Below are 52,113 nucleotides of genomic sequence, written 5' to 3' on the forward strand. Positions count from 1 at the left end.
CACTTTTACGTCATTTTTGAAAATTGTCATTTCTTTCAAAATTAATTTTCTTTTCTTCCTTTATTTGAATTAAAACAAAGATTAATTTAAAATATATTTGTGACCCGAGTCATGAATATATTAAAAAATAATTTTGTTTTAATTCTATAAAGGCACCAAATTTCTTTTTCTTTATTAAAATTTTAATAAAGATTAATTTAAACTATATTTGTGACCCTAGTCATGAATATATGAAAATTAATCTTGTTTTAATTCTATACTGTATAAAATTCTCCTTAAAATTCAAATGATTTTCAAAGAAGCAACATATTCATCATTTAACATAGAAATTACATCATTTTTTCTAAATTATTTCAACTCATTTTCAAATTTCCAAGTAATTTTTGAAATAATTTTCAAAAACAAATTTCATTTAAAAATTCAAAGCCATTTTTTATTTCTATTTACAAATATAAAGCTATTTTTTAATTTTTATCTTTGATTTCATTTAATTTCAAAACCTATTTCAAACATCTATTCTCAATTTTCGATTATTATTCTCAATTCTAACTTTCTATTTTCAAAATTTCTAATTTCAACTTTGAACTTCATTTTCAATTCTAAGTTTTAATTTCAATTTCCAAATTTCAAATGTCGATTTTATTCCAATTTTCGATATCAATTTTTATTTTCCATCAAATTTCAAATTTGAACTTTGAATTTGATTTTAATTTCAAGTCTCAAATTCAATTTTTTATTTCTTTCAAAATTCAAAATTTTATTTACATTCCGAATTCAAATATCAATTTCAAATTTTCCATTCTAAAAAATCAATTCTTAATTCAGAATTCCATTTCAATTCTCGTTTTTTTTTTTCAAATTAAATTTCATATTTTATTTTGAATTTCCAATTCTAAATTTCAATTTCATTTCCAAAATTTCAATTTCAATTTCAATTTCAATTTCAATTTTAATTTCTAAATTTCAAATTAATTTTCAAATTCAATTACATTTTCAATTTCAGATTTCAAATCAAAGTTAATTTCCAATTTGAGATCTAATTCTGATTTTTAATTTTAATTTTAAAATTTGAATTCAATTTCAAAATTTGATTTCTAAGTTCAATTCTCAGTTCAAAAATCAACTCCAAATTTGGTTTTCAATCAATTCAGTTTTCAAATTTCTTAACTTTGAATTCAATTTCAAAACCTTCAATTTCATTTTGCCATTTTCAAAATTCAAACTTCGAATTCTATTTAAAACCTAATTCTGATTTTCAAACTTCAAATCCTAAAATTTAAAAAATTCCAAGTTTGATTTCTGAATTCAATTCTCAATTCAAAAATCAAATTGTAATTTCAATTTTCTATTTCAAATCAATTCAGAGTTCAAATTTCAAAACTCAAACTTCGAATTCAATTTCAAAATCTTCAATTTCAAACTTTCAATTCAAATTCATTTCAAATTCCAATTTCTCAATGCAAAATTGCTTTCTAAACTTCAAAGTCACTTCTTAAAGGATATTTTCAAATCCATTTCAAAACCACTTAGAAAATCCAAATTTCTGAAGCATTTTAAAGCATACATATTTTTTTTAAAATCATAGCACAAACATGATTCTGTGTGCATTTAGGAGTTAGAATAATTTCTTAGACAAATTTAGGCAAGTTAAAGGCATACATTTGATTCTTGGTTCGATTACTCTTGGTAAAGGCGCCAAAAATGGTTGAACCTCATTCCGACGAGTGAACTCTGTTTCCCCATTTTCCTATAAATTTTAAAATTGAGGTGAGTTATTTAAAAATCTTTTCCCAAAGGTCAAGTGAGACCTTGCGAGAGTTTTCTCTTTCCCTAAAAAGAAAAAAGAAATTTTTGCAACGATCACAACTTCATGTAGTCTCACAATCTCCTCAACATAAAGATCGACTAAACTTTTCAAAGTCTTACTTCAATTGATTGGTAGAAAATGAGTAAACTAAGTGAGTCGATCCACTAGATAGAATCATTATGTTTGCAAGGTCGTGACAACCCAACTATGAAATCCATAGTTTTGTCATCCTACTTTCATTCTAGTATATCCAAGGGTCTTAACAAACCTCTTGGCTTTTGGTGCTCTATCTTTACCCTTTGACATGTGAGACACCGCGACACAAAATTTGTGATATCTCGCTTCATGTCATGGCATCAATAATTCCTATATCAATCCTTAAACATCTTCGTACTCTCTGGATGGATGGAAAACCTAGATCGATGTACTTCTGCAAGCAATTCTTCCTTCAAAGATAGGACATTAGGGATCGACTATATTTTCATGAATTTAATAATCTCATTATGATCACATGTAAATTGAGACTCTAGATTATTATTATCCTCAAAAAACTTATTGAAATCATGATTTCTCTGTTGAGATTGGGCGATCTTATAAAAATTTTATGGTCTAGCAACCGTGTGTGAACACCACAGACAACCAGATTCTCCAGCGATCGGTTGCCAATCAGTAACATCCTTCATCAAGTTTCAACTTTGGCCAATCAATAACATCTTTCATCAAGTTCCAACTTTGGCCAATTAATGTAATAACAATAAAATTTAAATGTTAAATAAATTCATATGGATCTTTTAACGAATCTTAATATTATCCAAATGCATATTTATTAAGATCCATATTTCAGAAACATGTTTCTAAATATTTAAATTATCCAAGGATAAAAGAGTAATTTCATAATCAAAGATATATGTTGAAAATAATTAAATCATCTAGGGCTAAAATGGTAATTTATATAAAAAGGAAATATTCTAGAAAATATTTAAATTATAAAAGGGTAAAATAATAATTTTCATACTCAAGTGACAACTTGGTTAAGTGGAATTGAATTGAGGGAATTTTAGTATATTTTAAGAAGGTTCTTTTGAAATGTTGATAATTCAGTTTTTTTTTTTTCAAAAATACAGGACAACGTTTTCGAAAAAACACCACCCAAAATCATTGGGAGGTCATGGTTTTCAAAAACCATGTCTCCCTCTCTCTCCTCTCTTATGTTGACACCCAAAAAGAAGAGGGTGAGACACCCTCTCCCCTTTTAATTTGGTGACACACAGGGGGGGTTGACCCACACCCTCCCCTCTAAATACCCCAATGGTGTCTCTCTCCCTCTCATCCCATTCACCCTTCCCATTTCTCTCTAGCCCTCTCTATCCCATTTTCCCCTTCTCTTTTCCTTTTTTCCCTTTTTCTCACTCTAAAACCCAGACCCTCTCTCTCTAGAAAAATTGACTTAGACTAAGTAATTTTTCTAATCTACTCCTGTAGAAAGTTTTATAACCCTGGCCTCTACCTTCCTACGATTTTAGTTTTGCCCCTAAAGCTTGGCCAATAGAGGTTCTATCCAATTTGGCGGTTGCTTTGAAATAGCATTGCGGAATCACTGTTGAATTTTTAGTAAAATCATGTATGAATTTGTAGAACTCATATGGTCCCTCATATAGATTTATGCAGTGATTATGGCACAAATTTTAGAAATTATGACTTGGTATAGAATAGGTTTTGGCAAAATTTTCAGAAATTATGACTTGTTGTAAAGTAGGTTCTGGCAAATTTTTTAAAATTTATGACTTATTATAAAGTAGGTTCTGGCAAATTTTTCAAAAATTATAACTTGTTATAAAGTAGGTTCTGGCAAATTTTTTAGAAATTATAAATTGTTATAAAGTAGGTTCTGGCAAATTTTTTATAAATTATGATTTATTATGATATAGGGCCTGGTTAAAATTTGTATTTATGACTTGATGGAGAGAAAGTTCTGTCAAAATTTTCAAAATAATTTATGGATTTTTTAAATTAAAATAGACTAGATATTGTTCAAATTTGAGTAAATTCATAGGCATTATTACTAAAATATATAGCAGGTGTTGTTCAAATTTTAAATATTTTTTTGAACTATAATCTAATTTAGGACAAGTATTTTATGATATTTCAAAAAATCTCAGCATGGGAAAAAGAAACCTCATAACTAATCATATGAATTTATTTGAATTATCGTTTAATTTCTAAAATTTAATTTGATATATTGTGAATGATATAAAATAAAATGGTAGGCCCTGAGGTTGACACTATTTTCTTAAGATAGTTGAAAATATAGAGTACTCTTATTTTTAAAGATTACGGGTTTAGAACCATAATTATATTAAAAGAAATTATGAGATTTGTATGTGATATGTATGCTAAGATCAACATACATATGTAAGATTGTGGTTAAGCCATGAGTGCTAACCTAGTATTCTGGAATTGTCCAAAGATCCTTTTATGATTTAATGATTGAAAAAAAGCATGATATGATGCATTTAATTATGTTGATACAAATGTTGCATCATTTTTTATAATAATTTATATTTAAATGATTTGAAATATATATTGTAATGCATAAATATGTGATAAAGTAAAAGTATCTTCAGTTGTAAATATGGGCTATTCATGGTTATTTTAAAAATATATATTGCATAGCATAAATTTTTTTATGAGTAGTGACCTAAAAAGTGTAACTTATTATAAATTTTGAGTATGCTCATTTATTTTTAAAAATAATATGCATTGAGAAAATGTTATAAAAAAGATTAGAAAAGTTGCACTAATAATTTGGAGCTTGTCAAATGTGGACAAGCAACTCTGCCAAATGTGAATCGACGTAAATACCAATCTCATGAAATATGTGTTGACATGGATACGTTTCAGCGATCATGTCTTGGATCAAATGTGAATTTATCCCTCTATACGGTGGATTGGGGGACAACTGACCACGATACTTGAGGCGAAGATGGAGCTGCAACTATATGCCTAGTGGTGCACTACGTTGACTATAAGGAGATGGATGAAATGTCACAGACTCTTAGTCTTAGGAGAGAGATGTCTTAACTAAGAATCCTTGACTCTGTCTTAGTGTTCCCTCAGAGGTTTAAAGTATAAAATGAAATGTTTGAATGGACACCTCTGAGAGGCCTAAGAACCCAAAGTAGCTTGAGAAGTCGTCTCTCAGAAATTGAATAAGGATGATCATTTAAATTGTAATGGTTAAAAGCATGTCATATAATTCTAAAAGTAATTTAAATGAAATATATAAAATATTTCATGTCGTATAGATAAGTCATGCCATATGCAAAATTGTTATGTCTCAATTACATGTTACGATGTAATGTCATATAAATGATGAACTATTGAATAAAAATGTTATATTTGCTTTATGTATGTTGCATACTTGAGATCGAGTAAAGGTTTGTTGAATCATGCGAGATATTAAATTGTCTCACGTTGTTTTTTAAACATTTTTCAGGCTCACAGGAGTAGGCAGATGGATAACGCAGTACACAAGGACTCAAGGATATTTTTGGAATGAGCTCGACTACATATGAGAGTCTAATGTTATTTTGGTTATGAAACTTTGATATTTCATTAAATAAAATTATTTTGGTTACTTTAAATGAATGAATGGTTTTTACTTTAAATCTATGGCATGCCTAAGGTTATCACAAGTTCAAATAAATAAAATGGGAGACTTGCGTTGTGTTTTCTAAAAGAGTTATTATAAGAATATATCAATAAACATTTGAGGCATCACAATCAAAGTCGATATTGATGCCTTTCAATTAAGTGCATATGCCACCACATTCGCCTTACCAGAGTGAACTCATAAACTTTTAGAAACTCTATTCATCTCCTCTGTCTCATATTTAATTCTTTCTGCTAAAAAATATACTTGAGACTTTTATGATATGAGAACACCTCAATTTTTTCTCAATATAAATAATGTCGCCAAATCTTCAGAGAAAAGATGAATATTGTTAGTTTCAAGTCGTGTGTAGGTAGTTTCGCTCGTGAACCTTTAATTGATTAGAGGCGTACACAATCACTCTTCTGTGTTACATCAAAACACAATCCAATCTTGTGCCTGAGACATCACTATAAACTATGAAGCCTCTGGATCCACTTGGCAAAGCCAACACTAAGGTTGTAGTCAACCTCGTCTCCAAATTCTGAAAACTATGTTCATACTAAGGAGTCCAATCATATTTAACTCATTTTTTAAAAGTTTAGTCAAAGGAGTTGCAATCTTTGCAACGTATCAGATGAATCTACAATAATATCCCACGAGTCCTCAGAAACTCAGAATTTTGTGACATTATTGAGTTGTTTCATACCAACATTGCCTCTTCTTTGGTTAGATCTACTTCAACACCCTTACCAGACATTACATGACCCAAAAATACAATATGATTGAGCCAAAATCCACACTTTCAGAACTTCACATATAGCTTACGCTCACTCAGTGTTTCCAAAATGATCTGCAAATGGATCTTATGTTGCTCCTCACCATCAGAGTATACCAAAAATTTCATCGATGAACACGAGCACAAATTGATGCAAGAAATTTTTGAGTAATTGGTTCATCAAATACATAAAAGTAGTTGGAGCATTAATCAATTCAAATGGCATCACTGAAAACTCGTAGTGGTCATGTCTAGTCCTTAAAGTTGTCATCAGTACATTATCAACCTTGATTCGCAATTGATGGTAGATGGACTTAAGATCAGTCTTAGAAAACACTTTGGTTGATTTCAGCAGGTCAAACAGATCCTCGATCCTAAGCAGTGGATATTTGTTCTTAATTGTTACCTGATTCAACATCCAATAGTCAATACATAGTGTAAAATCCATAAAATTTTTGGGTTCTTCAGAAATAATACATGATTATTCTCAATATTTTTATGAGAAATTCATTAACCATAAATAAATCGATGAACTTTTGGATGTTAAAAAAGTATCTAACATATACAAACTCAGTATGGACCTGGATCGCAATGAGAGATCCATATGGATCACCCCCCTAAGACACAGTTCCAACTACACATTAAAAATATGAAGCATCCACTGGATTTCTTGAGTTAGACAGATTTGGATCTAGTAGATGATCTGAATCTAAGTAATTTCATAAAAAATGGCCCAGATCTATTTAGTAGACCTGATCCGGGTTCATAACAATTCAGAGCCGGATCTCTAAAGAGATTTAAAATACTCAAAACCTTTAAGGCATGAGATTGGATCCGTTAAAAATAAGATCAAATCCCATAAATAATTTGGATCCAAATGTTGATCCACATCGATAAAACATAATAAATCAAGAATTTGATTTAGAAAGATGGGTCCATTCTCAAAACATGCAAAAACCTTATTATAAATGCATATATATACATGTATATATATATATATATGTATTTATACATGAATGCTTGTGTTTCGATCCCATATCCAAACAAGTACCAAGATGGGTCTCACATAAGATAAATAGTATTTTGGGTCCATTCAGACCCAAACCAACTCTGAACACAAACACTGATGCAATGAGTTGGAATTTGGAATCCGAATTGGATCAAATCCAATCTCAATTCAATGCATATAATCTAGAAATAGGATTTGGAAATGGATTTGGATTTCTATCCAAATCCAAATCACTCTCTCTCTCTCTCTATATATATATATATATGCATGTATGTATATATATTAGGATTGATTTGAATCCATATGGACACGACCCAATTCAAATCAAAACACCTAATATATATATAAAATACAACACCCTTTCTTTTATAATAGGTCACACTTGCAGTGCTCATATAACAAAACTCTTTCATTAGCAATACTGGAAAGGAAAACATGCACACATTCATATGCATCACCCCATGCATGCATGCTTGCGCAACTGTTCATTTCAACATGAACTGAGTTTCTGACTGGATCACCCAACACAAATCAATGCAACAAACCCAAAGATACCATAAACACAAGTCTTTGAGCCTGTTTTGAGAGTGATTCACTTAAATCCCAGACTTAACAGCCCAACCCAAAACCAAAACACAAGAAAAATGCAATTTGTTACACAAGAATCGACACTTTCCCTAACATGAGTCAACCCTTCATAGTTGGAGTCAATTCTTACTCAGAAAGAGTTGAATCTTCAAATGCAAGGGTCAACTCTTTTAAAGAGAAGTTGACTCTCAGAAATAAAAAGTTGACTCTTCTAAAATAAGAGTCAACTCACCCAAAGCAAGAGTCAACCCTCCAAAATCAAAAGTCAACTCTTTGGGGAGCAGGCGTCAACTCAACCCCATGAGAGTTGACCCCCAAGAAGCAGAAGTCGACCCTCGAGTCTTATCAAGGGCTCGTGAGGCAATTGGGGTCGACTATTGTGCTTCACAGAGCCAAGTAGCTCTGCCAAAACACAAAAATGAAGATCAAAACACCACCAAACAATGTTTCCATCCCTTCAAACAACATTCTAGCCTTGTAGGGGTGAGAAAGACTGAACTCAAACATACAAAGTTTGTAAAATAATCTAAAACAATCAATAATCCTTAGCAACCATAGTCGTGAATATGAGTTTTTAACTTTAAAATTTAGAACATACGTACTATTGCAAACCAAAATCTGAATCTTTCTTAACTCCCAAAAACAAAGATTTCATGTTAAAAACTCTACTCATTATTCCCAACATAACTCTACTAAAAGGGTCCAAAAACTACACTATTAAGACATGTTTTTTTGGACATGGAGCATGTATATAAAAATCTTTGAATTGCAGATCTTAAAACATGGTTTTTCCTTAAAAATCATAGTCTTGAATTTAAGAAAAATACTTAGGAAGCACTCAACATGCCAAACAGATTCACAAGTTATGGATTCAACGTAAGACATGCAAAGTTTTTCATAAACCCCTTCCCTAATGAGGTTTCGAAAATCATGCTTAAAAAGAAATCATCTGCATGCTCCATAGTTTTTATGGGTCATGGGGGTAGGGTATTGTACCTCTTAGATCATGCAAGAACACAAAAAATACAATTCAAAACTGTACAAGATCAACACCAATACAAAGAAAATTCCCAAGGTACCAAATTCCAACTACCAATCAGTTCAACGAGTGAACCCCTCCTCCTTGTCGTAGTCTCAACAAGGGCGTGAGAGGAGAAGAGGATGGAGGTGGGAGAGAAAGGGCGAGTATGTTGTGTGTGTTGGTGGTGAAAGAGAAGGTAGTGAAAGTGAGGGAGGAGGACATGCAAACTTAGGAAAGAAATAATGGGTTAATACTAACCCATACTTTAATCCCATCTTAAGGAGGGTCCAAGTGGCAAAAGGAGAGAGGGTGGGGCCACCTGGCCTCACCTCTACAACAATTGTACTTCCAAAATGGTAGCATTGCCCTAAACAAGCAAATAAGTTTTAGGAAGGTCATTTGCCTATCTAAAATGCTCTTTTATGGCAACTTAATAGCCATTTTGCCATTACCCTTAAAAACCAATGTCTTTTTAAAAAATCCTTTTTATATCCCATGACAAAAGTACCCCAAGTTTTTATTAAGAATATTGGGCATGTCCTTTGCTCAAAAAGCTCATTGTCTTTTTTAAAAATGATGATTGTGCCTACAAATCCAAATGGGTCGATCCAAACTTGAATTTTGATCGATTTAAGATCCAAATATAGGAAAAACACATATTTATTAGAAATAAGACATTCATAACTCAAAAATGCATATCTTTAATTGAAATTCATTATATTACTTTGTCTGAAAAAGTCAAGATACTATAATCTACCTCTCTAATAGAAAATTTTTGTTCTCAAAATTTAGGTCATACAAAACCCTAAAAAAAGTATGGGTAATGCTAGGGGTGTCAACGAGCCTGGTTTACTCGTACCCTACCTAAACCAAACCCTTTAGGGTCCGGGTATGGTGTTAAATAAAAAGACTCGATTAAGACTCGGTGGGTTGATTAATACATGGACTCGGGTATAGTTTGTCTAATTTTATACTAGACCCGCACTTGACCCGAGTTTTGATTAATACCTGTAAATTTTCAATGTAAAAAATATAAAATTTATGGTTTTACCGAGTATGGTCCAGGTTCGGTTCATGTAGTTCATATCAGGTAGGGGCATGGTTTTCTTATAGTGGACTTGATTAAACTCAGGTCCAGACTCGATACCATACCCGAAAATCTGCTTCAAGTTTGGTTTTACCTGAGTGTGAACCAAACCCGACCAATTGTCACCCTTAGGTAATTTGACTGTAATCAGGCCTGTATTAAGTATTATTACAGTTGAAAATCTAGACTTATGTGAAATTTGTTTATCTTCATGGTGATTTGGAAGAAGACATTTACATGAAGCAACCACAAGGGTTTATGGTGTAGGATAAGAAAGAGCTTATGTGCAAGCTAAATAAAAGCTTGTATGGTTTGAAGCAAGCCCTCAGACAATGGTATAAGAAGTTTGATGGATTCATATGTAACCACAAATTTATGAGATGTGAGATGAACCATTATTATTACCTTAATACGTTTGATGACTGATATATTATTTTTCTCTTGTATGTAGATGATATGTTCTTTGCAGGATTTAACGTTTAACAGATCAACAAGTTGAAGTAACAATTGTCAAAAGAGTTTGCAATGAAGGATCTTGGAACTGCAAAGAAAATACGCAAGATGAGAATTTCTCGAGATAGAAAAACATGCTCTATGAAGTTGTATCTAGCATATTATATTAAAAAGGTGTTAAGCAAGTTTCATGTGCATGATACAAAACCCGTAGTAATCCATTGACAAGTCATTTTGAATGATTGAAAGGACAATCACCCAAGTCAAATTAGAGCTATGAGTACATGTCCAAAGTTTCATAAGTTTTAGTAGTTGGCAGCTTAATGTATCCTATGGTTTGTATTAGGCTAGACATAGCACAAGTAGTGGAAGTCGTGAGCAGGTACATAACATATATAGGGGGGCAACATTGGAAAGTTTTAAAATGAATCATTTGATATTTAAAAGGTACCACGTACATGACACTGTTTTGACAAAGGTGACATGATTTTTGCAAGGTTTTGTTTATGCAAATTTAGGTAGTGATATTGACAATCGTAAAAGCACCATAGGTTATATTTATACTTTGGGTGACATTACTGTAAGTTGGGTCTCTCAGTTAAAGAAGATTATAGCTTTCTTTACCACTGAAGTTGAATATGTTGTTGTTGCTGAAGCAAACAAGAAGATAATTTGGTTGAAGATTTTTTTGGAAGAGTTTGGCAAAATGCAGAATAATAATGTCTTTTTCTGCGACAGTCAAAGTGTGATTTAATTGACAAAGAATTCAACATTTTATGCTAGAACAAAGCACATTCAAATGAAGCATCACTTTATTCATGATTTGTTAGCTGATGGAACACTGCCACTTGTGAAGATACATAGATAAAAAAATTGACTTATATGTTGACCAAGACAATTACTACAAATAAGTTGAGGTTGTGCACAACCTATGTTGACCTTCATGGATAGTAGTTGGAGGTGTCATGCTGAGATTTTGGATTGCATGAAAAAATAAGTTATAAGATGAGGTTGCTGAAAGAAAATCAATCTCTAAGTGGGTGATTATAGGAGAAGTGTAAAACTTGTTTCCTACCTAGATATAAATATTTAATTTTTGTGGATCCAACTTCAAAGTAAGTTGGTGGACGGTAGTGCCTTTGTCCGTAAGGTGAGGGTTGCATTTTTTAAAGGATAGTTCTATAATTTTACCCTAAACTTCTTGTTATATTCAATAACACTAGTAAACACATTATAAAACTCGTAGACTCCTATTTACAAGAGGCAGTCTGACTCTTATATTCGATCTCAATAAATAAAGAAAAAGACTCAATCCGATCATGAACATAGGCAATTATTGTCGAACCACATAAAAGCTTTGCTCTTCATGTGTAGTTGTTTTTCTTTAGCTTTTTTCTGTGTTTGTTTCTTTGATCCATTGATAGTTGAAGAGTCATTCTCTAACCGACATCGATTGGCTAAGGAAATGCAATTCTTTAGAATTAGTCTTGGGTTAAAATTTTGTTTTCACAAACTAAAAATAAGGTCCAAGATGCGTGAGGGAGATGGTTCTTGTTCCAAATGTATTGTCTCCAATAATCCACATTAAATTTGGTGTGAAATGCTTCCCACAGTTACTTCTAAGATTCTTGTGAACAATCTATGCCTTGCCACCAAAGCATGTCTACTGTGGAGAATATAAGGGCATTTAAGGATGCCCAAGCTGGAAGCCAATTCCGAATATCATGATGAGCCTAATAGAGTGATGTGATTTAAAAAATGGTGAGATGTAAATAATAATAAATCTGACCATATTGCTATGGAGTGATGGAATAAAAAATACTACAAGGAAGCCATTGTCTGTCCAAAACTTAGCTTGTGCCCCATTACCAATATGCCATCACACATCATATGTAATGCAACTTCAACCCCAGTGAATGCTTTACATGCATAGGATCCTATGGTCAGCGTCTTGAAGCACCACACACTCTTTCTTTTAAGGTACTAATACCACGTAAATCAACCCCATCGTGACTTAGAGGTGATGCATCAGATCCCTAGATAAGCAAGATTCACTTGATTGATGTCTTTGATTTTTTGGATTCCTTTTTCTCCTTCCTTTGACCACAAATTTGGTTCCACTTGATAAGCCGCATATTTGAAAGATGGCTCACACCTGACCATATGAAACTACCAATCAGTCTTTCTAGCCCTTCATGACAATAGAGAGGTGCTTGAAAGATAGAATCCAATGAAGATGAACGGTCAACAACACGTTTGATGAGACATACCCTTGTTGCATATGACAACATGCTCAACTGCCACCCATCTACTTTTTTTCCTAACCTTTGTAAGAAGATTGGAATATCATTCAACTTGGAGGCAACCAGACAAAAGTGACAACCCAATATATTTGAAAGGCAAGGTGCCTAAGCTACACCCCATCACAAATCCGAGTTGTTCACTAGAGCTTTGGTCCACATTGAGAGGAATGAATAGAGACTTCAAAGGATTGATTTTCATTCCTGCATGCTGCTCAAACTCCACCAAGATATTTTTTAAATGGCTAATAGATGAATTGTTAGCCTAAAAAAAAAATAAAAAATTGTTAGCGAACATGAGGGAGGTGACAAGGTCCCGACATTGAGGAATGGCTGGTCTTTAAGTGCGGTTGGTTGGCGACAATATTAGCTTGAATGCAATGATCAAGGCACTCTATGACCACAAGGGAGATATAAGGAGAAAGTGGGTCTCCTTGCCGAAGTACAGTAAGAAGGACCCACAATTTGCAGTGGTAACACAAACCATTATTTTTTTAATCCAATTATGATGAAATGCTGCTATATGACAAAGACCGTTTTTTAAGAATCCTCAATCCACCCGCTCATATGCTTTGTTCATGTCGAGTTTCAAACAAATAGAGAGAACACTATAATTAACAATGGAATCAATAATCACATGGACTAGTAAACTGTTCTCATAAATGGTATGACCTTGAAGAAAAACTCTTTATCCAATCGAGTACCCCTTAAAACAAACAACTTAAAAAGAACTGATAATGAAAAATTCAACAAAAAATAAGGTGTAGGTTTCGGGAGACCACAAGGAAACAAAGACTCTCAAGTTAAATGCTTCAAATGTGGCAAGCTTGTACACATACAGAGGAACTGCAGGACCAAGTTTCCAAACAACAAGAACAACAGAAACAATGAGAGGTACAACAACAAAAATAAGGAGGTTGTTTGTGTCGTGTCAAAGTGTCTCTTCGCAAATATAGAATTGTCGGGATGGTGGGTAGATTCTGGAGCAACCTATCATATTTCTAGATCCACAGATGGAGTTGTGGAACTCAAAGAATTAGGACCAGGAGAACATAAAGTATACATGGGAAACAACTCATACTATGATGTTTTAAGCATTGGATCGTATCGACTTAATGTTGGTGGCACCAATGTCCTTCTAAATGATGTTCTCTATGTTCCCTCTATGAGGAGAAATTTAGTGTCTGTGTCTGCTTTAACAAACAAAGGGTTTGAAGTTAAGTTTGTTCCTGGCAAAGTTATTATGGAAAAACATGGAAAAGTCCTGTTTGAGGGCAAATTTGTAAAAAAACATAATATGTTCAAACTCAGTGATAATAAAGGATCTCTTTCAATTTATATCGATTGTGTTCTGTTGATGCTGGCACAAAAGATTGGGACACATAAGTATTAAAAATATGAAGAACATGGCACAACAAGGCATTATTCCTGTCTTCAATGAAACCTTGTTTGAAAAGTGTGGATCCTGTATATACGGAAAGATGGCTAAAAAATCCATTCCATCAACATCAAATGTTGTTCGTGCTAATGAATTATTAGACATAATACATATTGACATATGTGGACCTTTTAGAGTCCAAACTCATAGTGGTATGTTGTATTTCATAACTTTTATTGATGATTTCTCAAGATACAAATACTTATATCTTATCAAACATAAATCTGAAGCTCTTGAGAAATTCAAAGAATATAGAAGTGAAGTCGAAAGACAACTTGGAAGGAACATTAAAATAATAAGATCGGATATAGGTGGTGAATATACCTCAAATGAATTTTGTGAACATTGCAAAGAACTTGGCATTAACAGGCAAAGAACCATGCCAAGAACACCACAACAAAATGGTATTGCAGAGAGGTGCAATAGAACCCTCTTAAACATGGTTAGATCCATATTAGCAGGTACACAACTACCCAAAGTATTTTGGGGAGAAGTTGTTAGTACAATTATGTACACTTTGAACAGAGTACCCTGCAAAGTCGTCCCATCAGTTCTTATGAAAGATGGACTAGTATGAAACCAGACTTAAGTCATCTTAGAAGATGGGGATGGTGATATGTAACTCATGTGAAAATCTTAGATCCAACTATAGATAAATTGGATAACGGATCTGCAAAGTGTATTTTTATTGGATATCCTAAGGGATCTAAAGGCTTCTGATTATATCATCAGAGGTTGGGATTGATTGAGAGTAGAGATGTGGAGTTCCTTGAAGGACTCAATAATGAATTCAGTGATTCAATTGATGACCAATTTGACTTATTGGATGATGAAGAGCAGTTAGGCAATGAACCAACTGCAGAACAGTCTGGCAATGAACCAACTGTGGAACAGTTAGACAATAAATCAATTGATTCTGGTACATCTACTTCTGAAAGACTAAGTGATCATAAAAGGTCTAGAGCTCCTACATCCTATTTGGATGATTATTATATGTATTTGTCTGAGGAGCTATGCTATTCTGTAGACCTTGATGAAATGATCGATAACTTGACATATTCTGATGCAATGAAATCACCAATCAAAATGGAAGAAAGTAATGGATGAGAAAATCAAATCCATTGAAAAGAATAAGGTTTAGGAAATAACCGTTCTTCCTAAAGGAAGAAAACCTTTTGGATGCAAGTGGGTTCTAAAGAAAAAATACAAATCTTATGAAACCATGAAAAATTTAAGGCTAGACTGGTGGCAAAAGGTTTCTCACAAAAAGGGGGAGTTGATTACACTAAAACCTATTCACCAGTGACTAAATTTGCATCCATAAGGATAATTTTGTCCATAGCGTATTTCTTTAACCTTGATGTACGGCAGATGGATGCCAAAAATGCCTTCTTGAATGGTGACTTAAAAGAAACCATTTATATGAGTCAGCCAGAGGGGTATGTCACAGATAGTGACAAATTGTACAAGTTGAATAAATCTTTGTACGGACTTAAATAGTCATCAAGATAGTAGTATTTGGCTTTTCATAGAGCAATAACCAAGATTGGATATGTAGCCAATCACTTAGACCACTGTGTGTATGTTTGAAAAAGTGAGAGTCACTTTTGCATTCTATCATTATACCTAGATGATATATTGTTGACCGGGAATGACAATGAAATGATAGTCAACATAAAAAGTTGGTTGAATACTAACTTTGAAATGAAAGATATGGGTGGAGCCTCATATATTTTAGGAATTAAAATCACCGAGACAGAGAATTAAGAATTCTCAATTTGAGTCAAGAAAGATATATTGACTATATCTTAAACAAATATAGAATGCATGTCTCGAAACCCATTGGTACTCTTATCGCTAAAGGAGTGAATCTGAGTAAAAGTGACTGCCCAGGAGAAGGCCAACAAAGATTGAATGTGCCGTATCCGCAAGCTGTTGAAAGCTTAATGTATCTTAGGTTGTGTAAAAGACCTGATATAAGCTTTGTTGTTGGTCTTGTAAGCAGATACCAGAGTAATCCTGGTTGGCCTCACTGGCAAGTAGTTAAGAGAATATTCTGATATTTGAAAGGCTCAATGAGATTACAACTAAGCTTTCAATCTAATAAACTTGACTTGATCGGATATTCTAATGCGGACTTTGCAAGTTATAAAGATGACAACAAGTCCACCTCTGGCTATATATTTTTTTTAGAGAGGTGCAGTAGCCTGGTCTTGTAAAAATCAAGGATGTGTGGCCTTACATACTCAGGAAGCTGAGTATATTGCATGTAATGCAGCCACAACCTTTGCAGTGTGGATTAGTAGGTTCATTTGCGATTTAAAGCTTGATCTAACATTTGAACCTGTTCAACTTTTTGTGATAACCAGACTGCTATCTTCCTGATGAAAAGCAGAGTTGATAGCTCAAAGAGCAAACATATAATGATAAAATACCATTATATACATGATATGATTGAAAGAAATGAGATAATTGTTGATTATCTACCAACATCAGACATGGTCGCTGATTCTCTTACAAAAAGGATCCCTAAGGTTCTGTTTTCAAAGCATGTTGCTCGCATGAGATTAAGGTATCTTTGATTACAATGGAAATCCTTAAAGGAAAAACCATAATCTTCTATGGAAAGCCCACACTAGTGGGAGCAAGGCCGACAGATTCATGGCCAAGTGAAAGATGTTGGAGTGTGTGGCCATGATCTGCACACTTCGGCATATCCATGAACAAAGCCCGTTCGTGGATATGCATATGCTGTTTTCAAAACTGTTTTTTAAATTAAAATTTATTTTCAACAAATTTCAGTTTTAGCCCGTTCCTAATATCTCTCGCAGTGCTTATCTGCAACAACTGAGCCTGAGGAAAACCGAGAGAGAAATTATAAATAGTCATGCTCAACCAAATGTTAAGTAGAAAAAAATTCTAAGCAACTCTTACTGAGCTCTCTCGATGCAAACCTCAAACACTATCTTCCTTCTTTCTCCTTCTTCTTTTCTTTTCTGAAACTCCGAGCAGCAGCCCGTTCGTGGACTCCCCTTTCTGCTGTGCACCCAACTGTGGTATCAGAGCTTTCAGGTGTCACTGATCCAGGAATTTGGTGAACACTGCTGCTACAATCAGGAACTGCTTCCAACACTGAAGCTGCAGAAGGGTACCTGTTGATCTGCACACACAAGCAAATAGGATTAAGCGTACATCAAGTAAGTCAGGGCTTCTTGGGGAAGCCCTTTTGCATATATGCTTAAGCGTGAAAACAAGCACACTTAGAGCTTTACCTTTTTGAAAACTTGTCTTATGTCTGCTTATGCCTCAACAAGCCGAAGACTCCTCATTGTGTTTTTGCAATTTATGAAAATAAGCATGTATTTCCTGTAAGACACAACAAAATCACAGTAGTTAGTTATGTGCATTTGTTTTAAACCCTTACTTGGTACATCAAGGATACAACTCTTGCATAAACAACACAGGGGACAAGTTACAAGGCTCGCCCAACTTTGGGCAACCCTCTTTGACAATACAAGAAAATTGTGTATCTCCTTTTTGTTAAACCATAAACACACACACGGAAGAAAAAATAATATATATATATATATATTGTTTGTCACCGGAAAGTTGTCCGGCGACCTTAGTTTTTTGGCCGTAGGGAAGGAGCTTTCTCAACTGCTTGTTGTTCCTCTCTCCCGAATCATCAAACTCCACCTGGAAAAGAAAACACCAAGCTTGAAAACAACACACAACAAGAGATAAGCTGATAAAACAACAGGAATCTCAGGATCTATCGAAAAACTGACGACAGGTAAAACTGAGAAACTTAAAGTCTGTTGGAAAACCATCTTTCGAAAAATCGAAAAGCGTGAGATATTAACCAAAATGGGAAAAACTCATCGGTTTGCTTTGGGTTTTTCATTGAGAGGAGCCCGAGGCAAGATCTGAAGACCCAAGCAGTACGCTGGCCTCCCCACCGCCAAAATCGGCCGGAGCTGTAGGTTTTCCTTTCATCTTCCCGGCGAAGACTCGAGAGAGGAGAGATAAAACCCTTGTTAAAATGAACTGAAAATCATGTTTGTCGAGTTTTATACGCCTTGTTTTTTAAAAGATGTGTTTACCCCTGGCTTTTTTAAATTTTCTCTAAAATACTGTTACAAGTCTTTAAAATTAAACCTGCATTCTTTTCTTTTTTAAAATTACTAAATAAGGGTTGTGTGGTTTGAAATTTCATAAAAAAATAAAAAATTGTCTGAAGTACCAGACAAGTACTTGAATCTTTTATAAAATTATTTTGTCAGGTTTTTGCATCTTTAACCATCCATTCTTGATTTATTTTCGGTTAAAGATTTGTTTTTTTTGTTATTGCCTTCTGACTCCGTTATAAAGTTATTAACACTGTTGTTCACTTGTTTGCTTGTTCTTGTCCTTCTTTTTTAAATAAATAAATAAAACTATATATATACATAAATAGGGAAATGACTACTCATGTGTGTGCATTCAAGTTGGCCAAAATCGACAAACTAAATGGAACAAAATTTACCATTTGGAAAAGAAGCATCCCCTTGGCTCTAACTCTATAAGGACTTGAATATATTCTCCATACCTCTGTTCCTAAACTAGATGAAGAGGCATCAAAAGATGATAAAGATAAATATGAAAAATTCTAAAAAGATGACCTAATGGTTAAAACAATTATGCTTACTTATATGGATAATGACCTTATAAGGGTATTTGAAGATTATATAACAACCAAAGAAATGATGGAAGCAATCACTATAAAGTATGATACAACATCCAAAGTCCACATACAACTACTCCTAGAACAATATAACTCTTATAGAATAAAAGAGTCAAAAAGTATGGTTGACCACGTAAATAAAATGTTAGTTACAGCCAAGGATCTAGCCATTGCCAGAAACGTGATCCCAAACCAGATGCAAGTTTCAACAATATTGAATAGCCTACCTCCTTCTTGGAAGATGGTCATAACAACTCTAAGGTTAAATTCCAAAAACCTAAATTTGATTGAATTACCCTTGTAACTAGCCATAGAACAAGAACATATGGCTAAAGAAAAGAAGTCTGAACTGTTAATTGCTCAAGACACCTCTTTATCCAATCGAGTACCCCTTAAAACAAACAACTTTAAAAGAAATGATAATGAAAATTTCAACAAAAAATAAGGTGTAGGTTTAAGAAGACCAGAAGGAAACAAATGCTCTCAAGTTAAATACTTCAAATGTGGCAAGCTTGGACACATACAGAGGAACCGCAAGACCAAGTTTCCAAACAACAAGAACAACGGAAACAATGAGAGGTACAACAACAACCCCAACAACAAAAATAAGGAGGTTGTTTGTATGGTGTCAGAGTGTCTCTTCACAAATAAAGAATTGTCAGGATGGTGGGTGGATTTTGGAGCAACCTATCATATTTCTAGATCCACAAATGGAGTGGTGGAACTCAAAGAATTAGGACCAAGAGAACATAAAGTATACATGGGAAACAACTCATATTGTGATGTTTTAGGCATTGGATCGTATCGACTTAATGTTGGTGGCACTAATGTCCTTCTGAATGATGTTCTCTATGTTCCCTCTATAAGGAGAAATTTAGTGTATGTGTTTGTGTCTGCTTTAACAGACAAAGGGTTCGAAGTTAGGTTTGTTCCTGGCAAAGTTACTATGGAAAAACATGGAAAAGTCCTGTTTGAGGGCAAATTTGTAAAAAAACACAATATGTTCAAACTCAGTGATAATAAAGGATCTCTTTTAGTTTATATTGATTGTGTTCTGTTGATGCTGGCACAAAAGATTGGGACACATAAGTATTAAAAATATGAAGAACATGGCACAACAAGGCATTATTCCTGTCTTCAATGAAACCTTGTTTGAAAAGTGTGGATCCTATATATACGAAAAACTGGCTAAAAAATCCTTTCCATCAACATCAAATGTTGTTCGTGCTAATGAATTATTAGAAATAATACATACTGACATATGTGGACCTTTTAGAGTCCAAACTCATAGTGGTATGTTGTATTTCATGACTTTTATTGATGATTTCTCAAGATATAGATACTTATATCTTATCAAACATAAATCTGAAGCTCTTGAGAAATTCAAAGAATATAGAAGTGAAGTCGAAAGACAACTTGGAAGGAATATTAAAATAATAAGATCGAATATAGGTGGTGAATATACCTCAAATGAATTTTGTGAACATTGCAAATAACTTGGCATTAACAGGCAAAGAACCATGCCAAGAACACCACAACAAAATGGTATTGCAAAGAGGTGCAATAGAACCCTCTTAAACATGGTTAGATCCATATTAGCAGGTACACAACTACCCAAAGTATTTTGGGGAGAAGTTGTTAGTACAATTATGTACACTTTGAACAGAGTACCCTGCAAAGCCATCCCAACCAGTTCTTATGAAAGATGGACTAGTATGAAACCAGACTTAAGTCATCTTAGGAGATGGGGATGAAGATCTATAACTCATGTGAAAATCTTAGATCCAACTATGAATAAATTGGATAACAGATCTGCAAGTTGTATCTTTATTGGATATCCTAAAGGATCTAAAGGCTTCTGATTATATCATCAGAGGTTGGGACTGATTGAGAGTAGAGATGTGGAGTTCCTTGAATGACTTAATAATGAATCCAGTGATTCAACTGATGACCAATTTGACTTACTGGATGATGAAGAGCAGTTAGGCAATGAACCAACTGCAGAACATTCTGACAATGAACCAACTGTGAAACAGTTAGACAATAAATCAATTGATTCTGGTACATCTACTTCTGAAAGACTAAGTGATCATAAAAGTTCGAGAGCTCCTTCATCCGATTTGGATGATTATTATATGTATTTGTCTGAGAAGCTATGCTATTTTGTAGACCTAGATGAAATGATCGATAACTTGACATATTTTGATGCAATGAAATCACATAAAGCATCAGAATGAAAGAAAGCCATGGATGAGAAAATCGAATCCATTGAAAAGAATAAGGTTTGAAAAATAACCGTTCTTCCTGAAGGAAGAAAACCTTTTGGATGCAAGTGGATTCTAAAGAAAAAATACAAATCTGATGAAACCATGGAAAAATTTAAGGCTAGACTGGTGGCAAAAGGTTTCTCACAAAAAGAGGGAGTTGATTACGCTAAAACCTATTCACCAGTGACTAAATTTGCATCCATAAGGCTAATTTTGTCCATAGCGTATTTCTTTAACCTTGATGTACGGCAGATGGATACCAAAAATGCCTTCTTGAATGGTGACTTAAAAGAAACCATTTATATGAGTCAGCCAGAGGGGTATGTCACAGATAGTGACAAATTGTACAAGTTGAACAAATCTTTGTACGGATTTAAATAGTCATCAAGATAGTAGTATTTGGCTTTTCATAGAGCAATAACCAAGATTGGATATGTAGCCAATCACTTAGACCACTGTGTGTATGTTTGAAAAAGTGAGAGTCACTTTTGCATTCTATCATTATACCTAGATGATATATTGTTGACAGGGAATGACAATGAAATGATAGTCAACATAAAAAGTTGGTTGAATACTAACTTTGAAATGAAAGATATGGGTGGAGCCTCATATATTTTAGGAATTAAAATCACCGAGACAGAGAATTAAGAATTCTCAATTTGAGTTAAGAAAGATATATTGACTATATCTTAAACAAATATAGAATGCATGTCTCGAAACCCATTGGCACTCTTATCGCTAAAGGAGTGAATCTGAGTAAAAGTGACTGCCCAGGAGAAGGCTAACAGAGATTGAATGTGCCATATCCGCAAGCTGTTGAAAGCTTAATGTATCTTATGTTGTGTAAAAGACCTGATATAAGCTTTGTTGTTGGTCTTGTAAGCAGATACCAGAGTAATCCTGGTTGGCCTCACTGGCAAGTAAAGAGAATATTCTGATATTTGAAAGGCTCAAAGGGATTACAACTAAGCTTTCAATCTAATAAACTTGACTTGATCGGATATTCTGATGCGGACTTTGCAAGTTATAAAGACGACAACAAGTCCACCTGTGGCTATATATTTTTTTTAGAGAGGTGCAGTAGCCTGGTCTTGTAAAAATCAAGGATGTGTGGCCTTACATACTCAGGAAGCTGAGTATATTGCATGTAATGCAGCCACAACCTTTGCAGTGTGAATTAGTAGGTTCATTTGCGATTTAAAGCTTGATCTAACATTTGAACCTGTTCAACTTTTTTGTGATAACCAGACTGCTATCTTCCTGATGAAAAGCAGAGTTGATAGCTCAAAGAGCAAACATATAATGGTAAAATACCAACATCAGACATGGTCACTGATTCTCTTACAAAAAGGATCCCTGAGGATTTGTTTTCAAAGCATGTTGCTCGCATGAGATTAAGGTATCTTTGATTATAATGGAAATCCTTGAAGGAAAAACCGTAATCTTCTATGGGAAGCCCACATTAGTGCGAGCAAGGCCGGCAGATTCATGGCCAAGTGAAAGATGTTGGAGTGTGTGGCCATGATCCGCACACTTCGGCATATCCACAAATAGGGCCCCATTCGTGGATATGCATGTGTTATTTTTAAATTTGTTTTTTAAATTAAATTTTATTTTCAACAGATTTCAGTTTTGGCTCGTTCTTAATATCTCTTATTGTGCTTATATGCAATAGCTGAGCCTGAGGAAAACCGAGAGAGAAATTATAAATAGTCATGCTCAGCCAAATGTTAAGTAGGAAAAAATTCTAAGCAACTCTTACTCTGAGGAGCAGCCCATTCGTGGACTCCCCTTTCAGCTTTTGGTTCGGCCACAATGCCCAGTATCCGATTAGTTTGTATACCTAAGAGACAAGTAGGGATGTAAATGGACGGGACACACCCAAATACCATATTTGACTAATCGGATGTTGGCTAAACATATTCAAACTGGATGGTGAAAGCTCATACCAAGTCCCCGTTTTTTACATGTAAACAGATTCGGATATTTATCGGATTGGGTAGCACAGAATCAAACCATATCTGCATCCGATATGATGTTGGCTTACCGAATACAACTAAATTGGATCCAATTGGATCGGATATGGGATAAAATCCGATTCATTGACATCCCTAATTTAGAGAGGGAGGAGAGAGCAAATAAGGGAATTCAGGAGGGTATTTATGTAATTAACTTGTACGAAGCAAGAACGAAAACCCTTTCCTTTCTTCTCCCGTTTTCACAGAGAGAGAGCGAGCGAGCGAGAGAGTCTTCTTCCCCAAGGCAATTAGGGTTAAGGTTTCCTCTCCCCCCTCATACGAAGAGCGCCCAAGAACGCAATCCCCATCGATAGCTTCTCTTTCGATCAGGTATTGTTTCTCTCTAGCTGGATCCTTTTTTCGTTCCCCCCATCGTTTTAAATATCAACTTGTAGGCAAAAATTTTGGCACTTGTTTTATATTGCTCGGATTTTGTCTGCAACTGTTTGGAATGAAGGATATGTAGAAATCGTAGTCCGAGAGAGCCATAGAGTCTTTTTCTCGATTTTTCCGACTCCCCAATTGTCTGACTTTCGTAAATTATCGGATAATCATGGGAAATTCCTTGTTTGATCTGTATTTTATTAGTTGCAGCTCGTTTATAGTGAATTAGTAGTTTAGGCATGTTTTTTGTAAGAACTCCATCTACACTGGCGAGTCGTGAAAAACAGGGGTTCTAGTTTTAATCGTTTCCGTGTTATTTTGGTTTATTATTTTTTCTCGTGCATGGGAATTTGGTTTTTGGGATGGGATGGTGGAAAGGCGGACTCAGAAATTTGGTTGGGTTTCATTTTGGTTTAGGTGTTCGCAATGGCCAGCGCGAACCCCGGTGGTCGGAACAACGTCCGAATCGTTGTCGTCGGGGATCGCGGTACCGGGAAATCCAACTTGATAATCGCAGTGGCGACAGAGTCTTTCTCCCCATCTGTTCAGCCGGTTGTGCCGCCCACGCGTCTGCCCGTGGATTATTACCCCGACAAAGTGCCCCTCACGATAGTTGATACTTCATCCAGGTGAGTCTGCATTCAAAGTTTCATTATCAGGCGTTTTGATTTGATTCATGTTCCTTTTCTTCTGTTGATTGTTCATTGTTCATGTTTGGGCCTTGTGAATCTTTTTGTTTCATTCCATGCGATTTATCTGATCCACGATGGTGCAAACTTTCTTAATTTGTCTGGATTTGAGTTTTAGGCATTCATCTTTAATCAACCATGGAATTTATCCGGCCCTCGATGGTGCAAAATTTCTTAAATTGCATGGCTTTGAGTTTTAGGCATTCATCTTTAATAAATCATATTATTTTTTTCCCTTTTTTCAGACCGGAAGATAGGAACAAGGTTGCGGCAGAATGCAAGCTTGCAGATGCAGTCGTGTTAACTTATGCATGTGACCGGCCGGACACTCTCGACCGGTTGTCCACCTTTTGGCTCCCTGAACTTCGTAGATTGGAGGTTGGTCAATTACTATTCCTGATACTGGTTTTTCTTTGCTATCTGCCTTGCTGAATTGGCCTTTCATCGTCCTTCCATTGTTTATACATACTTCTTTATCCTGATGCACGGGGCACAGGTGAAGGTTCCTGTCATCGTTGTTGGCTGTAAATTGGATCTGCGGGACGAGCAGCAGCCCAGCCTTGAACAAGTAATGTCCCCGATCATGCAGCAGTTTCGGGAGATCGAGACTTGCATAGAATGTTCATCTGTAAAGCAGATCCAGGTATGGCTTGATTTTGGCCACTCCACATTTGCTGCATAAGCGATATCTGCATGATTCAAAGACTACTTTTGGCCACTTGATTATAGGTTACATTGCAGTAAGGGGTTTATACTCATGCTTAGCATATTTGCTTACAAGAATGATACATTACATATCTGATATCTCTCTACATATATGAAAAGGTGGCTTTTGTGGTTTTCAATGAGATATTTTTAAGCTTTGCATTGCAGAAGTAGGCATCAAAGTAATTTCTACAATAAGTTTGGAGGCACTTTGAACAATATTTCGATTCAAATATAGTTAATACAAGATGACAAAGTTTAAAAAATTGTGCAATACAATAAAAATTTCTAGATGTAACTTATTTTATGGAAAATAGGTGTCTGGCCAAATTACACAACTATCTCTTTTCTAAATCTTTAATGTAATAATATTGACCATCAACTACTTGACATTGCTTGAGTGGGACAAGATGATTTTTATACTATTTGTCACAACCTTAGCTATAGTGTGATGGAGGCTCTAGATTTAGATAGGAAAGAATGTATGTGGTCTGAATAAGGCTTGATGATGATGTCCATAACCATGAGTAGGGAATCAGGATGTGAGGCTGATGCCAGTTTGGGTGCATTCTTTCTCTCTCAATGACGAAATGGGCCTTCTTACTCGAAATGATTGCTGAGCTAAAGCATTGATCATCTGAATGTAAAAGATAGAACTAATACATGTGCAAAGCTGGTTGACATAATGTTGCATCTGGCGAAGTTGCTGGGGTTGTATGTATGAAGAAATTTGGGAACTCTTTTGTGAGAGTTGGCTTTACATGAAAGAACAAACTGTAGCATATGGAGTTTAGGCAAAACTCATAAGCCAATTTAGCATATAATAAACTGAAAAACAAATAGAGCAAATGTGAAACAAGAAGACAAAGAAAAAGAAAAAGAAAAAGAAAAAGAATACCCACAAAAATAATTGACAAGCAATGAAACAGTGGTGCTTTTGTAGGATTTTTTCCACATTGAATGTTTTTTATTAGATGGTTTCAATAGTTTTGTGATTTAATTTCAACCTTTTGGCTTTTGAGGAGTTGAAACTGGAGTCAGGACTAACCAACAAGAATAACATTGAGCTGTGGGTTAATTTTAGTTTTTCAAGATATTTTATCTACTGATTTGTCTATTTCCAAATTGATGGACACCTAACTTTATTTGGCAGCTTTGTGCAACTTAAAAGTTGACTTCATGGTTTTTGTACATATTCTGATATTCATGGTCTAGTTTAAAAGTAGATTGTACTTGCTGTTTCCCCCTCTTTTGAGGGGGGCTAAATGAGATTCTGGCGGTAGACTCTTCCTTATGTTCTCTTTTTCTTTTTTGTGGATCCAAACGAACATCTTTGGGAGTTAGGTCTTCTTGTAACTGCCTTTTGGATTATTTCGATGCTATTATTGAATACTGGATAGAACTTAAATTGGTGTGTTCGTCTGGTCAGGGATAGTGAAATGATTGGAAAAACTTAAGCCAGTTATTTGATATTGGATATGTTGATGTTCTCTGTCTTTTGAAGATTCGTGGTGGCTATAATGGTGAAATACTCCTGTATGAAGCTAAGATAGAGATTAAAAATGTTTTTTATACCTGACCATGCTTGGCCTTTGGGAAAGGCACATGCTGCAGTTCATGGAATTTAGCATTGAGGATTTATAAGTAACACATTTCATGCTAAAGAAATTTATGAAGTCATATCCATAATATTACTTCTAAGCTTTTTAGCTTGTAATTCGTCTTATTATGACTGTTTTTCTAAATGGAAGCATTTGCATGTTACTGATGTGTTACATCAGGACAGGACACTCTAATACTGGTATTGTGTTGAAAATCTCATTATTCTGTGCTGTTTGAACTTTGAACTCTTGTTTGAGTTGCCAGACATCATCCTTTTGTGGAATTTATGGAATTGAGCTTCAATACTAGGTACTAGGTGCAATTTATTTTCATTATGATGGTCCATTAACTTTTGTTGTTATGTATAAATTGTGTATTCTGATGCTTATTTTTTGGGAAATGGTTGGCCCAAAACTTCACTCCAGCACTAAAGAAATGCTTAAGTCTTGTGCATTTTACAGGTGCCTGAGGTCTTCTATTATGCTCAGAAGGCAGTACTTCATCCAACAGGTCCTCTATTTGATCAAGAAACACAGACCTTAAAGCCTCGATGTGTCAGGGCCTTGAAGCGTATATTCATTCTTTGTGATCATGACAAAGATGGTGCTTTAAGTGATCAGGAGTTGAATGATTTTCAGGTGCCTAAAACTTCTGCTCTAACAGTGGCTTCTGATTTATGATTGATTTCCGGAAATTTTGCTCTAATTTGAATGTTGCTTAGTCAGCACAAATGAAGCTAGCCATCTGTTTGCAGGTTAAGTGTTTCAATGCTCCACTGCAACCGAGTGAAATAATGGGTGTCAAGAAAGTTGTCCAAGATAAGCTTCCTGAAGGGGTTAGTGACCTTGGTCTCACATTGACTGGGTTCCTTTTCCTCCATGCACTATTTATTGAAAAGGGGCGGCTGGAAACGACTTGGACTGTTCTGAGGAAATTTGATTATGACAATGATATCAAGCTTAGGGATGATGTTCTTCCAATTGCACAATTCAGGCGGGCCCCTGATCAGGTATAACTCTTGTCATTTTATTGTTTTCTATTTATTAGCCATTGAACTTCCTTTACATTGTAACCCCTGAAAACAAATCCATCTTGGGTTTTAGTTAGGGAGTTGTTAGAAGGCCCATTCAACTTTTTATAAAAAAAAATGGGCACCTTGATTTTAGACTAATGAAAATGCCCAATTTTGCTAAAAAAGGGCAACCGTGTAAAAAAAGATTATTTTGCTCTATATCAAACTGTGCCATGCCATTTCGCCTTTACTAGTCTTCAGATACCTTTAACCCTTTATTGTACTTTTTTAATGTTTGCTTCTTTTATGCCCTCACACTCCTTCATTTCTCATTTTACTCATAGTTGTATATGGGAACTTTTAGCTTAGTACAACACAAGGCCACCCTTGGTGGCCTTGTTAGTAATACTGGCAAAACTATGGGACTCTTATGGTCAGTAATAGTATTGTCCATAATTGGAGTCATTATCTGCGAATTATTCATCTTCCTTCTCTTATGGCTATTCAAGTTAGTAATCTCGTGGATTCTTCAAGTTCTTCACCTTGATCATGATAACTACAAGATTTCACAACTCCTATGATGATTTGGAGAGAGAACCCACTATTAGCCTCTGTTGGAAGGGATGAACCACCAATTAAAAAGAAACTTTGGGGAAAATGTCATTTCCGCATCCTGCTAATAAGAATTGCAACAAAAGATGGAGAATGGATATTGATTTTTGATTTACCCCATCAAAAGCTTAGGTAGGTGGGGGCATTAGATTAAAAGTGAGGTGCCTTCTTCAGTTTTGATGAAAAGCCAGATGGGTGTTTGAAAATTTTCTATTTATTGAGATCCCTAAACCATCAGTGAAAATTAGTTTAGTATACGTAAGATACAACATTCCAGCTCCTGAGACTTGTTGATAGTTTTCACTGAGTTTTTCCTGGAATGGGCTTGTGTCAGAGATATCCATCTTCTCTATGTGAACATTACTTAGATATGTGTAATTTAGGGCTTTCTCAAGTCCACTTGAACTGCTTATATTATGAAATTTGCACGGTATCTACCTTCAGAAATTGTGGTAGAGTTGCATCAATGAACTTATCTTTTCCAGCACATGGTAGAAATTGTGGTAGGTTAAATAATAAATAATAAACTATTTCCTATATTTTCTTTAAAATATAACATGCGTATTCATTTTTTGCTATGTCACATGGATACAGCCATTTGTATGAAGTTTTCAATATAGTATATAAGGGGACATGATACGGGAACCAAAATAGAGTATCCTTGTGACAGATTTTTTGTTAAACTCAGTGGTCCTTTAGGCATTTCTAAATTTGCTTTTTATTATAAGAACATTTACATTCGTATGTGTTTCTAAGCACACATTTACATAGGAACATGCAATTACAAACAAGTTGAGGCATGTGTGGATGCATTATCATGGAAACTAACTTTTATACTTACAAATCTGTATTGCTTATTTTGTGTTGCAGAGCGTCGAACTGTCAAGCGATGCTTTAGATTTCCTCAAAAGGATCTTTTCAATGTTTGATGTGGACTGTGTATATCTCTTTGACCCACATACTCTTTTGGATGCTTAATTTTTATATTTGACATGCAAATTCTGTCGATTTTTATCATATCTGCTTTCAAGTATCTATTGCAATCAAGCCTTCAGCATGCTCAATTATGTTCTCTGATTCCCTAATCTTGGTTGTTTGCTTAGCCACTGCAATATGTTGTCTGCTTTTTCTGCTGCATTATTGTTTTTTATGTTATTAATAAGTATCCTGCTGCCCTTTTCAGAGTTTTTCTTTTTGCGCACTTGCTTCTGAACTTCCTTTTTTGACAGTTATTTTCTGTTATATACAGCCTTATATTACAAATTAAGAAGTTATATATTTTGTTGAGACTTCAAGTGAAAACGATTACCATCATTTATTGTTTTGTTACTCCCAAAAATGCAATGAAATTGCTTAGAATATTGGACATTTGGGATAATATTGTCAGTTAGTTTATTTTTCCTAAGGGTTGATCTCATGATTGCCAGGATGGGGCATTGCGGCCATCTGAACTTGAAGATCTGTTCTCAACTGCTCCTGAAAAGTAAGTTTCTTGTTTCTTTCTTTTTGGTGCATAATTTATGCAACTGCCTGTCAGTTTGCTCAGTGCATACTGTGTAAAAAGTAGCGAAGTCACATCCGTTCTTACGTTTCTATGACAGACATACTGCATACTGATTGTTGGTAGATTTTCCTGGAGGGGAAAATGCCATTTGCAGTTATCTCTATTTCTTGTTGCTGAATTAAATCTCTTCACAACAAAATTGGAAATCTTTGATTTTTTTTTCCAATTTTTATGTCCTCTCACAAATAGCTCCAATAAAAAAATTTACAACATTTTTGACTGGGAGTTTTCAGAGTTGTGTATATGCCAACATGATTCTGAATCTCTGATATGTTCTGAATGTCACTAAATTTGTGTTTATCATGGTGAATTATCACATTCTGTCACAGTAATATCACTAGCCCAAGGCTTGTACAAGATTTCCCTGTTGCAATTATTTCATATGCACTCACCCATAACAATATAACATGTCAATTTTTCTTGGTGACTATTTACATGTAGCATCACACTATAGGGCGTTAAAAGATTTTAACTGTTGGAATGCTCAAACTCTAGTTGTTTATGTGTGCCATCATGCCATATGCAAAACAACCATGTACTGCCCCCCGTTCATGCACACATGCATGGTGACCTAAATGCTTATCATCACCATTTGGAAGCCCACTTAGGTCTTGGTTCTCATCATAATCTCCATTATCATGAACGCTCTCTCTTGGTCTCTCTTCCTCCCCCCTTCTTTCACCATCATTTTTACCATCACCATGACATTGTCAAGAGATCTCATTGTCTGTCATCATAAGCATCATATATGTTATTGTTTTTTTTGTTGCTGTAATCATCATTATGATCGCTAAAGAGTCTGTCTTGGAGAGGAAGGTAGGAATGGGGTCGTTTCTTGCTGCTGGTTAAGTTAAAAAATTATGAGGGTTTATTTCGAATTTGGCTTCAATGTACTTCAAGCTACTATTAAGGATGTCAATCAATGTTGTGAAAAGCGTTGAGGCGTAGCGAGGCGCTCCACCAAAAACTGAGGCGAGGCGTAAAGCGTAAGCCTCAATTTTTTTTTTAAAACTTAAAAAAACTAAAAAAAACTAAAAAAAATATCTAAAAATACAAATAAATAAAAAATGTTTTATTGATGAAGCAACAACCAATAACAAATCGAAAATCTTAAATAGATACTAAAAAATATGAGATTAACATGTAAAAGTAACTGAGAAACTGATTATATAATTGAGAAAGTAATTATATAACTTAGAAACAAATTATATAGCTGTGAAAAAAACTGCACAGCATAACAGGATTAAAAAAAAACTATAAAAGAGTAATTAAAAAACTGATTATATAACTGAGAAACTAATTATATAATTGAGAAACTAATTATATAACTTAGAAACAAATTATATAGCTTTGAAAAAAACTACATAGCATAACAGGATTAACTGAGAAATCTCCTCCTCCTCCTCTTTCTCCTTCTTCTTCTATAGTACTATAGTACCATTTGATTGTGGTAGTTTTCCTTATTGTTGGTCTCTCTCTCACTTTGATAACCAGTTTTCCTTGTTTGTTGGCATTCATAGCTTTTCTTTTTTGTACTACAGCCCCTGGAGTGGAAGTGTCTACAAAGATGCCATTGAGAAGAATGCAATTGGTGGTTTAACATTAAATGGCTTTTTGTCACAGGTATGATTGATATGCTCGTGGATTCAACTGAATTTGATTCATCATGTGAAAACATCTTATCTTAGATTCCTTCTTTTGCGCTGCCAGAACAGTGACTGTAAGTACCCCAGGTCTCTGATCCTGGGGGTGGTTTCTCCGTGTAAATATAAAAAAAACACTGGAGGGGCTTTTTTGGTTGTATCTCTGGGGATTATTATGGTTTTATATTCTTGAACTGGACTTGTTTGAATTATTAGTCCCCTATTATCTCCTGAGCTATGATATCGGGACACACCATTTCATCCTCCTTATCCATGTCGACACAGGGGCAGGTACCTGGACACATCATCTCAGTTCTATAAAATATTTATGTGATAAATTATGTTAAATTAATTTATGAATTTGATTCTTTGAATTTATTTTGTATTTATGTGATTTTTAATATATATATATATATATATATATATATATATATATATAAACGTGGCCCGTACCCACATTTTTTGGAATTGCCGTGTCGCACCCTCACCCAGGTAACATAGCTCCTGAATTTTTTGTGTGAACAAACAGATTATTGTCTTCAATCATTTATTGTATCTGCGATACAACTCATTGAACTTGTAGGTATCTCTGTTATGAATGTATCTTCTCATGGATAGCTTGATTTGGTCATTTATGGGCTTGTTCAAGCTTCAGAGCTTGCTTCTTGCCTGAGGTTTTAATGTCAAAAGACTCAAAGCTGTTCTCTTGTAGGCTTTTAGCTGTTTGATTGTCTTGCTTTGTTTCATGGTCCTAGTTATGTATTAAAAGATTAGTTTTCATTATGTTTCTGTCATAAAGTATCTTATGTTGTGTTCATGAGTTTGTGATTAAGGAGAGGGAGGAAAAATGAAATGACAGAAAAGCTTCTTCATTAGTTGAGAACACTAATGTTCAACCCGATAGACAGCTGAAAGTTATATCCATATTACAATGAATTGAAGTGATGAGTTAAATACCAAGCTCTAGGCCATATATAATGGATTGGAAAGTGTGAATGTCTTTATACATCATGTGTTTCAAACAGTGTTGTGAAAAGCATTGAGGCGTAGCGAGGTACTCCACCAAAAACTGAGGCGAGGCGTAAGCCTCAATTTTTTTTTTTGAAAATTATAAAAAAGTTATAAAAAAATGCTTTATTGATGAAGCAACAACTAATAAAAAATAGAAAATCTCAAATAAGTACTAAAAAAAATGAGATTAACATATAAAAGTAACTAAGAAACTGATTACATAAATGAAAAACTAATTATATAACTGATTTGTTTTTTGAAAACTTTAAAAAAATTATAAAAAATATCTAAAAATACAAATAAATAAAAAACTTCTTCTTCTTCTTCTTCACGCCTGGCTCCTCAGGCTGGTGCCTTGAGGTGCAAAGGGCCTTGCCTCAAGGCGCATTTTTAATAACACTGGTTTCAAACATGTCAAGTAATTCTCAGAGCAATCGTTATGTGGATTGGTTGAGGATCACTCATGAGTTAGACTCACCACATAAATGACATGCACACTATTAGACTTGAAAATGGTAGGTTATGCTTCTAACTAACTATTGATAAACTATGGGATGACTGAGCAACTTTGCTTCAGTAAATGAAAATTAGAATTAATTGCAATCTATTTATCAACATGTTTAGCACCAGTTGCTTGGTAAGCATGAGCAACCAAATAAGTGGCATGTTTATATTAAGAATATGCATCCCTTTTCAATGAGCAACTTTCAAGCCTTTGCTTCATGCTTTTTATTTCTTAGGCACTATCCGATGTAGCAATTATGCAATCTATCTAAAGCAGAAGTAAACAATATCTTTTGAGGTGAATTATGCAATCTATATAAAGCAGAAGTAAACAATATCTTTTGAGGTGGTATAACTAGAAACATACAAAGACAGTTGATGGTAACTTTGTCTTGAGCCAAATAATTTAATTGTTGAACAATTTCTCAAGCCAAGCTCAAGGAGCCTTCTCTTTTGATTTTTATTCTGTTTTTAAGCTGACTTCTCATAAGCTTTGTACTGATGCTTCATATTTTTCTTAATGAAACTCTTACATACTTCCTCAAAGAACAAAAATCTTATACCTCATGCAGTTTTATGTGTAAGGCTTTATTTTTCTTTGGTTGGTTGAATGGCCTTCTTTTGTGCATTATATCTTTTTGGTTACAGAAACAATTTCTTTATTCCAAACTTATATGTTTCCGATGAATCTCTAACATGATCTTCATTTTGCAGTGGGCACTTATGACATTACTGGATCCAATCAATAGTCTGGCCAATTTAATATATATTGGATATGCTGGCGATCTATCATTGGCATTTCATGTAACAAGAAGAAGGCGGATAGATCGCAGGAAAAAGCAGACACAGAGAAATGTTTTCCAGTGTTTTGTATTTGGTCCAGAAAATGCTGGGAAATCTGCTTTGCTGAATGCATTTGTTGGGAGGTGAGATGGAGTTTGATCTCTTATGGGACTTTTAAATAAGTTGTGGTTGACTTAGTTCCTGCAAATGCTTGAAGTTTTCTATTATTTTCTGTCTTTTGCCACTTCCATATTTATGATCACTATCTGTGTCCTGACCACTTGCAAATATTTCAATTTCAGGCCATTTTCAGACAAATATATATCGACTGTTGAATCCCGATTTGCCACTAATATTGTTGAGCAAAATGGGGTGAGTTTACAGTGTCAATCTGTAAATTGATATGATGGTTTTGTCCTATTCGTATGATAATTCAAACGATGCATTGCATTTTTCAGTTTAATTTAAATGATATTTGATATTTTTTGTCATTTGATTCAGAATCCTGTAGATGTACATGATATGTTCATGTATCCCTTTTTTTCATGCCTGAAATGAAAGGTGTTCCTTTTTGCGTTAGCTGCAACTTGTGAATTGATCGAAAATATCCAAGTACTTAGGCTGCATATGTAATAAAAAATTTGGAGGTTGGTACGTTTTTTTTTTATGATTTTTTTTTCAATCTTTTCAGGCAATGAAAAAGACCCTTGTGTTGCGTGAGATTCCTGCTGATGGAGTCAGGAGCCTTCTGTCCAATAAGGAATCCTTGGCTGCTTGTGATGTTGCTGTGTTTATCTATGACAGGTACTTGTTATATGGTTCTTCATGCATTTGTTTTGCATGCATATGATGGCTCTTGTAAATGGTTTGGCAATTACAAATCTTGGCTTTCAACATGCTTTGCTTTGCACCTTTCAACAGTCTTGTACTGATTACTGAGGGTGACATGTTTTTAAATTTCCCTTTGTTCTTTTTTTATTGTTTATAACTTCTAATAAACAAAAAAATGAAAACTTGCAATTAGGTGTTGCGTTGGATGCCCAGTGTGTGTGAAATATTCTTTTTGCTTTTGGTTATGACTTTCTATAAATGGAGCATATTTTACATGGTATTTTCTAATTAACAATGTGGTTCATGAAACTATTTTTGCCACTCCAATTTTTTTGGCTATCATGTCACCTGCAGTTTTATACATCAGCTAGTTTTGAAATTCAAGGCTTTAATTTGGTAGCATTTTTTGCTGTAATCGAATCACATACACCACTCAAGATTTATTTATATTTCCTTAAGGACATGATTTATATATGTATTTTCTGTCATCATTAGTGAATTCCAAGTGCTAGTCCATGTATGCCAAATTTCTGAAGGAATTTTGGGTTAAAATAGCCTTCTTTTGTGAAATTATGGTAATTTAAAATGCGATTTTTCTTATAAATTTATCTGTATTTTGAAACATCAACCATTAGGCGAGTATATTACCTTAGGAGAGGTATCTTTTTCCCTCGGTGATTTATCATGATATTTTTTTCACATTTTATTGGGAAGTCCCAAAAATTAAAACATAAATATGTGAATAGTACAATAAACACTTTCCCTAATATTTTTATGATAAAAACATACATATTATAATAGGTTAAACATTTAAAATAACAATTCGAAAATCCTCTTTTTGTGATATTTTCAACATATCATTGATATATATATATATATATATATATATATATATATATATATATATATATATTTGATAGGCAAGCTGGGGTTGGGCAGACCCCTAGCAGTTCATTAATCAAATTGTAAATACAAATCTATTCTCAAGAGATAAATTCCCAACTGGGCATAGAATCATACCCAGTAGAAAACATGGATTGGTAACCTAACCAGACTAATAAAATTCACCACTGATTAGAAACCCACTCAGTAGTACAAAAGCCCAAATCCAAACCCAAAACATATTTCAAAGGACCTGAATTTTAATGAATGTTCTGGATCCAAGGCTGATGGATCCAAGATCCAAATTTTTTCTCCACAGCGCCTTCCTTCTGAATAATTTTCTTAGGACGTCCCACATTTTTAGTAGAGGGAGATAGAAAACCCTTCTTTAGCATAGAATCTTTGCTTCCTGATTTGTAAGACTCCTTGCTGGCCACGTTAGGGTCTACAAACCCTGCTTGAGATAAACCTTCCCTAATGAAGTCCCTTCTCAATGAAACCACATCCTCTTTCCTAACGTCCGCATTAGGATTAGCAATTTAGCACCATCATTAGGAAATTATTAACCTTACCAAGTGAACTGTCCATGTTACCAATTTGATCATCTTGAGGATTCCTAACACCCGTAAGAGTAGCCTCCAAGCCAAGTCAACCATGAGCATCCACCTTGGGAACCCCTGAATCTTCCAAAGTCACCACATCAGCAGTAAATCCATCAACCTCATTTATACTCACTAGCTTATCTTGATTTTGCAAATCTACCAAGCTGGCATCAAAATTTCCTGTAGAAAGGGTCTCATCGCGTTTAGCCACCTCAATTGAAGCCAAATTCTTGTCCAGGGCTCCCGGGAGCTTGACTCAAAATTGTTGATTTCATAAACCAAATTAGTAAATGCAGGTTGTGATGACCACTTAACATCATGAGTTATTCATACCCAACACTGGATCCAAAGACTTAGAATTGCTATCAATTCTAAAACGATAAAGTCCATTATTAAGAAGCTGATTTATTCTGGGGCTATTGTTGTTGCTCAACAATACTTTTGAGCATCATGACTTCGCTGTGGTTATACCATCTGTATGCAAAAAATGTTTGTCTTGAAAAAAATCGAGATTTTTTAGCAAAAAAAATATTTACATGGTATACTGCATAAATTATATGTCTTTTCTTACATGTAATTTATGCAGTATACAACAACAACAACTACGCCTTCATCCCAAAACAATTGGGGTCAGCGATATGAACCAAAAAAGAAATTCATTTTGGGTCTTCCACATGAATCCTTTTCCTCCAATCATTTCTATCCAATGCCATGTCCTCGGTGAGGTTCAAAGCATTCATATCCTTTCCTATCATCTCCATCCAAGTCTTCCTAGGCCTACCCCGACCTCTTTTAACTAATATATTTTCCCATTTCTCCAACCTTCTAACTGGAGCATCATTAGGCCTTCGCCGAATATGTCCAAACCACCGTAAACGATTCTCTCGCATCTTATTTTCAATGGGTGCAACACCTACCTTCTTACGTATCTCCTCGTTCCGAATCTTATCTTTTATTGTATTTCCACACATCCATCTAAGCATCCGCATCTTAGCTACACTCATTTTTTGAATATGATGTCTCTTGGCAGCCCAACATTCCGTACCATATAGTAAAGCGGGTCTAATAGTCGTCCTATAAAACTTTTTCTTCAACCGCAATGGCATTCTACGATCGCACAACACTCCAGTTGCACTTTTCCATTTCATCCACCCAACCTTTATCCTATGATTTACATCTCCATCAATTTCTCCATACTTTTGAATGATGGATCCCAAATATTTGAAATAATCATTCACCGGTATTTCTTGCTCACCAAGCTTCACTACACTCCCATCACTACTCTGTTGCTTACTAAACCAACATTCCATATATTCAGTCTTACTCTTACTCAACTTAAAACCTCTAGCTTCCAATGTCTGTCTCCATAATTCTAACTTAGCATAGGGGTGGCAATTTCTGACACGACCCGCCAACCTGACCCGCCAACCCAACCCGCCTCTTAGGCGGGTTCGGGTTGGGCTTAAGCCAACCCGTTTAATAAACGGGTCGACCCGCGTAACCCGTTTATTAAACAGGTTGGGTTCGGGTTGGGGGTATGCGAACCCGCCAACCCGGCTGACCCGTTTAATAAACGGGTTAGGCGGGTGGGTCAACCTGCCAACCCGACCCGCCAACCTGACCTGCCAACCTGACCTGCCAACCTGAAAACCCGTTTACCCGACCCAACCCATTTATTAAATGGGTTGGCGGGTCGTGTCGGGTTACCCGTTTATTAAACGGGTCGGGTTCGTGTTTGCCACAGCCGACCCGTTTAATAAACGGGTTGGGTTCGGGTTGAGGTATGCTGACCCGACCCGCCAACCCGACCCGATTGCCACCCCTAACTTAGCATTAACCCCCAGCTCTAGACTCATCAATCAAAACAATATCATCAACAAACAACATACACCACGGTACATTTTCTTGAATTGATCTCGTAAGCTCATCCATCACTATCGCAAATAGGAAAGGGCTTAAAGCAGATCCTTGATGTAACCCAACCGTTATCGGAAAATTGGTTGTCACCCCTCCACAAGTGCAGACTAACATTGCTAATGATATAAAAATCAAACAGACCATGATAATCATAAAAGACCATAAAAAAAATAAAGGTAAAGAATTATTCAACAAGTCTGTCTATGCATGCTTTCACAGAATTATTCAACAAAAATGAAGAGGGGAGAAAAAACGAAAGGAGAGGAAGAAGAGGTAGGAGGCGAGCTGAGTGGAAGAAGAAGAAGAACAGGGGAGAAGAGGAAAAAACAATGGGTAAAGAAGAGGCGAGGAAGAAAGAGAAGAGAAAAATGAAGAGGGGAGAAAGAAGAGAAAGGAAGAAGAGGGGGCAGAGCCTCTTCTTTTTCAATTTCTTTTTCTTCTGCTTCTTCCTTTTCTTCACTTGCTTCTTCCTCTTAGAGACGAGACACAAGAGAGAGGGAGAGTCAAAAAGCGAGTCGAGATGCAGAGAGAGAGAGGGAGAGGGAGAGGGAGAGGGAGAGGCGAGATGCAGATAGAGCGAGAGAGAGTCGGGCAGCGATAGAGGAGGGAGAGACGAGAGAGAGGGAGGATCGAGCAGCGAGAGTGGAGGGAGAGACGAGAGGAGTGAGAGAAAGATGAGGGGCTCGACCCTAATAAGGGTTCGGCTCGCCCCCAAATTTGGGTCAAATGGGGGCTTTGACCCCCATTTGACCTGAATTAAATGAGGCGTACGCCTCAAAGTAAGGTGTGCCTCGCCCTGAGGCGTGCACCTCAGCCTCTGTACGCTATGTTAGTGCGCCTCAAGGCACAGAGGGCCGTGCCTTTTGCGCCTTGAGGCACGTTTTGAACAACACTGCTGTGGAGTTTAAATCATAAAATTTGAAGTGGGGTCTTTGTGTTTGACGATTGTCAAATCTAAAAGTGCACTTTTGAAAAAAAAATGGTTGGTGTGTAATGTTTTGAATTTTTTTATAAATTTTACATTGCAACAATAAATTCAATTAATCAGGTTATTTTGTTTATTTATTTTGAATATGTAATTGATATTTGTCATGTGACCTAAAAAACACATTTAACTGCATCGTTTGCTGATATAAGTGGAACTAATGTTATTTTGATTTTGATATTGCACTCAGTTATGATGAAAGTTCATGGAAACGAGCTAATGACCTGCTTGTCGAGGTAGCTAGTTATGGGGAAGAGAGTGGCATTGAGATTCCTTCCCTCATTGTTGCTGCTAAGGATGATCTAGATCATTATCCAACATCTGTACAAGACTCAACTAGAGTATGCTCTTTTGATTAAATTGAGCTTGATATTTTATATTGAAAAAGGCTTCCATTCCATGTGTAATCAGCAAAGTTTGATCATGTTTGGCAAAATTCTTTTAATTTTCTTCCTTGTCAATAATTTTTTTTGTTTGATTAGTTTGTTACCAGTTTTATGAACTGTCTTGCTTCTTCTTCTGTTTCTTTTTTCTCAAAGAGCTACTTACAGGAAATATACACTTTTAAGCTGTGCAGTTGAATTTTTTTAGGTTTTGCTATCTTAGAATTCCTTATCCAGTACTGCACTCGTTGTAAATTAACTTGTATGCATTCAGCTAGTTGTACACTATGCTACTTGTCTGACAATGTGCAATGTTTATAAAATGCATATGTGGTGCACTGAGGAACCATGTCCTTGATCTTCTTTACTTTATTGAGCTGTGGTTGCAAGTCCTTTAGGTTCTGTTTTGTAGAGTTGCAATCCATTTATTTTATCCTTTATTTCTGAGTTTGACACAAGGTCGTATCATACTAAGGATATTTTGCAGTGTTTTTCGTACTCCTAGTTGTAATGGTTGTAATCTTGGTATTGTAGGTTAGCCAGGACATGGGAATAGAGGCACCTATAACCATCAGCGTGAAGTTAAGGGATATCAACAATGTATTCCACAAGATCATCAATGCTGCTCAGCACCCACATTTAAGCATTCCTGAAACTGAAGCTGGTCGAAACCGTAAGCAGTATCGCAAGATTATGAACCGCTCCCTCATTTTTGTTTCAGGTAACTGTTATGTCATTTGATAACTTTGGCAATTTTCTTTATATATGTATATATATATATATATATATATATATATATATATAGAGAGAGAGAGAGAGAGAGAGAGAGAGCTCTTGTATTTGTGGCTATCAATAGTACGATACTACTTTGGTTGAAATATTCTATTAAACCTTTTGTAGATCAAGCCTTGTATATGTGGTCATTAGTTTATTTAGTGAATGTATTCAGTTAAGAGATTTTTGTTGATGAAACATGTTTTCTTGTTGAGTTTGAAAATTAATGGTCCATATTTCACCAAAATTTTATTAATAAAAAGAAGACTTTTACATTGAAATAACTAGATCAAATTCATATTTCTTGGTGAACAAACCATGATAAACACAGTTTCAGGGTTGAATTAGTAAATAACATTTGCAGCTATGTCACATAGGTGCGGATGCGGGTGCAGCGATGCGGCACTTTAAAAACACTTGGGTGCGGGGGTGTGGGGATGATATATATATTGTAACAGTTTTAAGTTAGCATTACTGATGAAATAAAAATAATTATCATATCAGGAGCATAAACTAGCATGCTTGGGTTAAGTTGTGCTGAACCCAGCAACACTACTAAACCCAGGAGCATAAACTAGCAGACCTGGGTTCGGCAGAGGGTTTAGATTCTGTTGAACCCAGCAAACCTGGGTTCAGCAGAGCAGAACCCAAGGCCCTTGCCAAAATGAGAGAGAGAGAGAGAGAGAGAGGCGGTGGAAGGAGGAAGAGAAGGGAGGAGGAAGATTACCTGTCACCGCGGGTGCCGGTAGGAGGATGGTTGTGTTGCTGCCGTCGGTAGGAGGTGGAGGAGGAGGAGCGAAGGAAGGGTCGAGAATGGGGGGGGGGGGGTTGTGCAAAAGTGCCCTACCCCCCCCCCCCCCCCCTTTAAAACACGTTTTTTTTGGATCGAAATGGACTTGGTCATAGTTGACCGAGTCCATTTCTGGACACTTATAATCCTGGGTGCGGTTGACCGCACTCAGAAAAGTTTGACCTGTGCGGCTGATTTTTAAAATAGCCGCACTGGGTGCCGTCATGTCGACACGGGTGCGGCGACCCTTTAGAAGAGTCCATGTGACATAGATTTAAGGATATGACTTTCTACTAGATGGTAAAATACTATTGATACTACCAAATATAATGTGCACGAATTGTTACATGCTTCAAGTCATTATCTGATGCATGGTTGAATAGCAATTATATGTACATGAACAGTGCCCACATTTCTCTTGCTAGTAAAATGTGTCTTTTTAACTGCAAACCTCTTTCATTCTTCCAGCTGGGGCGGCAGTTGCGGTGGTTGGATTGGCTGCTTATAGGGTATATGCAGCACGCAAGCATTCATCTGGGTAGACTTTTCTTCGTCCCCAGCCACGGTGGTTTGGCATTTCATCATAATATAGAGGGGAACGATGGGGTAGGTGCCGTGAGAACTTTCCTTTCCTCTCTTGTGATTTGTGTTTGTTTTCCATGAACATAAAGTGTACAGAGCAGCTAGATATCTTTTGTATTGAGAGGCCAGGTAAGGTCTGGTTTGATTCCTGTCTTATGCTTGTGCTCACTTTTAGGTTATACTATCCTATCCCATGTTTAGCAGCCATCTCAGAGTGTGGCACATGGAAGGGATGTTTTCCATTATAAATGCATTCTTTTTCACATGTGCATCCATGATCCATGTTTAATTATTTTCTGCTGATCAATTTTCTAAGACTGGTCGGATAAATTATGATGCTTCGTTAGTCACTAAACACAACTTTCATAACTTCATGCATTTGGAAATGGGAGCTTCACATTCACCTGGCTCCTCTTTTCTTTTTTTGGTTTTGTTACACGAAGGAATCACAGCTGGGATCGGGGACCTGGCCACGTTGGTCTTAGTCTGCTGTACCAGCTGCTGTCTCAATGGGCATCGCTCCTCAACCCCCAGGAATACTTGCTTTGCCTGTGGAGCGGAGCTTCCATGCGAGGACTCGGACTCAGGTTAAGGGGAGACCTCCCTACCTATTCATGAACCTGAGACCACATGGGCAACCCCTTGGGGTCATTTCACCCAGCTCACTTGAACCACTCACAGTGGTGATGCGAGAGGAACCATTCTCTGTTTGGCATGATTGTGTCTTAATGATGTATAAGAAAATCTGGAGTGCTTCCATCTGGGTGAGCAACTTATCGGGTGTAGCTGAACTTCTGCCAGAATCCATTTCATTTACTGGGCGAGTATCCATTTAGCTATCCCTTCATGAATTCCGTTCTGGGCAGCGAATGACTGGTTCATTTTCTTTACCAAAATGCTGTAGGAAGTCTTTTTCTTTGTGTGTTTTCCATATGTGCTCCTGTCACTTGATTAAGATCGTGAGTGTGCTGTTTCCCCCACCTCCCCCTCCCCCTCCGCCCACATGAGGAACAGGGAAACTAGCCCTATGATCAGAGATCTAGTCACGCTGGAACCAACTGACTATGCCTGCCAGACCTACAGTCGCTGTCCCAACAGTGTAAACCCGTGGTGCAACCCTTGCCCCCAGAAGTTGCCTTGCTTTGAAAATAAGTGAATACTTTCCTCACCCGAGCCACTCCCTTCTGGATTTCTGTGTCCAGCGAGCCATTTTCTTTTTCTTTTCATGCAGTTTCACCAAATCTTCATCAAAGTTCTCCATTGCCCTCATGGAAAACGACGTTTATGCTTGCGATAAGAATATTTGTATCAAAATATTCAAATAGTGTTCGTAATGTATCATAACGTGCCTGAGTTGTGTCACCCATATCATTCACTGTGTTCAAATGACAGCATGCAAATACAACGTTGATTTTTGTGTGCTACTCTTCATCCAAGAGGGTAACAGAAGTTCTGCTAAGAATTTCACAGTTCCTCACGGTTGACGTTATAAACACTTTGTTGGAACATTTAGCATATTTTGCTCGATCAGTTTGATGGATTAATGCTATGTCTCACTGTCACAGGGACACGCCATTTTGGTGGTGTCCCTGGTGGCACGAGCTGACACATGGATGAACACTTCAGGTATGGATTATATGTTAATAATATTTTAATATTTTAAGGTATCATTTTAATAAAATGCATTTTAACATTAAAATATCAAAAATTAGTTTTTTATTGGTTAAAAATAAATTTTTATGTCCCTGTATCCTATTTTCCAAAAAAAAAAATCGAACTTGAGAGTTGAACCCATAGTGATAAAAGTTAAAAATGGCAAAATATTGGCAGTAAAAAAATTGTGAGAATTTGTTTTTTTTATAAATCTTGCAATTTTTTGGCAAAATATTGCCAATAAAAATAAATATACAATATAAAAAATTATAAGAAAATATAAAGAAAATATATTAAAAATAAAAACTACATGGTTTTTCATGATAAATAGCCGTTAAAAACATAAATATCCTGTTTAAATCATGATATTTATGTTTTTACAAAAAAAATCATGATATTGTGAAAATGTTATGAGAAATTGCCAATTTTAACTTGAAGGTAATTTCTCACGAAATTATCGCGGATATTTGTCACTACATCACGTTTCTTCATGCCCACGTGTCTTTGTGACATAGGATTAATGTTTCTTGGCATGTAGGTAGGGCAGGCAAGGAATGGCATCTGGGCTGAATCTAGTAATTTCAGATCCTAATATTTTCCAAAGGTGATCCTTGCCAATTATTCGGATTTGCCATAATCTAACTTTATAAAATGAGATCTGGTCGTATTCGGGATCTAATAATATCATATTCAAATCCTTATAGCAATCGATACATCAATGTCTAATATGAATTTTTAATAACTGAGGTTAGGCAGACCCCAACCAGATAACTCTTAAGCCCCATGTGATAGAGGGATTCGAACCTGGGCCTTCAGCTTGGCACGGAACTCCCCTTACCAAATGGGATACCACCTCGGTGGTTATTAGATCCATCTTTAGCATTAGAAAAAAAATTGTGGCACCAACATTGATCTTAATGTCTTCTCCAGAAAAAGCAAGGGGTTTGGCAGAGTGGGATGGGGCCTAGACCATTTGATGGGTAGTCTAGGTTCAAATCCCATGGGCATCACCATCTGCCTGAAGCTTGGTGACTCCCTGGAGCCGAGGGGTAACTCCTCGGAGTTTTAGGCTCACATGGACAGAGATTGTAAGTACGGCAGGTTGAGCCAGTGGGCCCTGTTTAGACGGGAGATGGAGGACATGAAACTGAGATGAAGGCACGGGATGGAGGTTAAAATCCAAACCCGTGCGGAGATGGAGGCAGAAATGGAGACCTTTTCCCCTGTCCCGCCCCCATTCACGGCCATCCATGAACATGATATTTTGGCCATATGCCTTTGGTTCCAATAATCATAATCTCAATCCAATTTGATAAATCTGGTTAAGGTTAAGGCTAGCCACATAGATTTGAAAAGGATAGACCCATATGATTACTGGCTCAAATGTCTAGGAAGGCATTAATATGTAAAAGTTTAAATTTTGTTAGCTCGATCCTTGTAATAACATTTGTGGTTTTCTTTTTCGTGGATATGCAAAGGTGGGCCCACATTTGCTGTCTTTTGGTCCCACTAGGGTTTGTCACAACTTTAAGCTTTCCAAAGTTAGAGTGCCACAAGGCCTGGCAGTTGCATCTACCGTACGGTCAAACTTCTATTTTATGCACCAAATTACCTAGATATCCTCACTAACTTTTATATGCTCAAGGTGTCAACGGGTTGGGTTTGCTTCGGATTCAAGTAAACCCAAACCCAAACCCAAACCTGGTTTGAGATGTTGGTATCGTGGGTTTGCAAAAAAATTCTATACTCGTGACATTCGCAATGCCTCGTGATTATTTGGTTTTCTCAAAATCATGTGATTATAAATAGTAATAGCAATACTTTCTCAAGGTTAGTGAAACATGAAAAAAGTTGAAATTGTGATTCAAAGTGTTGATCTCAAGAAAAAAGTGCAAGAAATCACAATCACAATCACAATAGTGTCGCGACTTTGTATGTTTGGTTGATCTCAAGTGTTTTAGAATCACATGAAATAGAATGAAATGTGATTTGGAATCACATGAGATTAACTTCAAATTCTATTTCTTATTTGCATGTGGTTCTAAATCACATGCGTAAATGAGATTCATTCTCTCATTTGCATGAGATTCCAAATCTCATTTAAATGCAACCAAATATTATTTTAATAAAAATTTAATTTTAATAGTAAAATATCAAAAAATAGTTTTTATAAATTCAAAATAAAAAAACTGTGTTCTCGTGTCTTGTTAAAAAAAAAAATCAAACAACTCGCGTTCTTGTCTCAACGTGTCTTTGTGACAGGTTATAAATCGAAAAAAAGAAAGACTTTTTATTTGCTTAAATGGAAGGGGTAAGTTGGTAACTTCATCTTTATTGACAATATGAGAAACACCAGTAATTTCAGAAACCCCAACTGTAGATAATTTATCTCGAGAGAGGGATTTGGCAAAATTTTCCTTCCTTTTTATCCTACCGTGTGTAGAAAATGAAAAAGTCCTTGATACCCCTAAGAATTTTATAAATGATAATCACTTCCTTTCCAATGAAAGAACGCCACTCGAACCAAATTAGTCTTAGAGGGCGTTTGCATGTCACTGAGTGGGGTACCGCAGGACTCCTTTTCCTGAAATGCACTGCCGCGGAAATGGAATCGGGCCCCTCACGAGAACCGTTTTCACAAAAAAGGAGTCCAGCATACATTTTGGCATGCCCATCGAGAAAATTTCATACCCAGTTTGTTTTAAAATTTTGGGCACCGTAAAAATGCATGACCATCGATTCGTTTCCGCAGAAAATGCTCATTTTCCGTAACATGCAAACGCTCCTTTACAGCCGAAGAAATGACACAGATGTCATTTAAAAATAATGCAATCCCCACCCCAGCAATTTCTCTTCACACATTGACAAATATGCCCCTACGTACAAGCCTCGTTTACCAAGAACAGTCCGGTCGGTCGATTTGGAAATAGCGGAAGGGCTAGTTCGACCATAAAGAATGAATGGCGGAAATGAAAATTTTCTAAAAAACGCTACTACTTACGAAACGTATATTTTCCGCTTTTTCCCCTTAGCCGAAAACTTTACCCCCTGTATGATTCCTTTTCTATTCCAATGGAAAATTGCGTTACCACGGAGTCATAACTTTAAATATTCAAGGGTATAATAGTACATGAAGCTTGCGTCATTTCGAAAGTCTTAGCCAATAGGATTTACCGAGTGGGACCCACGCGGACGTCTACAAAAGGCTCGCTCAGAGCTTCCCTCCCGAGCTCTCCGGTTTGCTTCTCTTCTCTCAGATGGCGACGGCGTTAGGGTTTCGTTCTCTGGCCTTCGTCGCCCTCCTCTGCATTTCGAGCGTCTCTTCGGAGATCTTCTTCGAGGAGCGGTTCTCCGGTACGCTCTCTCTCTCTCTGCAACTCTTTCTTCTTCTTCTTCTTTTTCGTCGTCTGTCGTCAGTGTCGTTGTCTTCTTAGATGAAGATTCTGATCTAAAATCCCCGATCTCTCGGTTTTTCGCTTTGGTCAGGCTATATGTCCTTTGGATATCTTATTTCTCCTTTTCCGTACTCCTTTTTGCGTTAAAAAACTGAATTAGATCGATTTCTGAGTCTGTTTTTGTGTTACATGTTGTTTCCTACGTCGATCTGGCGCTTCCTGACCCAGAATTTCTATATTTGGTGTATAATTGAGATCGTAAGCGGATTCGACGTTTTCTTTTGTGTTAAAGAAAAAAATAGTGGAGAATGGTTTTGATTTTCGTTCTTCTCATTTTGATCTGGTTTTCTGAGCTATAATTCGTAAATGAGGTTTTTCGTTTCCATATTGAGATGCTCCGTGGCATTACTCTCGTTCGCAGATTTTGGAACCCTTGAATTTGACATATCTACTAGCGTTGGGAAAAATGCTCTGCTGTTTAGTTCAGAAATGCGGACTATTGATCTCAAATTTTATTCTGAAGTTTCAGTATACCGTTTTTTTTCCTTTTTTGGGTCCTGTAACCTGTTCGTACTTTGATGTGATGTATGTTTGGATTTGAGGTCGTTGGGGAGGAATGTGTGGGTTAGTGTTAGGGTTGACATCGTCCAGGTTCTGTTGTTGGCAATGTGGATGGATTTGCATACTTTTCTATGTTTGGATCTTAAGATAAATGAAGTGGAAATTTTCGATTGTGTTTTATTTTGTAGACATTTGGGTTAAGTTTTATATGATGTACTGTTCCGTTATAGTAACCTTTTCTCGTAAGGAGGTTCAGGTACTTTTAATTTGGCCTTTTGTTCTTTTAATAGATATCTAGTGTTTTATGCAATAAAACTTGAACCAATGCGGTCGTTAGTGTAATGAATTGTCTATATGTTGTCTATATACGATTGACAATATTTTACCATTTATGATCTTTGGGTTTTCGAATCATTTTGACAGAATTTATACAGGTTTTGAAATTTTGAGGGTATCAATCTCAAATCTTAGACTTTGTTCTACACAGGCTCACTACGTGCAAAGACGCACACAAATAGACCGGTGAATTCAACTCCTTGCGAGTAGAATAAAAGAAAAGCATCTGGACCGGTTAAATTTATATTTTGACTAAGAATGAATGTTAAATCAAAATTATAATGATCTTCTGAAATATCTCAAATTGTTGTAGATGCAAGATCTTACAAAAAAACATGATTAAAAAAATTGGATATCACTAACTATATCAGCTTCAAACAAAAATAAGTTATGTTTAAGTACACAAGTCTGTAATCCACACAGGTTTACATGCTTGAAAGAGTCAATGACATTTGGTTATGTATTTAACAGTGATAGAACCACAGTTTGGAAACTAGTGTGTGTAGCATTTATGTGCTTATTTCATCCCAAATTTTGTGTTTATAACCATTTAACGAATTTTGCTTTGTCATTTGAAATAGGTCCGAAAATACTTAGTAATCAGCGTTTAACATGTCTTTTCCGATTTTTCTTTCCATTCATAACGTTTGCATGCTTGTTATCATGATTGCTTAGATGGATGGGAAAATCGATGGGTCCAATCGGACTGGAAAAAAGATGAGAAGATGGCTGGTGAATGGAACTACACCTCTGGAAAGTGGAATGGTGATCCAAATGACAAAGGTACTGCTCTTCTTAAAGCTCCACTTTTGGTTGTTGAAGGATTTTCTTGGAGAAATGATGATATAAAATACATCTACCTTGACTTCAGGTATCCAGACAAGCGAAGATTACAGATTCTTTGCCACATCTGCTGAGATCCCCGAGTTCAGCAACAAGGATAAGACATTGGTGTTCCAGTTTTCCGTCAAGCATGAACAGAAGCTTGACTGTGGTGGTGGGTACATGAAGTTGCTCAGCGGAGAGGTTGATCAGAAGAAATTTGGTGGTGAGACACCCTACAGGTGATATAACACCGGCCAATTTGCGCTGTTGTCAATTCTTCTGTCTAAGACCACCCATTAAACTCTTTTGCGTTATTGTTTCACTGATTGGGGTGTTGTGGGTAAATGTGCAGCATCATGTTTGGTCCAGACATCTGTGGGTTCAGTACCAAGAAGGTTCATGCCATTCTTACACGTAACGGAAAAAACCATCTTATAAAGAAGGATATCCCCTGTGAGACTGATCAGTTGACGCATGTTTATACTTTCATTATTCGGCCTGATGCCACCTACAACATCTTAATTGACAACAATGAGAAACAATCTGGCAGCCTGTATTCAGATTGGGACATCCTTCCACCAAAGAAAATCAAGGATCCTGAAGCCAAAAAGGTGCGTGGATCCCCTTTTATATATATATATATATATATATATATATATATATATATATATATATATATATATATATATATATATATATATATATATATATATATATATATCGATCCCTTTCTTTTTATGCTTTTAGTTTGGTTTCTTATAGTTAGTCTTATGCTGTTTGCAGCCTGAGGATTGGGATGATAAAGAATTTATTCCAGACCCTGAAGATAAGAAACCTGAGGTATGGTCTTAAAGTCTCATTGGAAAGCTATCTTTTATTTTCAAATGGAAATTTTGCATGATGAAAGCTTGGGGTATATGTTGAATATATTTTACTCGGAAGTAAATTTTTCTCTTGAAGAAAATTGTTCGTCTTATAATATCAGACTGCTTTGTTGCCATGTGCTCACATCTTCTGCGTTGGTCTTTCTTTTAAATGTTTTGCTGATCAATTTATTCTGCAAATCTGACTGTATTTTCCTGCTTAGGGATATGATGACATCCTCAAGGAGATCCCTGACCCTGATGCCAAAAAGGTTAGCACTGATAATCCACAGCCTAGATAAGCTTTGATTGTGTACTGAGCTATATTTAGCAGGAGTTGATTTTAATCCTTGCATTTATTTACATATACTATTCCTTTCTTCTCTTGCAGCCAGAAGACTGGGATGATGAGGAGGATGGTGAATGGACTGCCCCGACCATTGCCAACCCTGAATACAAGGGACCATGGAAGCCCAAGGTGGGACATTAATTTAAATAAAAATACAGCTATGGTAATAGAGAGGTTAACATTGTTCCTCTGACAGAAAATCAAGAATCCCAACTACAAGGGGAAGTGGAAGGCACCAATGATCGACAATCCAGGTCTGTTCTATTTAATTTCTTGTTCCATGTTCTTTCAGATTGTTTGTATTATGTTATTTACATATGCTGCAACCTTTCCTAACTTGTCTTTGCTTGCAGACTTCAAAGATGACCCGGACATCTACGTGTTCCCAAATTTGAAATATGTGGCCATTGAATTGTGGCAGGTTAGCCCTAACTGAAACCCATTGTGTACTTTATACCACCAGTCTTTGAGATCAGATGCCCAAGGTCAGCCAGTGTTTGGTGCATATCCATACGTAGTGATCAACTGACTATCAAGTTAATAATGTTGTGATCCCCAGGTGAAGGCAGGAACTCTGTTCGACAATGTGTTGGTCACTGATGATCCTGAATATGCAAAGAAGTTTGCCGAGGAGACATGGGCAAAGCTGAAAGATGTAAGTTCCCTCTAGTCTCTGTTCTGTTATTGTATGATTTCTCTCGTATTATTGTTTGTGATGTGTTGATATTTCTAGGCTGAGAAAGCAGCATTCGATGAGGCAGAGAAGAAGAGGGAAGATGAGGTATTGTCATCATGTTCTGCTTATATGTTCTTCTAGTCGCTTTATATATCTGGCGTCTTGTTTTATATGAATTCTTTCCCACAACACGGTTATTGACATTTGTGATATAATCTAGCTGCAAATCCTGCATTTTTTACTCGATCTTTCTTCATATATGCAATCTGCACACATCTGATTTCAGTTTGAATGGAGTAAGAATGGGGGGCGAATCAATTGGTTATTTTCCATGCCATTAGATATGGAGTAGGTATCAAAGGAGTCTTAAATTCTCATCTCTTTTTCTTTTTCTTCAGGAATCCAAGAGCGAGCCCGATGAAGACTCTGATGTGAGTGTTGTTTTCATTTAAAAGTCCCTTTTTAAAAAATCTTTCCCACTTTCGTCCATACATTCTTCTCTTGGCAGGACGACAAAGATGAAGCTGATGATGCTGATGACGCTGACACTGATGAGTCTGAAACCGATGACATCAAACATGTAATATTTTCTCTCTTTTCCTCCTGGAATTTCGACTCCTTTGCGATAATCCTTGCTTAATGATTGTTTTTTCCTTAATTTTCAGGACGAACTATAGAGCAACACCCAGCTGTACCTGCTTTTGACATTACCCATTGTTTTTCCTTTATGGAAGAAGTCCTTTAGTCAGATTTGCAAATGCAGCAGTACCCTTCATATAGGGCCTTTTTAGCCTGTGACTGAGCCCTCCCCAAAAAAAGTTGGTAGCGGAACTTTTGACTTTTTAGACTGATTTGCGTGCCCCCCCAGCCCTCTTTTTGGGCTCGCTCATGAGAGAAAAAATTGATAGTAATAAGTAATGATTTTGATCTTTTTCAATTACTATTCTTTGCCTATGCATCTCTCAATGTTTGGAATTCAAGCAAATTTGTTGCATATGGTTACTTGCATTCAGCCGGGCAGGTCAGAGATGGTGCATCCAGCCGAGTTAGTCAGAGGGCACCTTCGTGACTGTGTAAGCTTTTACTGGGTTCATATAATGGTCACAACCAGCACTTAAACTGGCTATCGAAAGTGTGTTCATTGTGTGGGATTGATATCGTGAAACGAAAGAGGCTTATCACTCTCTATTGTAAAAAGCCCGTGGGCTATGCACCTCTGAACACAGGGCCGGCGTTTGCGTTCAATATCGTTTTTACTTGCATTGCAGTGATGAAGTTTAAACCCCTAGGCTTAACCGTCTTTTAGTTTTTCCCGCCTTTAATGGCATGTTTGGGTTGGAATTGGAATCAACCTCCATTGAAATTCTATATTTTTGATGGAATTGTATTCCAATTTAGTCCTATAACATGATCCCAAATTCCCTTCAGCCAGAAATCACTCTGCAATCGATGACTGGAACTTGCTTACCGTTCTTTTATTATCGTTTCAATGAGTTTAAGCTGTCGCTCAATTTAGATTCACGGATGGTTCTCCCAACAATCTAGGAAATGTTTGGGTTAGGGTCCGTTTGGAAGTGGGAAAGATATAAGAAAAGTGATACAGTACAGTTTTCTGACCCTTCCAAACTAAAGAAAATTCTCTCGGAGAGAGTTTTTGTAAAAAGGGGCTCTGAAGTATCTTTCCTATGAGATTTTTTCTGGGTTAGGGCAGTGTCTTACTCCTTTCAGCGTCCTCTTCCAGCAAAGTCTTCCTCCGTCGCTGGTACTCTCTATCTCTCTTTATTGTCGTTCTCTCACTCCCTCTTTCTCTCTGGTGACATTTATCTGCCCTAAAAATAAATAAAATCATGTCTTTTTTTCTGAGTGTTTGGCTTTTGTGCTGCTTCAAAACTCCTTTTGTTTTAATGATGAACAAAAGTGAATCTTTTTTTATCTGAGTGCCTGATATTTTTGAAGAATGAAGAAGATTTTCTTTACACTTCTTTATTCATGATGATTAAATCTCTTGACTTGTTTCAGCTATACTAAAAAAACTCTTTTCTTCAAGGAATATTTATAT

At 36.0% G+C, this 52,113-nt stretch overlaps 2 protein-coding genes across 2 annotated transcripts; both read left to right on the forward strand.

The window, feature by feature from the left end:
- Positions 1 to 23,342: 23,342 nt before the first annotated feature.
- Positions 23,343 to 41,667, forward strand: LOC149820673 (mitochondrial Rho GTPase 1-like). Its single transcript, XM_089982079.1, has 15 exons — positions 23,343 to 23,471; positions 23,943 to 24,154; positions 24,460 to 24,592; positions 24,711 to 24,857; positions 26,983 to 27,159; positions 27,276 to 27,530; positions 29,016 to 29,084; positions 29,573 to 29,628; positions 31,251 to 31,332; positions 33,582 to 33,793; positions 33,953 to 34,022; positions 34,342 to 34,454; positions 39,058 to 39,208; positions 39,785 to 39,971; positions 41,283 to 41,667. Exons 2-15 carry the CDS (start codon positions 23,952 to 23,954, stop codon positions 41,354 to 41,356), a joined length of 1,929 nt encoding a protein of 642 aa, XP_089838205.1. The 5' UTR covers positions 23,343 to 23,471; positions 23,943 to 23,951; the 3' UTR covers positions 41,357 to 41,667.
- A 4,612-nt stretch (positions 41,668 to 46,279) lies between these two features.
- LOC149820674 (calreticulin-like) lies at positions 46,280 to 50,991 on the forward strand. Its single transcript, XM_089982080.1, has 14 exons — positions 46,280 to 46,403; positions 48,017 to 48,124; positions 48,213 to 48,405; positions 48,519 to 48,777; positions 48,950 to 49,006; positions 49,254 to 49,301; positions 49,421 to 49,507; positions 49,575 to 49,632; positions 49,732 to 49,799; positions 49,938 to 50,033; positions 50,112 to 50,159; positions 50,453 to 50,485; positions 50,563 to 50,634; positions 50,720 to 50,991. The coding sequence occupies exons 1-14, from the start codon at positions 46,307 to 46,309 to the stop codon at positions 50,729 to 50,731; spliced, it is 1,236 nt and encodes a 411-aa protein (XP_089838206.1). The 5' UTR covers positions 46,280 to 46,306; the 3' UTR covers positions 50,732 to 50,991.
- Positions 50,992 to 52,113: the final 1,122 nt, after the last annotated feature.

This window comes from Nuphar pumila, chromosome 12 (genome assembly GCF_984573655.1).
Source record: "Nuphar pumila chromosome 12, dmNupPumi1.hap1.1, whole genome shotgun sequence".
Classification (NCBI taxonomy): Eukaryota; Viridiplantae; Streptophyta; class Magnoliopsida; order Nymphaeales; family Nymphaeaceae; genus Nuphar; species Nuphar pumila.

What these genes read in the sequence shown, in the direction of transcription:
- LOC149820674 (XM_089982080.1), top strand. Translation starts at nt 46,307, where the DNA reads ATGGCGACGGCGTTAGGGTTTCGTTCTCTGGCCTTCGTCGCCCTCCTC. An exon ending in CTTCGAGGAGCGGTTCTCCG is followed by an intron (nt 46,404 to 48,016) that starts GTACGCTCTCTC and finishes ATGATTGCTTAG; the next exon opens with ATGGATGGGAAAATCGATGG. An exon ending in TGGCCATTGAATTGTGGCAG is followed by an intron (nt 49,800 to 49,937) that starts GTTAGCCCTAAC and finishes TGTGATCCCCAG; the next exon opens with GTGAAGGCAGGAACTCTGTT.
- LOC149820673 (XM_089982079.1), top strand. Translation starts at nt 23,952, where the DNA reads ATGGCCAGCGCGAACCCCGGTGGTCGGAACAACGTCCGAATCGTTGTC. An exon ending in CATCTGTAAAGCAGATCCAG is followed by an intron (nt 24,858 to 26,982) that starts GTATGGCTTGAT and finishes TGCATTTTACAG; the next exon opens with GTGCCTGAGGTCTTCTATTA. An exon ending in CTGAATGCATTTGTTGGGAG is followed by an intron (nt 33,794 to 33,952) that starts GTGAGATGGAGT and finishes TTTCAATTTCAG; the next exon opens with GCCATTTTCAGACAAATATA.